The sequence below is a fragment of the Ceratotherium simum genome, chromosome 29, assembly GCF_057802395.1.
Source record: "Ceratotherium simum simum isolate JZ-2026a chromosome 29, ASM5780239v1, whole genome shotgun sequence".
Classification (NCBI taxonomy): Eukaryota; Metazoa; Chordata; class Mammalia; order Perissodactyla; family Rhinocerotidae; genus Ceratotherium; species Ceratotherium simum.
In genome coordinates, this window is record NC_141928.1 from 34975818 (window position 1) to 35036765 (window position 60948).

General features: G+C 44.7%; 2 protein-coding genes across 2 annotated transcripts; one reads left to right on the forward strand and one right to left on the reverse strand.

Moving 5' to 3' along the window:
• Window positions 1–34967: 34967 nt before the first annotated feature.
• SEC61B (SEC61 translocon subunit beta) lies at window positions 34968–43641 on the reverse strand. The gene is made up of 4 exons (XM_004423249.2): window positions 43275–43641; window positions 42989–43086; window positions 38362–38463; window positions 34968–35340 (listed from the first exon to the last, which is right to left on the reverse strand). Exons 1-4 carry the CDS (start codon window positions 43275–43277, stop codon window positions 35253–35255), a joined length of 291 nt encoding a protein of 96 aa, XP_004423306.1. The 5' UTR covers window positions 43278–43641; the 3' UTR covers window positions 34968–35252.
• A 38-nt stretch (window positions 43642–43679) lies between these two features.
• On the forward strand, window positions 43680–48078 carry ALG2 (ALG2 alpha-1,3/1,6-mannosyltransferase). The gene is made up of 2 exons (XM_004423248.3): window positions 43680–44093; window positions 46494–48078. Exons 1-2 carry the CDS (start codon window positions 43746–43748, stop codon window positions 47394–47396), a joined length of 1251 nt encoding a protein of 416 aa, XP_004423305.1. The 5' UTR covers window positions 43680–43745; the 3' UTR covers window positions 47397–48078.
• Window positions 48079–60948: the final 12870 nt, after the last annotated feature.

Here is a 60948-nt window from a genome sequence, read left to right on the forward strand (position 1 = left end):
GGATGGGAATCATAACAGTCCTTACTCATATGGGTTCTGTGAGAGAGGAAAGTGTTCATCCAGTCCACCATGCCCTCATATGCTAATTCCTCAATAATCAGATATTAAAAACTACGATTTTAATATTGTCACTTGTTTATCATAATATTACTGCTATTTTTCTTATTCAAAATTATTTATTATTATTAATTGATTGTTTGCCATTTATTGTTTTTATTATTTCTTAAGTATTAAGAACTTACCGAAGGAACCAGGCTGTGCTGTCTGTAGGAACAAACACAGAAGCCACGGCCCTGTTTGCAAGACTTGAAAGGCTGTGCTGGAACAGAAGGAGTGGAGGTGGTCTGAGGGGTCTGGGGGCCGAGCCAACATGGTTGAGAACTATGGGATGGCAGATTTTACTTCAATGTCAGGAAGAACTTCCCTAGCCTTCAGGCGGCCTTGGGAGGAAGGTATTAGCCCGTTACTGGAAATGGTCAATCTGATACCAGATGACCATCTGTCAGGGCCGCACCCCACCTTGCACAGGGCGGGAAGTCATCTAGTCCGTTTCACTACCTGATGCCTTAAGCATCTAATTGAGCTCTGCTTTCTAGGGGAATAGGATTTGGTAGGTCATCTGGGAAGACAGCTGTCTATGTTTATAAATTTCAAAGTCATGAGCAATGGTCAAAGAAGTCAGGATCCAAAATGCATAACGTTGTTTTTCAGAGTAATTCATTAAATTTTATCTGGAAATGTGAGGAAGAGGCTGGGATGCCCGTGTCAGACTGGGGACGAGGAGAATGGGCCAGGGGAACAGAAGGCAGCTCGGCCTTATTCCTCAAGTGCTGCCTGGAGAATGCGTCTTCATTCTGAGAAGATGAGAAGGGCTTTCACAATCCTGATAGCCATAGAGGGTGCAGAGGTATCATCTTAAAATCATTACATAACAGAACACATCGAATGCTCACTATTCAAACAATTATGTAAGGTCTGCTGTGTGCAAAGCACTTGGAATATTAAAGTAAATCCAAAAACCAGAGTCTAGATGAAGCTGGGAGGGGGATAGTCTAGAAAGGTTGTGAGACCTGGGCACAGAATACCAGCACTCCAAGGCCAAAAGGCCTAGTGTCATGAGACAGACAGGTGGGGCTGCATGATTCTCACAAGGTGTGGTGTTGGAGGAAGGCTTTGAGGAGGAAGTGAAAGCCGAGCTGGGCCTTTAGTAAAACGTAGGATTTGAACCCAAAATGGTGGGAGGGAAGAGCTTCTCAGGGGAAATAGCAGTGTGGGCAAAAGCATAGGGGGCCTGAACATATAGGCTGGGACAAGGGCATAGAGCCCCACTGTGCCTGGAGCACAGGGAATGTGAAGGGGTGGTCTGGGCCGTCAGATCAGAGAAGTAATCATCCAGCAATCCACTCCCAGGTAGATACCCAAGAGAACTGAAAACATGCCCCCACATAAAAACCTGCCCACCAATGCTCATAGCAGCACAACTCTTAATAGCCGAAAAGTGGAAACAACCCAAATGTCCATCAACTGATGAACAGATAAGTAAAATGTAGTATATCTATACAATGGAATATTATTTAGCATTTGGTAATAAAAAAGAATGAAGTATTGATACATGCTACAACATGGATGAACCTTGGAAACACGTGCTAAATGAAAGAAACAAGACACAAAAAAACACATATTATAGGATTCCATTTATATGAAAGGCCCAGAATAGGCAACTCTATAGACACAAAAAGATTGATGGTTGCCCAGGACCAGGAGGGATGGGGAGATTAGGAGCTGATGGCCAAAGGGTATGGGGTTTCTTTGGGGGATGATGAAAATGTTCTAAAATTGATGACAGTGATCGTTGCCCAACTCCAATAATATACTAAAAACCATGAATTGTACACTTTAAATGAGAGAATTGTGTGGTGTGTGAACTATATCTCAATAAAGCTGTATTGAAAAAAAATGGTCCTTCCCCAGAGTCAGTGTGAGAGGCAGTGGAATAGACCACAGAGAATGCCTGGTCTGACCCCCCCATGGTACAGACAGGGAGATTGAGGTCCAGAGAAGGGAAGGATTGCCCAGCGTCTTGCAGTGAGTCAATGACAAAGCTGGGACTAGAACGCAAGACACTGCCCACGGCCTCAGTGTCCCTCCCCTCCCGCGGTGCTCTGCCCATGGTTTTTCTCCCAGAAGCACATCCCTCAAGCAGAATTCATAGCCAGGGCTGCCTGAGAGTTTATCTGGGGAAACAGGGACAGAGAAGTGGAATTTGAAGATTTGTTTCTAATCTCAGGGTTGGAAGAAAGGCCATAAGTGAGGGGTAATATTCCCGCCAGACAGTCATCCAGCAACCTTTGAACATCCTTGATGACAGAGAACTCGGTACCTCCAAAATATCCCCCTTCCATCTTTGAGCAGCTTGTGGTAAAGAGAATTCGATCTCCCTTTAGCTTTCTCTTTCTTTTTTTTTTTTTTTTTTGTGAGGAAGATCAGCCCTGAGCTAACATCCGTGCTAATCCTCCTCTTTTTGCTGAGGAAGAACAGCTCTGAGCTAACATCTATTGCCAATCCTCCTCCTTTATTTTTTCTCCCCCAAGCCCCAGTAGATAGTTGTATGTCACAGCTGCACATCCTTCTAGTTGCTGTATGTGGGACGTGGCCTCAGCATGGCCGGAGAAGCGGTGCGTCGGTGTGCGCCCGGGATCCGAACCCGGGCCACCAACAGTGGAGTGCGCGCACCTAACCGCTAAGCCACGGGGCCGGCGCCTAGCTTTCTCTTTCTGAAGGGAGATCTAAGGCGCATTCTTTAGCCAGACCTCTGCCGGAAGCCTTCAAGTGAACTGCAATTGTGTTTATATCTCTTTCCCTCACTAAACCCAGAGTCTCTAAGGACAGGGGCTGGGTTTGATTTTATGTCCCTATCTCCTGAAATTCGGCCAGGAACAGAGAGAGGAGTTCTCAATGTTTGGGAAAGAATGAGGGAACCAAAGAGAGAAAGCATAGGATTTGATGCTTCTAACCAAGCCCTTCCCCTGGAGAGTTAGTTTCTCTTTCCTTGGTCTCGGTGACATTACCGTATTGACGCCCCATGCATTTCTGGGCCCCCTCCACTGCCTTCACTCCCATCTTCTGCCCCATCAATGATGGCATTTTACAAAGGTTAGACTTCAGATTTTCTGGGAGCATTGTTAGAGAATTCATCTCCTCTCAGCTCACTCCAGGACACTCCAGCCAGACTCGCCCTTCAGGTGAACTTGGGCAGCCATTCTGAATGCCACCGGACCTCCCCAGTGAACGTCCTCCATGACCACAGATGTCCAGAACCGGCTCATCATGCCTTCACCTAGAGCAGCATCCTCCCCAGACTTTCCTGCCTCTTATTAGCACCAAATATGGCAGAAAAACATTTTGGTAAGGTAACAAGTATGTTTTCATTCTCATTTTTTTAACGCACAGCTCTTCTCCCATTGAAACAAAATCAGGAGGCTAAGACATTCAGGACTCACTGCCTCCAAGCAAAGCTGGCATCGCTGAAATGTAAAGGGAAAGCAAGAATCAAATTCTTGGCTTTTGAAGTGGGCTTTTGAAATTCATAGCAAAAACAGTCTTGAAAGCCAAGATTTTGGTTTGGCAGAGCCAAGCTTTTTAAGATAGAATAGGGCTCTGAGTTCTAGAAGCACGGTTTGGGGCATGAAAAGCGGAGTCTAAGGAATTGGGGCTTTAATTCCAGGCTTTTCCTTCTCCCTTTAAACATATCCCCATCGCATCAGCTCAGTCACTTCCGCATCCTCCCTCCTCCCCACCTGTCCTGCCCCAAGCTGAGCCCTCACCACTCCAGGCCTGGGATATTGTGACAACTCCTTACCGAGTACAATAGCTTTACCTCATGCCCCTCCGTCCATCTTACACAGCCTACCACAGTGATCTTTCTGAAATGCTACCTCAGACCCCTCCAATGTCTCCTCTTTGCCCACTGGAAACAATGTGTATCAATTCAATAAATACTTATTAACACCTGCTAGATGCTAGGAATTGTGCTAGATTGGGGTCAGCGAACTATGACCCCTGGGCCAAATCAGGCCCACTGCCTGTTTTTGTAAATAAAGTTTATTGGAACACAGCTCCACTCACTCACTGACGTATTGTCGATGACAGACTTTGTGCTAACAGGGCAGAGTCAAGTAGTTTTGACAGAGGCGGTATGGCTCAAAAAGCCTCAAACATTTACTACCAGGCCCTTACAGAAAAAACTTTACTGACCCATGTGCTAGATGCTGAGGAAAATAGACTTGGTGCCCTGCTGCTTACAGACCAAGGCCTTCCACTCCCTCCCTTGCCTACTACTTCTGCCCTGTCTCCCGTCCCCTTCTATCCATGAGTCCCCTGAGGGTATACTGGTTCCCAGATTGTTGGAATTCTTCCATCAGTAGAAATGCTTTTTTTAATGGCAGAGGATTGACATAGGGTTGTCAGGTAGGTATATTTTTAGAAACCAACTACCATCTAATATTACTATCATTATCATTTTCTAAGGAGAAAAACATTTTAACACTAAAAAGTAGCAAGGATATCTCTAAAAATGAGGAAAAATTCCTCAAACTACTTTAAGTTTATGAAATTCATTCTATTGGCTTTATTTTTCCCATTTTGCTGTGAGTGATGAATATCCTTCATCAATCGTCCCAGGCTTATGGTCAGGTACCTAGGAACCTTTGACTGAGTCTAGCCAAACTGGTGTATTTTGTATTACCCAAATTTGTTATGAATCTCTCCCTGCAATTTTGCATCCAGAAAGCTCTTCCTCCTCCTCTCCTGCTCACTGTCCAAAGCCCAGCTCACAAGCAGCAGAAGCCTAGGGTTTCCTCCAGCCATGACCTAAAGGCCCAGCTGCTCAGAAAAGCATCCAGGCTGTCGGCAGCATGGATGAGTGACACAGCTATGGGTATCTCTGTCAGCCGCCTGGAGTGTGGCCCTTCCCCTGGCACAGGCAGTGCACCCATTTCACACAGCATGCTGACAGCTCCATGGCAGAGGTGCTTGCCCAAGTGCCCAAGAGGGGAGCACCAGCTTCCCGACAAGTCTCTCACATGACCCGGGATGCCATGAGGGCCCCAGGCGGCCGCAGCCAGCTCGCCATCAGCAGATGGTGGGGGCTAATGCCGAGAGAGGTCGCCCTCCTGGCAGGCAGCCCCAGGATACTGGGTACTCGCTGCTCACATGAAGCTCCTGGAATCCCCTTAAACAATCTCGAGGTCTGTGGACAAATAAATTATGGCTCTACCATGAAGAGAACCCTAGCAAGGCCTGGCGCCAAGCGCACTCTTCTGCCTGACTTTGACTCAGGGATGAATATTCTCCACAAGTCACCGCTCAGCCAGCACCTCCTCCCTCCCCTGGTGTGTGTGTGTGTGTGTGAGAGAGAGAGAGACCACTCATGAACATTCTCCACCATGAGCGAGACATGACCATCAAGCATCCTATCCTTTTTTGCAGACGGAGGTGGGGCAGCATTTTTCTAACTGCCATCTGCATCAGAGGTTACGCTGTCCTTCCGAGCTGGGCCACAGCCAAGTGGTTTCGCTTCTTGGTCCTTCCCATTTCATGCATTTGCGACACAAAGTGGGGAGAAAGGGTTCAATTTCCAAGGGGAAATTAAAGACCCCTGGAAAGGGGTTTTGAGACGACCTGGCCCAAACACCTCACACTACAAAGGGGAAAACTGAGGCCCAGATGGGGAAGAGAATTGCTCAAGACCCCACCAGCAGAGCTGGAAGTAGAAATAAGACCTCTCGGTCAGTCCAAACCTCTTCAACCGTGCGCTAAAATGTCCAGACTGTCTTCCGCGATAATCCAGAATGAAGGTAGTTTTCCCTCTAGAAAATGTGAGAACAGGTACCAGCTCTGACATAGGACATGGTGAGGAAAGGGCAGGTTGCGGAGAAGAGGGGGAATGTCCAAGGCAGCAGACTGTTACATGTCATATATTTACTCTCCATAGTGACATTAAAGGCTGAAGGAACAGGGGCCCCAGATTTTAAGTAAAGACACCACAAAATTTGTTCTCTTGATACCTTCATATTCAGCACAGACGGGGAAGCCAAGGCTCAAAGAAGCAGCAGGAACCTGGTGAAGGTCACACACATTCAGGTGGAGGGGGGATTAGGGTCTTGGCCTCAGGGGGTTCAGGCCAGCTCTCTCCTTGGCCGTGGATCAGACCCTCAGTCGTCCCTGTCCTGAGACTCCCGGCCAGCCTTCAACTTCGGACCGCATCTCAGCTTTCCCTGCAGGGAGTCAGCTGTTCTCCAGGCCAGCTGGTGCCAGGCTGATACTGCATTTCTCTCCTTGGCCCCAGAGCCTGATGCCATTCCCCACGGCGTGATTTCTGTGTCGTGGCCCAGGGGACAGCTGGTTCGGGTGCTGGCAGGCTGGTGCTCTGAGTCAGGCCTGGCTAGCTCCACAAGGATCACCTGCCCACCAGGAGGGCTTGGATTTTACTGCTCTTTGGCCATGTGTCACAGCAGGACATGCTGAACTCTCCCTGTGACTTGAGGACACGGGTCAGGCTGTCTGGGGCAGGTGGGGCAGGAACCAGGCAGCACCCCTTCCTCGGGGTGTCTTCAGGGCACACAGCAGGGAGGTTCCAGTCCCAGCTCCTGTCCCCAGGCAAGGGGAACAGACAGTCTTGGCTGCAGAACCCCATTCCAGACCTATCTCCAGCACACCTTCTGCAAAGGGTGGAGTGGACGGAGATGCCCTTCCCCGAAGAAAGAGTCAAGAGCATCAGAAAGTAATACCCTGGCCGTGGCCCAGATCCCCCAGCTTCTATGGGCCCAAGAACCGAAAAGATCTAGCCCAAGTCTTTCACGGTACAGGAAAGAAACAGAGGTCCAGAGAGGGGAAGGAGCTTGCCCTGGGTCACACAGCAACTTAGAGCCAGGACTGAAATCGAATCTTGCTGTCCAGTCCAGTTCTGAGTCCACAAACGCCTTCAGAGCATGGGGGTGACAGACCGCACTCAGGCCCCCAGAGCGTCATGAGGGAAACATCTCTAGGAGCCACCAGGTCCCCTCCCAGGGTAAGTACCAAGCACAGGTGCAGACACTGCACTTCACAGCACCAGGCAGCGCACGAAGCATTGTGTGCGTGGCCTTTTTTAACACGTTCAGCAATCCTTTAAGGTAAGTGCGATTATGATCACCATTTACATGAAAATTAACCTGAAGGCCCTCATTGGACCCTCTCTGGTCATCCCTTGTCCTTGTTTCCCCCTCACTGTCAAGGTCAGTCAGTGGACCGTAAAGCCAGCCATCTCTAGAGGACCCCTGCGATTGGAGGGAAGAGAGCTGTAAACAGAATTCCGGGGCACCCAGGTCGCAAGCACCACAGTATGGGCTCTCTGGCAAACACCACCCGAAACCCCTCTCTAGTCGTTGAAGGGGAACAGCCTGGGAATGTCCAGCGCTCCCCCCGGGTGGCTTACCCTGCAACCAGCACAGGGCCAGGTGGGCTCACCTGGACCAGAGCCACCTGGCGAGAGCGTGCTGGGAAGAAGCTCGGCCCCCAGTAAGCCCGGCCCCTCTATTTTCGTTCTATCACACACACCAGGGCTCTGTTCCCTCCTCCTCCTCCTCCTCCTGCCCTCTGCCCAGCAGCCAACTGCCCATCCATCTGAAGAAGCTGTAATTCGAGCCCTCTGCAGTCTCTCTCCCTGCCAGCCCGGTGACGCCCTGCTCCGGGGTTCCCTCCCTGTCATTCAGACTCAGCCATGGATGAACAGGAGCCCGTCTGGAGGAGGCGACCCAGAGAGGGAGGGCTGGACTTCAGGTCCCTGGAAGGGCACTCGAGGAGCTTGAAGGCCTGGAGCCATTCAGCCTGAAGAAGAAGAAACTCAGGGGAACCAGGTCAGTGTCACCACATCCCTGGAAGGGTGTCAGGAGCAGAGAGTGCAGATACACTCTGCAGGGCTCCAGGGGACAGAGTGGGAGGGTGGTCACAAGGGGCAGATTTTAGTTCAAAATAAGAAAAGCTCCTTGACAATCCCAAGATGGTCCAGGGTACTTCAGATCAAATGGGATGCACCTTGTACTTGGGGTTGGGGAAGCCCAGATTGGAGCCCCAGGTCTCCCTGTGCCACAGTGAGCAAGGTACTGAGTATCCATCATCTCTAAAATGGATCTCGTGAGGAGCATCTCATAGACTCCCTCAGAACTCCTTGTCACACATCCAAAGGCAGACTCGAAATTCCCCAAAAAAAAAGAGGCTCGGCTCCCACATGGGCCAGTCCCAGCCTCACAAACACACGGAGGCTGTGACCCCAGCCAGGGCAGCTACAAAGAGCAGAGCCTACCAGGGCAGTGGGCACCGAGAAAGGAGCCCCGGTCAGGAGCCAGACCAACCGGGGTTCAGGTCCCAGCCCTGCCTCTTACCCTCTTGACCTCTAGCAAGACACTCAGCCTGAGTCTCTGAGTCTCAGTTTTCTGACCTGTAAAATGGAGCTGTAAATCCCTGCCCTACCTCCCTCGTAGAGTCATGGTAAGGATCAGAGGAGAGAGAAGAGCAAGCCCCTTGGAGGCTATAGGTTACTTATACAAAAAGCACTGATGTGTTGAGAATGTCTGACTATAATTATTTTTATCCCAGGAAGCACATGGGTGACACAATTGCATTCAGTAACAAATATCCATTCAACAAACATTCACTGGGCATCTATGGTGCTAGATTCTGGAGAAGTAATCATAAATAAGACAAAATTCTGTGTCCTCCAAGACAAACTAACTGGGAAGACAGGCATGTAGATGACTCACTAAGGCAGAACGTGGTCCACAGAGGCATACATGAGTTACAGGGGAAGCACAGAGGACAGGAACTCTGCCTGGGCTGGGGAGGCAGGGCGCCAGCGGAGGTGGCATCTGAGCAGAGTCTTTAGGAATGGGGAGGAGCATTTACGCACTCAATGACAGACCACCAAAATATATGAAGCAAAAATCGACAGGATTGGAGAGAGAAATAGACAATTCTACAATAATAGTTGGAAACCTCAATACCTCACTCTCAGTAGTTTATAGAACAACCAGACAGAAGATAAGTAAGGACCTAGAGGGCTCAAACAGCAGAATAAACCAGCTAGATCTAACAGACAACACAGAACACTTCCCAACAACAGATATACATTCTTCTCAAGGGCACACGGGACGTTCCATCCCCATGAGGTACATGGAGTACTCAAGTTCGTAGAGACAGAAAGTAGAACGGTGGTTACAGGGGCTGGAGGGAAGGGCAATGCGGAGTTAGTGTTTAAGGGGCACAGAGTTTCAGCTTTGCAAGATGAAGAATTCTGAAGATAGACAGTGGTGATGGTTGCACAGCCATGTGAATGTCCTTATTGCCACTGAACTGGACACTAGAAAATGGTTCAAATGTTAAAGTTTACGTTATGTATATTTTACCACAATTTTTAAAAATAAATAATTTTAAAAAAAGAAAAGAATGAGGAGGGAATGTTCCAAGCAGTCTAGCTGGGGGAGAAAAGTCTAGACAGGAGAAGCAGCTTGCACAAAAGCACAGAGGTAGGAAAGCAACTGGTGTTCTCTGGAAACAGCAAAGGCGTCAGTCCCTGCCGTGTAAAACGCCCAGAGGCGAGGGTGCCCACAATGGGCTGGAGAAGCCCCCGAATGCCCTGCTAGGGGTTTGCATGCCACTCTGCGGCTCTAGGGAAAGACAAGGGAAGTCACGTAGTTCAGAACAATCTAACTGGGAGGGGCCTGGAGAGGGCAGATGGGGCCTGGGAGATGTGTCAAGAGCAACACAGCTCCAGACAGACATTAAAAGGGAAACTGCTTTCCAGACAGCCCAGCTCCCCAGCCCTGTGGTCACCCTCTGTGGTCACCGTCCCAGGGCTGTGGTGAGAGTGACTCAAGTTACTTGCCTCATGGGGCCATCAGCAGACGGCAGAGGGATTCCCCTCAAAATGAACCCAGGAAAGAGCAGACGCGTTGGTGGGGGGCCCCGAGCAAGAAGCTCCCCTCCGCGGAGTCCCTCTCCCTGCTCCGTGCAGTCTAGGTGACGCCCCAGCCATGATGGGGGGCCTTGTCCCCCTGCAGGCCCACTCTGTGGTTTCCACCAACTCACAGGGGGGCAGGTTCGGATGCTCAAATGTGCAAATGGCGTGAGGAGTGGGAGGGGGCCTCTGTGAAGTCTTTGAATCAAGTAAATGTGAGAAATCCCAACTCTGCAACTTGTAAATGGTGACCTGGGGCAGCCTCCTGCCTCTCTACGGTCTCAGTTTCAGCCCACCTCTGAAATGAAGGAGTTAGACCTATAACTCCCTTGTTATGCCCCTAACATTAAGAAGGGCAGGAGTTTACTAGACATGTTTTAGTAATGACACAATGCAGTATGCATGCACACCTGGTCCAGAGGATGGGGTGAAATGTGCTCTGCTTTTCTGTTTGAGTCTTTCTGGTCTATGCTTAGTCTAGCTTTGTCAACCTAAGGAGCGTCTCCTCTGTGGTCGCTGTTCTCTCTCCCTCTCTCTAGTTCCCTTGGTTTCTTCCTCTTAAGAGTAGGGGGAGCTTTGTAGGGGGCTCAGCATCCTATGGATGGAAGGAGAAGAATGAAGACAAGTCCTTCCCCACCTGCCACAAAATCTACGAAATAAATCCATACGTAAAATTGGCTCTCTCTTAGCTAAAACCTGGGTATTATTCTCCTCAAAGCACCATTTGGTCTTTCCAAAGGAAGCAAGCCAAATGAAAAATATATATATCTTCAAGGAAGAATTTGCTGAAAACCCGGATAGTCAAAAGTCAATTTGTCAAATGATCAATTCACTGCATTACTGAGAATGTTCTTAACACAATGTTGTAGTTTCACCACCATGAGAGCAAATGTGGTCACGGCCTTGTTAGGTGGGCTAGGCCCAAGATAACACAGGCTCTGCCATTGTCACCAACTGACTTCAAGGATTGCCCTGGGGGGTCTTGGCCTGTGAGGGAGGTGACATCACCACGACTCATACTCCATGGCCTGGCTCTAAGTCGCATGTCTGCCTACAAAGGGGACTGGAAATGTAGCCCCTGAGCAGGCAGCCTCCCCGCAGTGACAGCTCTGGGAGCCCTGCAAAGGGAAGCACTTATCTTCAGTGGGCAGCCAGCCATCTCTGCCACGGATGTGTTTCAGACACCAAGCTCTTCTCAAATGCTCAACATCCTACATAGACACGTGTGGGCCTTTTCTAATACATGGCTGTCTCCTCTGTTTTGTCAGACTTACATTCTGTCTCTGTCCCTGCCCCCAACAAGAACATGTAAATGAGCGGACTTTGCCCTAAACATGGCTCTCACGCAGCCTTGTGTTCGGGCCCAGCTTTGGCATCTTCATCTGCCTGGCCTCAGCCTCTGCCTCCACCTCGCCCCTGCATCTGCCCGGGCATCTCCCTCGGCCCTGCCATTTCACAAATGGGCTTCCCCTTGAACACAGTCTACTGTTTTCTCTATTTTTAAAGACTTGTATCCCGTCCGTCTTGGAAGAGAAAGCCTGTGGAGCTCCAGGAAACACAGACTGGAGGCAGAAAGCTTGGCTCTGAGAGACGAAGTGGCTACCCAGAGAGGCCCCATTGTGAGTTCTTCGTGGTAACAACAGAAGGGGGAGCCCTTGCACTTTGAACCTGAGAAAGCTGTCCTGGCCCCTCTTTGCCCTCACCACAGAAACCTCCCTAAACAGACCAAGAAAGCACATCTCATTTAAATAGAGGAAATAAAAAAAGAACTTCTGGAGACTTCTGCTTCTAGCCAAGATGGAGGAACAGGGACTGAATGACCCTCCTGCCCGAAACACCAAAAAAAAAGAAAGAAAGAAGAAAAAGAAACAAAGAAACAGAAAATACATAAAACAGTGGTTTTCAAGACACTGGCAGTCACACAGCAGAGGACAACCATGCTTGAGAGACCAGAAGCAAATGAGGTGAGCCCTGTGGCTGCCCCAGCTCACTGCTCCCAAGAATTCCCAGCTGTGTCACATGAGGGGAACGGAGGCAGAACCTGGCAGACTCCCTGAGCTGAGGAGAGGAGCTGAGAGTCCAGAGGAACCAAAGCAGCCAGAGTTCATATTACAGAGCACCAGAGAGGAGAGCTCTGGACAGAGAGAGGACCACAGAATCTGCAGAGGACCCTCCATGCATCCATCAACAACACATCCTCAGGTGGAGAAAAGAACCACCCGAAAGGATTAGAGGGAACAGGGCTTAGTGCTCACACAGGGCTGGGACCAGCACCCACAGCCACCCGTCAGACTGGAAAAACTCCTAATTCACAGGGCATGGAGTCAAGCACGCAGGAAGGTCTTGCCTCAGTAGTGAGGAATAACTAGCCCTAAACTGCACTGCTCTCAACCTGCCTAGCAAATCATAAAAGTGAGATCTGAAGGAATCACACTATTTCCAAGTACTTAACTGCGTCCCAGAACAAAACTCAATATTTATGATACAAAACATCCAACACCAATAAGGTAAAATTCACGTCTGATATCCAATCAAACTTAGCAGGCATGCAAAAAATCAGGAAAACGTGACCCATAATGAGGCCAAGCATTCAAAACCAACACAGAACTAACACAGATGTTAGAATCAGCAGAGAAGGACCTTAAACAGTTATCATAACTGTACTCACAATGTTCAAACAATTAAGTAGACATAGAGAATACACAAAAGACCCAAATCGGACTTCTAGAGATGAAAACTACAATGTCTGAGATGAAAAATACACTGGTTGGATTAATGCGAGATTAGACAGTGCAGAAAAAAAGATTAGTGAACTTGAAGGCATAGCAATAGAATCTCTGCAAAATTAAACACACAAATAAAAAATAACTTATGAAAATAAGAAGGGAGCCCACGCCATAGCCTGGTGGTTAAGTTCAGCATACTCTGCTTCAGCAGCCCAGGTTTGGTTCCTGGGCGTGGACCTACACCACTCATCAGCCATACCGTGGTAACGTCCCACATAAAATAGAGGAAGATTGGCACAGATGTTAGCTCAGGGACGATCTTCCTCAGCAAAAAAAATAATAAAAAATAAAAAGAGCATCCATGAACTGTGGGACTACTTCAAGTGGAGATGGACCAGCTTCCCTTGAGCATTCAGTCTTCCACCCTCCCCCTTCAGACCCACAAAGCCTGGATGATTACAACTAAGGGCTCTTTGTCCTTCCAGGGGTGCTCATACTTAAAGGGCTTGTAGGATATGTGTGTGTTTTACATTTTTAAAAATATTTTATTTAAGTGAAATATACCTATAGGTAAGTACGCACATCATGACTATACAGCTCACTTATTTTCAAAAGTATTTACAAAAATTTTTTATTTTAGAGTAATGTGAGATCTGCAGAAAAGTGGCAGAGTTAGTACAGAGGTTTCTCGTGTACTCTTCACCCAGTCTCCCTTCATGTTAACATCTTGTGTAACTGCAGCACATTTGTCAAAATTAACCTTGGTATGTTACTATTAACAAAACTACCAACTTTATTCATATTTTACCAGTTTTTTCTATTAATGTCCTTATTCTGTTCCAGGATCTTATGCAGGATACCACATTGGATCTAGTCCTTAAAGGTTTAAAGTTGAAAACCTGAACCAAGGAGTTGCCTTATGGGGAGTCAGCGATCAGGAGAGATCAATTGCGGTCCTGTGGTGCCACCACCCACTACCCACAGTCTGTACTCACCAGGACAGACACAGACTAGAGCTCTCTGTTGGAAACCCCCTAGAGTACATTACCAGAGGAGCATGTGCTCACTGGAAAAAAAAACTAGACATCTGAAAAGTAAGACTACCAAAAAAAAATACAACAACAAAAACAGTAAGCTGAACACTATATACCGTATGAAGCAGAAGAACAGATCAAGAATTTAAAATAAATATAACAAATATTTGCCTTATCGGACATGGACAACAAATTATTTTTAAAAACCAAGTGGAAATATTCACATTAGCTCAGATAAATGGTAGGACTGATTCAGCTGAAAAATATATTAGTGAACTGAAAGATCAGGTTGAGGAATTCTCCCAGATGGCAGCAGGAAAATTTAAAAAAAGAAAAAAGAAAATCTAAGAAATAGAGAGATTAGAAGTAGAAGTTCCAACATCCAAATACTAGGAGTTCTAACAAGAGGGGGTAAAACAGAAATAGAAAGGAGAAAATACTTGAACAAATAAATGGACATTAATTTTCTAGAATTAGAGAAAGATGAAAGATCTCCCATTGAAAGTAGACAGAGAATAAAACCCACACCTAGGTATATTATAGTGATATTTTTTTAATTGTCCCAAAGACAAAGGTAAAATTCTAGAAGACTTCAGAGAGTAGAGAACACCCACCCAGAGAAAGAGTAGACCACCCACAAAGATTGATACTAGTCTTCTCAAAAGAAGTGTTGGAGACGAAGAGACAAAAGAGTAATCTTTTAAAATAATCGAAAGAAAATAATTGGGAAGTTAGAATTTTATATCCAGAAATTGGCACTAAAATATGAGGGATAATAAAAATATTCTCAAGTGTACAAGGTATCGAAAGAGTTACCACGCAAAGACACATTGAAAATAATTTTGGAGAAAGTACTCAAACCCTAAGAGGGATAAATTCAGGAAGGTAACAAAAAAAATCTAGAGTGATTGAAAAAAAGAAAATAGAAAGTATTTTCACATAATGATGGCGTAAGGACAGAGGATAGAGAGTGAAGGACATGGAAGCAGACAGAGTACTTATATTTTTAGGAGAAAGATAAATACTGATAAGTTTAATACATTAATAGGAGAAAATAAAAACATTAGTCCTAAGTTTAAAGCAATTATCAGATGTACAAAATTAGAGTATAACTTTTAAACTAGCAGATGAAAATTCAATATATCCAATGGAAAGCAAGAATAAAGGAAAAAAAGAAGGTATATAAATGGAAAATAGGAAATAAGATGGCCAACCAAGTCCAAATATAAAATAAGTATAAATGGGCTAAATGCTCCAATTAGAAGACAGAAATTGTCAGATTGGGCTTTTTAAAAAAGGTCCAACAATATGTTATCTACAAGAGAAAATTTAAACAGTAAGATTAAAAAGTTGAAAATAAAACCCTCTACACTAATAAATTTGTAAACCTATATGAAATTGATAAATTCTAAAATATATAAAATGACAATATTGATACAAAAAGAAATAGAGAACTTACATAGACCAAAGAGTATTACAGAAATGGATATGGTAGCCAAAGACTTCCTCCCTACCCTTCTCCCAAATAAACCAGGCTTGTTGTATATTTAGTATCTTATTTGTCTATTGTCTGAGTCTCCACCCTTGAATATCAGCTTCATGAAGGCATGGACTTGTTTGATCACTGTTATCTCCCCAGTGCCTAGAACAGTGTTGAGAATGTAGACACTCAATAAACGTTCATTGATGGAAGGATGGATGGAGTGAGTTGAAAACTTGACTCAAACTCCTCATCTACACTAAGCGTAGAAAAGAGCTGAGATTGAAGGAGATAGGGAATAGGTGGTGGGGATTGATTAGAGGGACACAGTAGACCGGTATCTGATTCACACCTAGGAAATCTAAAGAGTAAATAACTGGTCAACTACTGGTTCTGATGGGAGAGCAAAGGAAAGGATTCTGAAAGGTCGGTATTAACCCACACTCCCAGTTTGTTGGGGGAAGGATATGAGATTGTTTATCTGAGAACAGACATGAACCATGCATGACATAGGAGTCTACATAGGCTTATTATATCATGTCCAAGAGGGTCACCTAGAGGTGTGAAGGGACCTCAGGAAAAAAAAGAAAGAAAAAAAAATAAAAAATCTTTAAATACCTTTGGATATCTAGGGGCTGAAGAAGGAGTTAATGTAACCAATTGGAAGACAGAGACTTGCCTATTTCAAAAGAAAAACAAATGAAAAATTCTCAGCCATTTGGAGGTCTTAAAGAACCACAAGTGTGCCGAGAGACAGAGTCAACACATCTACCAAATGCAGACACAAACACTAGATTGCCACAGCACTACCAGTCAAATAAAATCTTTCCTGCTCCCCTTACCTCTTCCTTCCTACATAAATATCAACACTAGAGGATTCAGAAACTGAAGTAAGCAAGACAGAGGAGAAGGAGTAAATAAGCCAGGAAGGAAAAGAGAGAAAGATCTATCACTTGCCCTCCCCAACTGCAGATTTCCAATCTGTTGGAGGGAAAGAAGTTTTAACTTTAAATCAGGATTGAAGTTCTGAGCACTGTGTAGGGTAGGATATTGTAACTATTAAACAGAGTGTTTCAGATGTTGTATCACTTACAGTCACCAGAAATCTGCTTATATTACCCAGGGGTGATCAGGACAATGGTGGGGCCTGTTTAATTTTCATCCAAAGACAAAAGATGAACTACCCCCATAGAGTGGATTGAAAAGGACAATGGAAGACAAATAAAGTCTTTCTGACTATACCTTTTGAGTCTTGCCTGCTCAACGTAAGTTACATATAGTCTACTGTATTGGTTAGGATAGTCTAGGTTATGCTGGTAGAACAAAAAAACTGCAAAATCTCTGCAGCTTCCAATAACAAAGACATCTTTCTCACTCACATTACAAGTCCATCAAAGATCAGCTGCAAATTTATCTTCACTCAAACCTAAGCTAATGGAACAGCCTGTATCTGGAACGTTGTCAGTCTTATGGAAGAGAGAAAGAGAAAGATTATGGCAAATCACACGCCTGCTCTTAAAGATTCTGCCTGGAGGTGACATATGTCACTTTTAGTAATTAGCTAAAGCAAGTCACATGGCCAACCCTAAAGTCAGTGGTGTGGGGAAGTATAACCTTCCCCCAGAGAGGGGCAGCTAATATTTGGGAACAATAATAATCCAGCTTAGTAATTGACAAACTTTTTCTATAAAGGGTCAGATAATTAACTATTTTAAGCTTTGCAGACCATACAGTCTCTGTCACAAGCACTCGACTTTACTTTTGTAGCAGGAAAGCAGCCATAGACATGTAAATAAATGTACATGGCTGTGTTTCAATAAAACTTTATTTACAAAACTAGGCAGTGGTTGCACTTGTCTCACAGGCCATAGTTTGTCTACCCCCAGTATAAACCACCACATTTGCCGTTATTAACTTGAGAAAAATGGGAAATGTAATTAGTTTTATGACAAATAAGAACTTGAATTAATAGTTCTTAAATTTTCTCACAAAGAAATTATGGGTTCCAGATGGTTTTCCAGGTGGATTCTCTAAACTTTCATAGAACAGATAATTCCAACTATATATAAATTCTTTCAGACAGTAAATAAAGATGAAACGCCTCAACTTATTTTATGAAGCTAATATAGTCTAGATAATAAAACCGGGCACGGATATTATGAGGGAAAGATGTACAGGCTCCCCCCACCTCAAACATGTACACAAGTACAAGAATTTTAAAAATACATACATAGACAGATAGCAGACAGACAGCTACATAGCAAACTTAACTGAGCAATGTATAAAAAGAAATACATCATGACCGAACAGAGGATGGTCCTCCATCTTATCTTTTCCTGAAAAAAATAGAATTCTTCAGCATTAGGAAATCTATTGATGTAATTAACTAAATTGGGAAATTAAAGGGAGAAAATTACCTAATCATATCAATAGATGCAGAAAAAGAAACTTAATGAAGTCAGTCATGAATGGGTATTGGGAAAAACAACTTTTGGCAAACTAGTAGTAGGAGGTAAGTTCCCTTACCTGATAGAAAGGTAACTACCAAAAGCCTACCATGAGCATCATACCTAAAAATGCAAACCATATAATCTCTTTTAAACCAGAAAAAGAACAAGCAAATAATCCCCACTTGAACTCCTATTCAACATTATACTAAAAATAGAAATAAGAGGTGTAGGGAAAGAAAATAAGAAACAAAACTGTCAAAATCCAAGTGATTTTATTATCTTCAAAGAAAATCCAAGAGAATGTACAAAGCATTAGAAGTAACAAGAGTAATACCACATCATTGTAGAAATGTCATACAATAAAACACTAGCAGATAAAATGAATGAATGAAACCTACATTATTAATATGGATAAATCTCATTGTTGAGTGAAAAACAAAAGCAAATTGGAAAAGGATACAAGCTAGATGGTACTGCTTATGAAGTGTTTTAAATACACAAGACAATACTGTGTATTGATGTTTACTCATATAAAAGCAAAGTAATATCGAAGACTGAAAAGTTGCTTACTAACTCAAGACTTACCCTGGAGAGAGAGGGAGAGGACTGGGAGGGCAATTGGGTTTCACCTTCAGCCGTAGTTTTACTTTCTTTCCAAAAGGATCTAAGGCAAAGGTTACCATTTCTTCCATCTAGTGCTGGGGACATTTGTGTTTATGACATTATTCTCTGCAATTTTCTGAAAGCTTGAAATCTTTCCTAATTAAAATCATTTTTAATAGAAAAGAAAAGGAGCCATGATCAAAACTCTCCTATCTTTGAGTAGCTTCTGGTGCACCTCTAAGAGCAGGGAGGCATAAGGAGGTAAGGACACCGCCCACCCTGGTGTTCCCAGGACAGAGGCTCATCTTTCATCATCTGGGAATTAGGAGTGACACAGTCCTCTGTACCCTGAATTCTTGAGGTCACCATGGCTTCCAGCGCTGCTGCCCTACTCAGACTACCCTGCTCTGTGGGTTCCTTGGGAACACAGGCATCCGATGGGCAAGGGTCACTGTTAGAAACTGCGGCAGTCCACTCCATACTGCTCTCCTCTTACCCCACCCCACAAATTTAGTCTCCCATGTCGCATCTAGCGTCATCTGAAGCTCATTTTGAAATTCTCTTCCATGAAACTGATGTCATAAGAAACTTGAGATGAACAGATTTGTGTATTCTTGGGATGAATTCCAAGCAGATGCCATCATGGGGACAATTGTCCTCTTAATCCCTTCACTTGAAGGCCAAGAAGAGTCATAACCTTTGAGGAAAATCATGTTCTCTGGCTCCTACAATGCCTCAAGATTTCAACTTTAACACTGGATGGTATCCCTCAATTCTCAAAATGTGGTGAGTTTAAGGCTGGGGCAGTGAAAATACAAGATGAGCATGGAACACCTTTTTGTACCAAAAGTAAGGATATGCTCAAAGAATTATGGGAGCATGCCAAAACGACACAGGAGCCAGAATGAAGGGGTTCCCACTGACCGAATCTAATATAGTCTGACCTTTAAAACCCATGGAATAAAATAAGAATCCATGAGACAACAGTGATATAAAATAATAAACAAATATACAAATAAATGGAGGAGAGAGGAAAGTCCTTCTTTGTAGTAGAATGACAACTACTAAATGTACAAAGAATGTAAAAACAAATTCCATGAGTGTGGAATATGAAGGAAAAAGAAAGCCTTGAAAGCACAGAACACAAAGAAAGAGTGGGACCCAGTGTGCACGCTGACTGAAAAACAAAATGCACCCCTGCTCCCAGAAGATAGTACTTCCCCTGCTCTGCCTATCTTCCCACCTCCTGAAAAGGCCATTTTCTTATTGACTGCTCTGTGTCATCATGCTGTTTTCACTTGCTCCCACCTACCCAATGACAAGCACCACTGCACCCCAATTTAAACAAAAAATTGATGGATGAACCTCCGCTTTGGGGAGAGAAGGCAACACGGAATTGTGGGATTCATATTTACCTAGACTGAGAAATGGAAACTGGCTTTGTGACTTTCTTGCTATGTGACCTTGAAAACCCCACATTCTTTATGCTCTATCTCATGTGTACAATAGGGATTAAAATTATTCCTCTACTGGGCTGGCCCTGTGGCCTAGTGGTTAAGTTCAGCATGTTCCATTTCAGCTGCCCAGGTTTGCGGGCCTAGATCCCGGGAACGGAACTACACCACTGGTTGGCAGCCATGCTGTGGCAGTGACCCACATACAAAATAGAGGAAGACTGGCACAGATGTTAGCTCAGGGCAAATTTTCCTCAGCAAAAAAAAAAAAAATTATTCTTCTACTTCACTGGGTGGTGATTAGGTTCTAATTATTCAGCACGTGAGAATGTGCTTGTAAACCACCCCCCAGCAGACACTGGCCATATCACAGAATTAACGAGCTTCTTAAAAAAGGGCGGGGGTGGGGGTGGGTGACGTGGTCCATCTGCTCCAGACAGGCCAAGGTCAGAATCATTATTTTTTTAAACTTGAATAATTCACTGAACCCTTTAAAAAAAAGTCTCAGACTGCAAGCATTGACTCCAATGACTCTTAATATAATATTTCTTATACATGCAGAAACATGAAACTAGGTTTCGATTTCTTATGCTTCCTGTACGATTTACAGAGAGAGCCGCTTTTGCAGAGGATGTGAACGAGAGCTTTAGGAGCCGTGCACCAGCAAGTTCTGCACTGAAGGCTGAGGAGGAGAGGGGAAGCAGAAGAGCAGCCTTTTGAAAGACATTGTCTAACCTCGACCTCCTTTTCCTTTTTCCCCCTGAGAATATAACCAGCTGTGTTAAGATCAACACGACTGTTACGGACTGAACTGCGTCTTCCCAAAATTCATACGCTGACGTCCTAACCCCCAGGACCTCAGAATGTGACTGCATTTGAAAATGGGGCCTTTAAAGAGGTGATTAAGGTAAAGCGTGGTCACCAGGGTGGTCCCTAATCCAGCCCGACTGGGGTATTTATAAGAAGAGATTAGGACACAAAGAAGCACAGAGGGAAGACAGTGAGATGACAGAGGGACAACCGCATGAGGACACGGAGAGAAGGGCCCTCTGCAAGCCAAGGAGAGAGGCCTCAGAAGAAACCAACCTGCCGACACCTTGATCTCCAGCCTCCAGAACTTCGAAAAAGTACATTTCTGTGGTTTAAGCCATCCAGTCTGTGGTTCTTTGTTATTAGGCGGAGCTAACTAATACAATGACACAGACTTCACGATTTTTTTTAAAAAGCTACTTTGTGCTTGCTTCTTCAAAAAGAATACTACGTCAGAGCAGAAGATGTTGTAGTAAATATTTATGATTTGCATATGTGAATATTTATGGAGTTGACTTCCTGTGGACACAGGGTGGGGTCCGGGGACTGGCCGCAGGGGTGGAGCATGTTTCACTTGTTTCTATCCTGTGACGACTGTCTGATGGCTACGAGGCTTGAGTGCCAACCAAAGGCCAAACTGTACTGATCACATTTAAAAGGCTTTTCTCCAGTGTGGCTGTGTGGTATATTCACACAATGGAATACTCTACAGCTATCAAGATGAGCAAACCATATCCACACGGCACAACACAGCTAATCTCACAAACATGATGGTAAAAAATGCAGGTCACAGAAAAAGATGTACAGTATGAGTTCCTTCATATAAAATTCTCCAACAGGTGACTCAACTCTACCATCCTGGGACGGATACATAGGTCATAAAACCAAAAAGAAAAGCAAGAAAATGACTCTCCCAGAAGTGAGGACACAGTTACAAGCAGGATTGGGAAGTGAGGGGGCGTTGGCAGAGAGGGGACAAAGGAGGTTACTGGGTGTTTGCAGGGCTCCGTTTCTTGACCTGGTGGTGGTGACACAGGGGCTTCCTTTATAATTATTCATGAAAATCTATACATTTTTTTGAACTTTTCTTTTTGTGTAAATCACATTACTAAAAAAAAAAAAAAAAAAAACAGGAGGAAAGCTGAAGCAAATATGACTAAATATTAACTGTTCTCAATCCTGGCTGGTCTACATTTTATCATTAATTACACTTCTCTGTAATTTGGGGGTTTTTTTTAGTTATGCTGAGTGAAAGAAGCCAGGCACAAAAGAGTACATACGTTACATATGGAATTTTGCGTTCCATTTGTATAAAATTCAAGAAAATGCAAACTAATCCCGAGTGGCAGAAAGCAGATCGGGGATTCTTGGTGGGGAGGGGACAGGGAGGAGCAGGAGGGAGGCAGCACGGGGTGACGGACGTGTTCATCGTGTTGGCTGTAGCGATGATTTCCCGAGCATATACTTATGTCATAATGTATCACGTTATACTCTTTAAATATGCACAGTTTATTGTAAGTCAATTATACATCAAAAAACCTTCCTTGTGCTTTTCATAAAGTCTTCAGTATACACATTGCTTTGAATGAGGGAGGCGTGTTTCAATAGTCAGAGGAACCTGAGTAGAGAGCTGTGATGCCGTCTCCCAGAGCTGCGTGTGTCTCTGCGTCAGTCACGGGGTTCAGGTGGGTCGAGATATTTCTGTTCTGCCTTTGAGGTGGAAAGGGCCTCCCCTCTTCTCTCTTCCCTCTGTCCTCTCTCCACTCATCCTTCTCCCCTCTTCTCTCTGTCTCTCTGGTCCCCTTCCCCCTCCTCTCTCTTCTCTTTGGCTCCCACTGTTGACGTCTCTCAGAAAACTCTTTCCTTCAACTGAGCAGGCAGCTTTAGGAGACATGACAACACTCATAATAATGACAAACGATCATTGCTGTCACTGAACAGCATTTTGTAGTTTACAACATGCTTTCTCATATCTGTCTTTTGATTCTCACAACAATCCTTGGGTGCAGCAATAGGAAAATAAAAGGGAACTGTAACCATTTCTGCCTTCTAAGGAGGGTGGTAAATTTCCCATCGGGGGAAAATAAATCTCTAGGCTGCCCCGTCCACTCACAGAGGCTTAGTAAAGACAGCAGACGAAAGGTTCAGCCCTTTCTTTTACTCCTGCTCCCGCCCATCAGCAGTGTGACAGCTTAGATTGAATAGAATAATCAGTCATTGGCTATGCAAAGACAGGTCCAGACCTGATTTGGAGGTTGTGGCAGACATTGCTGGTTGCCTAGACAAAATTCATTCTTCTCTTCTTACTTATACACAGTCCTGATTTTGTTGGAGGTGGCAATGTGCCCTGCTGAACAATTAGATTTCCCAGCCTCCCTTCCAGATAAGAGTGGCCATGTGACTAACTTCTGGCCAATGGAATGAAGGAATAAACTGTAGTATAGGACTTCTGGAAATGCTCCCTGAAAAGGGGACTGACTCCGTTGGCAGGCCCCTTTTTGGCCTTCCCTCTTCCTCTGCCTGAAATATAGATGTAATGACTGGTGATGCAGCAGCCATTTTGCAATCCTGAGGTGATCTTGATGGAAGATAGTAGGCTTGTGCTAAGGATAGCAAAACAGAAAGACAAGAGGAGGTCAGGATATTGATGAGATTATAGCACTACCATACCAGCCTTAGAATGCCTACCTCCAGACTTCTTTTACATGGGGAAAAATTTAACCCTATTTAAGGTATTGCTTTATAGGTCTCTGTTGCAGCAAAACATAGATCCTAAATAATAGAGAATTAATGAGCTAAGGTATTCTGTGTTTTGAAGTGAAAGACAGAATTTCTGAGATGAGTCCTGCAGAAGGGTGCTGTAAAAAAAGGGGGAAACAAGCAATACGGTGATGCAAACCTGTTTCCTGAAGTCTTCTATACAGTCTGCTACACATATGTAGATGCCTCATGTGCACATGAGGGGAATCAAGGAAAGGGAGTTGTGGTTCCTCATCTTTGTGGTGTGAGGCAGGGACAGCACGTGTGAGAGAGCAAAATTGATCAGTCCACCAAGTTAATCCAAAATAAACAGAATCTCAGAGCTAGAGGACAAGGAAACAATAACATGTCCCTTTGATGCCAGAGAAGCTCATCTCACTACTCGTGCAGGGAGTTGTGAACCAATGCCACTTGCATCCGTAAGATAGATACTGCGGGTAGCCTGAGGGTTACAGGAGGAAGTAACCCCACTTTACAACCAAGGAAACTGAGGGCCAGGGAGGTGGAGTGACAGCTGCTTGAAAGCCAGCTGTTCCAATTCAAGGTTTGTCTGTCTCCTATTATACCAGAGCTACCCTGGGATGCAGGGAGAGCGGCGAGGGAGACGAGAGAATGGTCGCCTAAGCAACCAGGTGGGCCGTGTGAATCCTAGTGGCCAGTGAGGACAAGCGCTACGGCACACTCCCTTATCATAAACGTGTTGTGTGTCCATGTTGCCTCCCATGGCAGGTGTTTACAAAAGCCAGGTACATAGAGGCATGTTAAGGGATTCTCATTATGGCAGAAAGGGCACCACCTTCGAATTTTTCAATCTAGGCTTGAATCCCAGCCGTGCACTTATCCAGGCATGATCTTGTGCAAACCCTTTAACCTCTCTGGGTCTCAATTTTTTCATCTGTAAAAGGAGGGATTGGCCAGATTAAGTTCTAAGGCCCAATCTTGCTCTAAACTCCTAGGAGCCTACATATCATTAAAGTAAGATTAAATCTATTAAGTGCTATATGAGAACAAATTGTTTTATATAAATATATGCTACATAACAATGGGAATCCACTATTTTGAAAATCACAATTCTTAAGAGAACAGTATGGACTGACAATTAGTTGGTCTGTGAATGTACAGCTGCTCATTCCTAAATCATTCCCTTGCTGTCTTCATACCTATGACAGCACAATTCTAGCTCCTCACACCTACATACATAGGTACATTTACATTACAAAATCTGCTTTAAACTGTGAAAATCATTTCCTTTAAATAAAACTTAAATAGATACAGCGGGAATTTAAAATACATTCTGGTACTGTCCCACTAGCACAAGAATGTGTGACATGAAGCTGGTAACATCAGCAGGGTCGTGGGAGGATTACATTAGACAAATTGGGTAGTTTATTGAACACCCCAGGGCCTTCTCATCATAAATGCAGCCAAGCAGCCCCGGAGTCACGGGGATGGAGCCCCTCGTGAGCTCTAAGCACTTTATTCCAGCATTTAATGAGCATGAATAGCCAGGGATGGACGGCATTATTTATGAGTCCTCGTGAACCCGGGAAAAAGGTGATTTCAAAGGTTCCTTTGGGATCCTTGAGGCCGTATCTATAAAATGTGCCTGGATTCGCTGGGCTCTTCCTCATTCTCAGGACATTGTCTTCAGCTGGACTAGACTCCAGGAACTGGGTAAAGGGAAAGTCTAGAGTCTAGAACCCTCACCTGTATGTAACCTGTGAGTATGTCATTGAGTTATTTGCTGAATTATCCTCCAAACGACCATTTGATCCTGTTCTCTGGCAGCCTACATTACTGTGGTTGAATAGGGAAAGGCTTCCTGTTCCTGCAACGGGAAAGCAGTTTAAATACATCAGACCTGTAAATAGAGCTCCTACTTGACATCTACAGAGGGGCCCAAAGAAGGCCGGGATTCCCCGAGAGCAGTGAGCTCCCATCACAGGAGGTATCCAAGCAGGGCCAGAGAGCGGAGAGGATTTCATATGCAAATTGGAGGATGCGGGAAGGGTGACCTAACGGTCTTCAACTTTCTTTTCAGCCCTAAAAGGTGAGGATTCTATGACATATAGGACCAAATGCTACTCAGTGTGAATAACACTACTTGTTATCTAAGGCTTATTAGGTGCCAGGCATTGTGCTGATTACTTCACTCCAATCCTTTCATTTAATTCTGACATAAAATAAAAGTCAGCCTACACCCCTTTTACCTGGTACTATATCCGAACATCTGCAGACGAGGGAACGGAGGCTCAGGGCGGCTGAGCAACGAGATCACAGGGCTCCTAAGTGCCAGGCTGGGCCCCTGACCCGAGCCTGTGCTTCCCACCTCTCAAGGGAGCTTCTCCCACAGAGGGGAAGGGGGTGCAGCAACGGGATCCTTCAGGAAGCTGGCCAGAGCCCCACCTGCAACTGTCCCTCCTCCTCTGGCGACCATTTTTCAAGGTTTGTATGCAAAGACAGCAGATTCAGGGGTGACGGAGCTGGGGAAAGGAGAGAGTTTGGGGTGGGCGGGTCTCTTAAAGGTCAAAGGGCTGCTGTACTGAGAAGGTGAGAAAGAGGGTGGGAAGGTAGAACACTGAAGCTTTGGTTTCCTTGGAGGGGCATTCCAGGGAAGGGAAATTCTAGCCGAGAGTGTTTCTGTTCCTTTGAGCCAGAGCCTTAGTTCCTCTGACAGACCTTAGCCAGGCAGGATGCTGAGGCCAGAGCCAGCCACTGTTCCCCCTCCTCACCGTCCCAAACCCCTCCTACAGAGAGCTGTCATCTCTAAGCCTGGGCTGCTGCCCCGGAGGCCCCCAACCTGTCCACGGCCTGAGCCCTCCTGAGGAGCCGGGGTGCTCTGGCTACTCTCAGATCGTGAGATCAGAGTCAGTAGAAGGTGGAAGACAAATTTAAGAGCCTTGGCTTGCTCTCTCTCTCAGAAGGCAGCCCCCAGCAGTGTCTGTTCTCAGAAAGGCCCTGGGAAGAAGGATGGTCCCTTTCCTTTCTCCCAGAGATAATTGAAGAGAAGTAAGCAGGTACCTGTGTTTGAAGGCAAAATGACGACAATTAATCTTTAAGCACAGGGCCTCGCCGTTAAATTCTTTGGAGAAACAACTTTAGGAGTTTAACAACAATCAAGGGAATAAAATTGAATTAAGAGAAATAGTAATTAAATCAGGAAAGAAGTTTTTGCAAAGGGGATGGTAAAGGAAATTAAAACCAGTAATGCTGAAAAATGTGGTGGGCAGAGCTGGGGGATGAGACAAAAGGGCAGACAGAGCAAAGCAGGCGAGGTGCTGGCACCAAGGAAAGGAATTTGGAAGTTGTTCTCCTTGAGACACCAGGAGTCTGGCTCTTCCAATTTGGGTCTAAATATGCCCAACTCCTAACACAGACAAGCTCTGTGTTAGGAAAATAGAAGTATCCAGTCCAATAAAGTATAAAAAATGTAGACATGAAGTAGGTGACCAACTGTCCCAGTCTGCCCAGAAACATCCCGGTTTTCGTCCTCAAAGTGCCACGTCCCCAGAAACCCCTTAGTCAGGGCAAACTCAGACTGCTGGTCACTGTAACACGGAGGCAGAGAGCCCTGATCCCAGCTCTGCCATGCGGTCAGTGGCTCCGTGACTTTGGGAGAGTCGCTCCACCTCTGTGGGCCTCAGTTTTCTCCCCTGCAAAATGAGTTGTCATGGGTATCTCACAAGATTACAGAAGTTGCTATATGTCAAAACGTCTAGAACAGATTGAACAAAGTAAAAGCTTGATAAATGGGAGTTAAACTGAAGAATATTGAGAAATAAAACAGATAAAATATTAGCAAACACAATCATCAAGCACGTTTCTCTCTCTAGCAGTGAAGAGTGCCATCAGGTGTGCAATGCTTCTGCCCAGGAAGCCTCTTAGAGACTCAGGGCCCAAGGACTCTATGGGTGGTGATTGCATAGGCATCTTTTCTTTTTTTTTTTTTTGGTGAGATCAGCCCTGAGCTAACATCTGCCAATCCTCCTCTTTTTTTCTGCTGAGGAAGACTGGCCCTGGGCTAACATCCATACTCATCTTCCTCCACTTTATATGGGACGCCGCCACAGCATGGCTTGCCAAGCAGTGCATCAGTGCACACCCGGGATCCGAATCAGCAAACCCCAGGCCGCCGCAGCAGAGCGCGCACACTTAACCACTTGCGCCACCGGGCCGGCCCCTGCATAGGCATCTTCTACTTGGCAACTACCCAAATTCCAGACTCTCAGAAGGCAAGCTGGTGCGGATGAATCACACAGTCAGCCAGCCTTATCCGTCAGGGAACAGTTGAAATGCCAAGTCCCCAGACCACCAGCCAAGGGCCAACCTGGCAAACAGACCTTTCTAAGAATAGCAGTGTCCGGCCTGCTAAGTTAACTGTTTTTGTCACAATGACCAAGTGGAGCTCGTTCTTGGAACGTAAGGATAATAGAAATTAGTGAAAACCTGAATCTGGATCCCCAGGCTGCTGGGTAGCCCACCAAATCCCAGCTGGCTGTGCCAGGCCTTCACTGGTCCAAGCTTTACCAGTGGGGGTATGAATGCCCTCCACTCTGCTGAATGAGCTCTGGTCACCAAACTCCCTGCCAAGAATTTACCACCAACCAAGTCTTCTTGGTTTCTTGAGTCAGAACACGGGGGTTTTCTCAGTTCACCACGAGACGAACAAGTCTCCAGACAAAACAATCTAAGTAGAAATAAGGCCCCCTCCTGTGTGAAATAGGCCAGTTTTTTATTTACGATGGGGGATATCCACTTCTAGTGACCCAAATGCTTGTGTTTCAGATTTGGGGAACCACTTTTCTCAAGATTAAGATACCAGAGCAATGAATCAGAGCTTGCTGATTTCTTGCTCCCCAAGGGGAAGTGTTAGAAAAACAAAAGTCATTCAGGCTAGTAATGGGGAAGAGTTTCTGGAGTTTAGAGGTTCCATAGCTGCTGCAGATGTGCAAGAACTAGGAAGACAGGAAGGGGGATTTTTAGAAGCATTGCTGAGAGTTAGGGATTGGCCTCTCCTTTAATGTATTTATGCATTAGTTTACTAGGGCTGCCATAACCAAGTACCACAAATGGGGTGGCTTCAACAACAGAAATGTATTGTCTCACAATTCTGGAGGCTAGAAGTCGAGGTGCTGGCAGGTTTGGTTCCTTCTGAAGGCTGCGAAGGAAAGATCTGTTCCAGGCCTCTCTCCTTGGCTTGTAGATGGATGTTTTCAAGTCCACATGGCGCTCTCCCTGTATGGCTGTCTATGTCCAGATCTCCCGTTCGTATAAGGACACAAGTCATATTGCATTAGGGACCATGCTAACGGCCTCAATCTAACTTGATTACCTCTGTAAAGACTCTGTCTCCAAAAAGGGCACGTTCTGAGGTTCTAGGGATTAGAACTTCAATATATGAATTTGAGGGGACACAATTCAACCCATGAAAACTTGGAAAAATATAAGTGAAAATCAGAACTACTTTTTAATAACTTTTCTTGGAGGATTGTGTTTCTTTGCACACTTTCATTTGTACACACACTAGCCCAGGAATATCTGAGTTGTATAGAACAGAAGAGAGTAACGGGAGCATAGAAGGGGAGGGGGTCCGGGAGGAAGAGGAGCAAGAAGGAAAGGAGATGAGAAGGAGGGGGAAGAGGAAGGAGGAAAAGAAACAGCAGTGAGCTAGGTCCGAGCACTCAGCCTGCACCAGGTTCAGAGATTGGTGACAATGACAACTCACCACTCGCCTAAGTGTGCTTTACTTTCAGTTTACTACTAAACCTACCAACGAGCAGTGCAAAGGATGCACACAGCATTAACACAAATGTTTCATAGCTCCCTGGTGCCCTCCCTGTGTGGCACAAGAGGCCTGGAGGGTTCAGCAGCTCTCCTGCTGTGAGGCATCTGCCGGGGGGGGGGCGGGGGGGGTACACAGAGCCATGGCTCCCTGCCTTTTATACCATCAGAATGGGGGGGCGGGGATCCACACCGGTATCCAACTGCCCACCCAGGAAGGAAATCCTTGCCCAGCACGATCATTACATACTTGCACCTTTCATTTCTTACTGCCTCCTGGAGCTGACAGAAGGTTTCAGTGCAGTAAGCTACTACAAAAGGAAGTCTGGCAAGAGTGTGTTTTCTTCGTCCAGACAGCACGTCCTCTGTACGAGGAGGCACTGCTCTGAGTCAGAGTGCGAGAACTGAAGGGAGAATCAGGGCTCCGCAGCTAGCTGACCTTGCGTACCGCCAGGATACAAATACACACAATGCAAAACCACAGAAGGCGGGGGGAATTTCCCCGGACACAGTGCAGACTGCGCAACAATTAGCATCAGGGGTAAGGCTTTAAAGAAGAGCAAGGGGGACAGAAGTCACACCCCTGTACAGGTGACAGGCCTGGAGTAAACTACAAGCCCAGCGCCCCTGGCTCCACACTGTGACTCCTGCTTTAGAGCCAGGACTCCCGGTCTGGTGCTGCCAAATCTGCTAGGGAGCAGAAGCAGATTCCCTCTAGGCGATTCTGGTGCATGCTGAAGTCAGAGAACCACTGATTTAAATTCTACAACCCAAACCAATTTAGATAGACAGAAGAACGAGCTTCTGTTTTCTTACCAGCAACCATATCCTTGAGTAGAACAGGTGAGACCACAGGGACGTGCAACTCCAGGATATATTGTCTACACCGCCTAGGACAGAGTCAATGGGAAGAAAGACGAGTGTGTTTGCAGGACCAGTTTAACTCTTTGATGTGTAATTCAAGTTCTTTCCCTCATGTCTCCATTTCTTTCTGAGGCACAAACTTCGAGACCTTTCCCCAAAATGGCGTGATCTAGACTACGTATGACTACACCTTTGATTCCTGTTTAGTTAATGTTTGATTTTATTATAACGTCTTTAGCATGGGGAAGAGACCTAGTTGCCAGAGCAACCAGGAACAGTATTTAAACAGTTTAGCCTTGACCTTAACCCTACTGGGTCAGTTCACTGTGTTCTTGGCTCACCTAACATTTGTGGTCACAAGAATGCCCAACAGTGCCGCTCTGCCGGCTGCTTCTCCCTACTCTGCCCCTCCACGCAGTCTCATGAACCTGCTGGCTTTCTCCTAGATTTACTAGCATGATTCACTTTATTTTTCCTAGCTAACCTTGCAGCCTTTACTCCTCCCCCTTTGATAAACACCGCCCACTAATCGAAGCCCACCCCCCGGTTTATCTGGTTCCAGAGGCTGGCCTCTAGAGAGAGGTCGGCTGGCTTATGCAGAGGCTCAAAACAGGGCGCACGGCACAGTTCCGGGAAGGAGCCCCAGCAGGGAAGCAGGAACCTTCGTTCTGGCATCTGCTCCGCTACAGCCTTGCTGCACGATCTTGGGCAAGCCCCTTCTCTCTGAGCCCCAGTCCTCTGTGGTACAATGGGGAGGACGCAGTGAACTCTCAGCCCTTCCAGCTAGGGATCCCAGGGCTCCCTAGTTTTCCTCCGTCGGAGAAGTGACCACACAGTGTGGATTTCCCGGAGGCAGTGCCAGTTTCGCAATCCCTAGCACCACTGCCCACACACCATGAGCATACTAGTTCTTAAACTGTCGTCCCAACTACTGATTTCACCAATAGCTGAGGGGACCTTGAGAAGGCTCCCTGTCCGGTTTCTCCGTAATCACATAGCTATTTAGAACTTGTAGTCCCAGATGAGACTGGGATCCTAGCATCCAAATGCACAGCCCTGTCAAGCTATGAGAGACCTCACCAGGTCATTTCTAAAACCCCAATAGAAGGGCATGGCACACAGTGATCAGGAAATGTTTGTTGAATGAATAAACACTATGCTTTCTCTATAAACACAAGAGTTCCAGAGAACGAACAAAGTTCAGGACTGAAACGGAGAAACCAATCCTGCAGAACTGAAAACCTCAAACTAAAGCTATGTAATGCCTGAAGTACACCCAATAACAGCGTGGCAGTTTCTGGGAATCCTGTTATTTTTTAAAGCTCTACTGTTGTGACACCCTTCCCCCGCCCTCACTGGAATAGTTGATAAGCTCATCTATGTGACTGTGGTGGGTGAGTCAGAGATCTGGAGTTAAATCCCAACTCTTCCACATAACAAGCCGAGTGGCTTAAGCTTCGGTTTCCTCTTATGTAAAATGGGGCAAACAGTAAATTCCTCATTAGAGTGTTAACAAGAAACCTACATCCAGAGCCGGCGCGTGGCTTAGCGGTTAGGTGCGCGCGCTCCGCTGCTGGCGGCCCGGGGTTCGGATCCCGGGCGCGCACCGACGCACCGCTTCTCCAGCCATGCTGAGGCCGCGTCCCACATACAGCAAGTAGAAGGATGTGCAACTGTGACATACAACTCTCTACTGGGGCTTTGGGGGAAAAAAGGAGGAGGATTGGCAACAGATGTTAGCTCAGAGCCAGTCTTCCTCAGCAAAAAGAGGAGGATTAGCATGGATGTTAGCTCAGGGCTGATCTTCCTCACAAAAAAAAAAAAAAAGAAAGAAACCTACATCTTAAATTATTGAGAATAAGCACTTATTAACTGTTAGCTAATTAACAAAGCATTCATGGATCTTTCTTCTCATTTAATTCTATTTGGTGGGAATTATATCCACAGTCATTTACACATAAGAAAAACGAGACCAACAGAAAGGAAATGAGTCACCCATGATCATACAACTAGCAAATTGCAGGGCCAGCAGGTGAACCCAGGTCAGAAACACTTCCAAGCCTGGAAGGTGGGTAGTGAGCGCAGTAAGTTTGGAAATCCTAGTCGTGCACCCAAAGACTCAAACTTGGTGCTGGCCTGAACCTTCCCCTGCAGCATTGGAGGGGAGGGGAGATACAGCCCTGGAGCTCCCCAAGAGGCAGCTCTGAGGGAATCGGGAGGATGGCGCCATGCATGTAGCAACTCCACATACTGTATTTTCTGTTGAATGAAGCCAGCCTTGTAGACATTTTCAGCCATTTTAACTTGATGCCAATATTTGCATGATTTCAGAATGTCTCCTTCAATTCTCCCTATGAGGACATTAGCAGCTGGAAAAAAACTGGAGTCTAGACTAGGACAGGTGTGAAAACAGAAGCTACGGTATGTTTGACCTCTCCCAGGAACAGCTCTCTCCTCATTTACTTCTCTACTGGACATGTTCAGGACACTGCTTGGGCCCAGAAATCCCAGTCTTTCCATCCCACTAGTCACAGGGACTCTTGGGACCTTTCCCTAATACGGTTTTTCTCCAATGACTTAAAAGGCTCAGCCCAAATTGTGATTATAACGTAATTCACTTCACCAGTTTAACCACTTAGAGCTTCTGCTCAGCACGTGCTGGCTTGTGTCCACTCAGACGTGGCTAGAATTATAGCCCATTGTCAAGGGAGCTTGAGGATTCCTTGGGCTAAGGTGTCCATGACTCAGATAAAGGTCTAGTTTGTTAGGCTTTCGGAATTACTAGAAATGGCTCACGGTCCCCTAAGGCTCAGGAACCAAAGTGTGGGAATCCCTATTTAAAAGGAACACAAAACATGGCATATACAGTCAATGGAATATTATTCAGTCTTAAAAAGGAAGGAAATTCTGACATATGCCATAACATGGATAAATCTTGAGGACATTATGCTAAGTGGAATAAGTCAGGCACAAAAAGGAGAAAATACTGTACAATTCCACTCATATGAGGGACTTAGTCAAATTCATGGAAAGAGAAAGTAGAAGGGCGGTTGCCAAGGCTTGAGGGGAGTGGAGGAAGGGAGTTATTGTTTAGTGGGTTTAGAGTTTTAGTTTTGCAAGATCAAAGAGTTCTGGAGGGGCCGGCCCAGTGGCACAAGCGGTTGAGTGTGCGTGCTCCACTGCAGCGGCCCAGGGTTCGCTGGGCGCGCACCGATGCACTGCTTGGCAGGCCATGCTGTGGCAGCGTCCCATATAAAGTGGAGGAAGATGGGCATGGATGTTAGCCCAGGGCCAGTCTTCCTCAGCAAAAAGAAAAAAGAGGATTGGCAGATGTTAGCACAGGGCTGATCTCCTCACAAAAAAAAAAAAAAAAAAAAAAAAGTTCTGGAGATGGATAGTGGTGACAGTTGCAAAAAAATATGAAAGTACTTCATACCACTGACCTGCACATTTAAAAATGGTTAAGATGGTACATTTTATGTTATGTGTATTTCATAACTTTTAAAAATTGGAAAAAAAAAAAGAGAGAAAGGAACAGCTTGAACACTAACATTCTCAGCTATGGTATTAGCATTGTATCATCACAGCCAAAAGCAGCTACATAATAGATGTTGTACATCTTTATGCACAACCTCCAATTTTCCTTCTGCTGAATGAAGCATCTCCTTGCTCTGCCACTGAAAACCAGCATTTTCTTATAAATCTCTAGCTCAAAAACTTGAGTGATTTTCAGCTATCAGTCCACTAGAGACCACTGCTAGGCAGAAGGGACTAACAGGCAGCTCTGTGCAGTGGAGAGAATGTACCCTCACAACCAAAGAGCACCCCCAAGTGGCTTCAGCATCTCCCCCAGAGAAAACGAGACTCTGGACAAAGGAGCAGATTTAGCTGTTACTGGTACCATCAACCTGAATATCAGAAAAAAAAATGCCATTATAGATACTATCATCTTTAATTTCTTCCAAATGAAATGGAGACTTTTCCCCCTGAATTTCAATTGAAGATAACCTATTTCATGCAATAAGCAATTCCCAGGATCCAAGGGAATCAGTTTTTCATCATGTTTCCCCAATAATCTGGCATTCGTTAGGATATAAATGAGCACAGTCACCCATATACTGCCCCAGGAAGTCTTTTTTTAAAGATAACATACTTTCATCATTTAAATTGGGTACTTTGGACCTAAAATTACCTTACAGCCAGGATTTAAGAAAAACATTTGTGAAACTGCTTAACTGTTCTAGGAATTTTTTCTTTAAATAGGCTTACTTTATGAGAAAGATATTTTTTAAGTTATCTGTCTTTTAACTAATACACCTCTTTGTCATTTCGTGATTCTGCTGGACTCACATGGATCTCTTACTCTTTAGAAATTCTGGCTCAGTGTCTTCGACTCCTGGAGTATGCACCTTTGAGCTACTCTTATTTCCTAGGGTCTACCCTAGGAAGGTATACCCAGAAAGGCAGCATAAGCTAAGTGAAACTTCAAAAATTTTTATTTTTGGTTGGAATTATATCAACTCAGTTTAGAAATGCTGGTATCTCACTCTGATTAGAAAGGTCTTTAATTTTCAAAATGAAAACAAAATTTTAGTTGATAAATCCAATTTATCAAATGAATTCTTTCAAAAAAGGTTTAGCAACAAGTGATAAACAGATGGAAACTCCTGGTCTACACTCACATAATTAAGAACAGGGAGAGAAAAGAGACAAAAATATTATCTATGGTTTTAGAGACAAAGAACAGGATGAGCAAACATTTCATCCAAGATTTCTGGTTTATGATTTCTATGACTACTCCCCTGGGTACCAGATGCCTCTGAACACAGATCTGCCTGATGGAGTCATAGGCACACTCCTTAAAAACCGCAGAACACCCTACACGATAATCACCAGGAGTGAAATACCTAGAAGAAAACAAGCCAAGACCAATTACAGTATCTTGGATTTGAATGTCTTACATGGTCACGTAAGGAACTGGCGATCCAACAAAGAAAACAATCTCCACAAGACATGTTTTCTACATATTTACTTGAAAACCTAAAGGCAGACAGACTAAGGTAAGGGCCCTAGCAGTCAGGCATCAGCAATTAGCCTTGGTATAAATGAATTAAAAAGTTTATATAGCCATAGAAAAAAGTTGATTCCTTACAATCAATTCTTGTTAAGTTCCCTGTAAAACAGTAAGCTTACAGAAAATTTCTTTCTTATGAACAGAAAATCACTATGCTTTTGGTCCAAGATATGTTGGGTTTTTTTCCTTCTTCTTCAGATGACAGACAGATGGATGTAGCTGAATCTATGAACGAGTGTACTTGCCCCAAATGTGCAACATAAATACAGAAGCGATGAACAGAAGACTCATAACCAATACTGGAACAGGGCCACTGCAAAGAAGAAGAGAAGGGATGCTTACTTTTAGTAACAATACAGCATTATATCTGTAATACCAAAGACTGCCTAGGAGGAAAAGGGGGGGCACCTAAGATTCATCCAAGAATATCCTTTACATCATTTAAAATATTCCCAAATTATTATTGTATTTTGAGGGTTTGGTGATAGCACTGTGGTTATTTAGAAAGGAGGAATCCTTGTCTTTTAGTACAACATACTAATGTATAAATAAAATGATCTGATGTCTTGGAGACACAAGTCTCTCTAATTTCACATATTTGATATTTTCCATAATAAAAAGTAGTAAGAAAAATTTCCCAAATTCTTTAAGTACAAATGATCCAATTACCAAACTATTAATTAAGATCTACTTAAAGATAATCTTCATTGTCTAACCACAATATACAAGTCATACAAAGATGAACGTCACATTATAAGTTACAGAGTGTTTTCAAATATATGATCCCATTTGATCAACAAACTCATGACACAGGTGAAACAAACGTTAACCTCATTTTATAAATAAGGAGAACTGAGGCTCGGGGAGATTAATTATTACTTGCCTAAGAACACATAGCCAGAATGGAAAAGAGACATTTGAACTCAGGTTTTCTGATTCCACACATAGTGCTTATTTTACTGCTTTAAGGTTCCCGTCTTTAAGGAGCAAACATTTTAGGCAACATGTGCTAAGTCTGATTTATGAGTTTATTATAGGAAGGAAATAGATTTTACTCATCAGTGCTTCCCTAAAGCAAATGTTTTTCAAGTTGGGAATTAGTATATGGACTTCTTAAAGGGAGAACTTGATTTTACACAACCTGTGAATGTCGACTTGAGTGAAACGTTACAGGCCCGCCTTTTTGATTCTCCTTGCCGACACCAGTTTTGGAGAATTCAAGATGTCTCACTTCACCTCCCAGATACAAATGGGGAGGGGACAATGGAAAAGACCCCAGAAAGCTTTATAATCATCAAGGCCGTGGAGTAACCCTGTGGTCTACGGCCATACCACCCTGAACGCGCCCGATCTCGTCTGATCTCGGAAGCTAAGCAGGGTCGGGCCTGGTTAGTACTTGGATGGGAGTAACCCTGTGGAGTAGCAGGATAACAGAGTCCACTGGTGGACAATAAACAACACACAACGTACATGCCACGCTATTTTGTTCTTCCAAAATGTGTACATTTATAGGAGTCGGCAATTTAAAAGGACACGGGAAGAGATCTTCACCATGTTGCACTTGATCATACGCCCCGACTTAAAGCAACGTTGCAGTAACATCAGCCACAGAGCACAGAGCTGGGACAGCCGCTCTCAGAGTCAAAGTGCTGCAGAGTCTGGAAACCACCTCTGTCACTTATTAGCTGTGACTGTGGCCCCGTGACTTACCTGCTCCAAGCCTCAGCTTCCTCATCTGTAAAGTGGGGATAACCACAGTACCTCTCCCATAGGGTTGCTGAGGTATTAAATAGATTAATACCCACACAATGCAGGCTTATAGTAGGCTTTCAGGAAATGCTATTATTATCAACCTGAAAAAAAAATTCTAAACTCCTAGGAAGAGCCAACAACAAGCTCTAAGATGCTGCCTGACTGCTCCAGGATGTGGCTGTGTGGATAAGAATTCCCCACTGTGTCCCTTCACCAAACCTCTCTCTCTGGTGTGATGAGACTGTGGTTCAGGACGCTTCAAGGAACAGCTTCTATCGATTTCTGGGAGGACTCACGCACTAGCAGCAAGCAAGCCCGGCTGCACAACAGCAGAAAGCCCAGGGCAAGCCCAAGTCAGACGTGCCCACAGGAGAACAGAGTTTACCACCTTCTTGAGAAGGGTTTAGAACTGTCCCCTGGACACCCTGAAGAGCAAGGGGCTTCAAACTTGCTCTCTGAGATAATCAAAAAAACTACCTCTAGCAAAAACCAAAAGGCTGTCAGAAGCTGCCAACTCACACATCCCCAACCCCAAGAATTACTTCCTAAATACATTCTCACCTTACAAGTTTTCAACTTAACAGAAAAAAAGGAAATCAATCAATAAATAAAACCATGTCTCAAGAATTCTAGGGAAGTCTTCATAAACTAAATTTGCAATCCAAGTTGCTGGTCAAGTTAATTAAACTAATCCAAATAAGTCTGATCTTGTCTCTTTTCTACCAGACAGGCAGTATGGAAAGAGCACGGAATTTAACAGTCAGAACATCTGGTTCCAGCTCTCGCTGTTTGTCTGACTCGTAACTCTGCCTCTCTGAACCTGAGCTTCTGAACCTGTGGTGCCATGCAAATGAGAGCTGCTGTCATTATGCTAACACTTCAGCCACTGCGTTTAGTCAGGAAACAGTTCTAAGCAGTGGTGTCCTGGAGCCTATGTGATCAGAAACCTGTGGGATTAGGTCTGCCACACAGTAACGGAAACCACAGAAAATGAAATGAGCAAGGCATGGGGACAGAGGCCCCCTGGATGCCCATTTCCCATCAACTCATGAGCCCTCCCAGGCCTGAGACTTGGAAAGTGATACACCCACCCTCCGGGGTGTACTCACCACTCACCAAAGGCAAGGAGGCCAAAGAACTTTTGGTAACACAGCTGAATGGAGAAACTTCCATTAGGCTGTAACGATATCAGCTTACGTCTCCAGGAGAGCTTTGAAAAATCACCCAATTCCTATTCAAGTGGCTTCTCCTATTTCTCAGTGTGGGACGGGAACACCAAATCAAGCGCAATTTCACCTAACTGAGCAGTTTTCCCTCCAGTTCTCTCTGTCCCCATCATTTATTTTGACATAGCTACATGACGCTCTTCCCTTGCCTTCACTCAATCCATGAAGAGATGTCATTCCAGGCCCTAAACTAATTAGTTGATATATGGGCAAACCAAACCCAGCCCGCCTGGCACAAATGAAGCTCTAGTGTATCGTAAATCTCATCAAAGCAAGCAGCGCTGGTGGCAGAGCGAGTGCTGCCAGACGGCTCTGAGATACGGGACAGAAACACAAGGTCTGCTCCCAACACTTACACTTTGAGCCCAGGTGAATCTTCCGTGTAGAATCGCCACATCCCCCCAGTGCCTGCTGAGGTCGTGCGGCCTGCACTCCTTGTTCCACAGCTGGCATTTTTCCTGCAACAGGAAAATGTTATAAACAGCCTTTTCTTGGAAACCCTTATAACAGCATTATAACATGCTACCATTACATTGCTAAAGAACTGACAAAAAGAAAAATCTTTTTCTTTGTTAGTATCCCCCCTCCAAATTCTTGCTTTTCCCCCACTGATCATGATAACTAACCACCATGAACTGAGTACCTGCCATATGCTAATGCAGTCAATAACCCTGAAAAGTGGTTGCCACCTCCATTTTATAAATAAGGAAAATGAGGCTCAGAAAAGGTGAAGTGCCTGAGACCAGATAGCCAGCAGGGGCCGAGCTGGGATGTGGACCCAGTTCTGACACCAGAGTCCATCCACTTGCCCACACATACGGGCACCTCATTTGGACAGTGCATTTCAGTTTCTCTTCACACATATTTTTGTGAAGTCAAGTAATAAACCCCTGCTTAAAAATGCCCTGAATATATAATCTCTTATAAGATGACAACCTTAAAATATGTCTTAAAATTACTGTATCTGCTATAAAAGAGACAAAACACATTAAGCTTTACTTGTATACAGGTCCCAAAACAGAGTATACATTTTATAAAAAATTATTTTGTAATCTCTTTTCACTATTTTGATATACTGATCACATATCTGGCAGAGAGGTAGGATGTGAAAAAGTACAAGGGGATCAAGGCTTGTGTGATGCAGGCAGCCCTGGCATGCAGAAGTAGCCAAAGAACACTTACGCCATTGAGCAGGAACAGGCCCAGGGAATCCTGTCCCTCCTCTCTGGGAGAATCCCTCAGTCACTGGGAACCCTACCCAGCAACTATCCTCCCACGAGGCACTACTCCACTCCCAGCCCCGCCCCAGTGCTAGAGTGGCACAACACGAGAGTAAGAAGTAAGTGGTGAGAGAAGTCATAAGGAATCTTCTTTAGCCCAACTCAGGAATGCTAGGTGAGAGGAAAGTAGAAGAGAGAAGGAAAGCCCTGAGCCATCACTGCCCCTCACCATTAACCAGATCCCAGTATACCCTCCCTTAAAATCCCACTCCAAATCTGTGGGCTGCTGATTCTGGATTTTTTAAAAGAGAAGGACATATAGGAAGAAACCAGAAGTGAAAACCCTATCACCATCATCTCTTCTCACTGCCCTTCCAACTCTGGACCTAATTCTCCCCTCGCCCTGCCATGGCCTTTATCCCACACTCCGAAGGCAAGAAACACTGGCCCAGAGCTCAGGGAGCTTGCTCTGCCGCGTGCAGTGGAGGGGTGGAGTCCTGGTTCCGTTCTGGTCCCAGCAAAGACAGCTGTGTTCAGGCTAGAACTCTGCCAGCAATCTGTGTCAAACAACAATTTGGGTCTACTGTACTGCAAAGATTCTATTTCAAACATGTTAATTATGGGCTATGTGGTGGCCTGGGAACTCATAACCCCATTTGTATGACTGTTTCTATAGGAAAACTGATTGTAAACAGCAAACATACTTGTACAGGGATTTACAGAGTAATTCATACACTTAGAAGAACTTTCACACACAGAGATACACATCATTTAATCTGTGGGACAGGTACCTGAAATCTTCCTCCTTGTTCATAAAAAGGAACTTGAGCTAGACAGTAAGCCCAGTGTAGACACGGTACGTCACTGCTGAGCCAGGACTAGGACCCACGCACTTTCCACTATTCCCACAACTCCTCTACTCCAGTTCCTGTCTTCAAAGTCTCCTGAAATTACAGGTGCTGTGAAGGGATCAGTCGGGCCTCTTTTAAGATTTCTTACAGCTGCTGGCATATGAGACACAGAAGAGGATTTGAAAATCAGCGCCCCTAGAAATATCAAAATGTACTCAAAATACCTCCCATTCCTCCACTGGGAAGTAGGTAGAGGTTAACAGAGCCCAATTTAATTTCTTAAATTTCTATTTGGGGTCCATTTTACTCTTTTTTCTGGCCACCGTGTAACTGCCCCCCTCTTCCTATACCTTAACATGACGGTTTTCATAACTGACCTTTCTCGTACTTTGCTCTAACACGACGGCCTTCTGGCTACTCCCTGAAGAAGCCATTCCCACCTTAGAGTCTTTACACATGACCATTCCTTTTGTCCAGTAAGTCTGTGCCTCCCCAGACCACTGCATGATTTGCTCCCTTGCTTCTTTCAGGTCTCTACTCATGTCACCTACTCTGAACACCCTATCCCTACCACTCTCCATCCCCCACCCAGCTTTATTTTTCTTCACAGCCCTTACTGAATGTATTGAAATTACATTATTTATTTATCTGCCTCGCTTACAGTCTCCCACACTGGAATATAAGGTTCATGAGGTCCTGCCTATCTTGTTCACAGATATACCCTCAGAGCTGGAATGGTGTCTGGCATGTTCCCTCAATGACTATTTGATGATTATCTTAATATCCCTGGCTATTCCACCGTCTTATCCTGTTTGAACACTGTGTAACACTTCACAGCTTTACAGTTTACAAGGCATTATTGCTCCCTTTCATCCTCATAGCAATTCCGTTTTATACTTATCAAGCAGAGCAAGGACTTCAACCCCAGCCTGAGGGTAAATCCCATACCATTTCTTCTCCAAGGTACTAACTCTATTAAGCATGGAGAGAGAATGCAAATCTACAAACTACATAATCCAAAGCATTATCTTCAACTTCTTAGACGCTTAGCTTCAACTTTTTCATACAGACTTACAAAGCAGGGATATATTCTTAGACAGACAATACCTATTACATTACACTCATGAAGAGTGCCAAAATTCTAGAAGGGAACACTCAATACATACAACCATGATCTGTCTAGTGACACTAGCCCCAGCCACAGTGGATCGTAAAAGATGACATCAACACCCACAACTTGAAAAGATGCATCTGTCCTCAAATGTTTAAGTTTCTCCATTTCACTTATTTTTTATTTATTAAGTTATTCATTATCATAGTTACATTTGATAAGTATATGACTTCTCTTTTTTTCTTTAAAAGTTCTCAGATGGCCAAGCTTCCCTACCACAGTATTACCAATTCTCATCAACCAGACCCACTCCCACAGGAACTGTACATATTTTCCACTCCAGCACAAAGAATCTCTGCAATTCAGGGTGGGAATGAGACAGCACTCGAAGCACATGGAACCTAAACCACAGCTTGACACACTGTCCAGCTGGTCCATCCCAGCCTTGAACATCTCGGTCACGGGGAACTCACAATCGTTCAGGATAATCTTACCATTTCTGACAGTTCTATTAGAATTTCTTTAAGCTGAAATCAGTCTCATGTAAGTTCAAATCATCAGTTTTAGATTTGCCTATTCTAGTCAACAATAAAAGTCTCATCTCTCTTCACATCATTAAAGATAGTTTTCAGGTTTCCCCCTTCAAGGCTTTTTCCTCTCTAGATAAAACCCCACTAGTTCCTTCAAAAACCCCACAACAACAATGTTGCTTGATTCTTTGATTTATTCATCATTTACGTGTTAGGCCTTACAGTAGGACAGAGATGACTTGAGCAGTTTCTGTCCAAGTCTAATGAAGGAGATAAATATGGAAACATAAATGCTATTACAACATTATGAACAAAATGCTTTAGGAACAAAAGGGAAGACTAGTAGCTACTGCTGCTTTCAGAGTCAGGGACCGCCTCAAGAGAAAATAACCACTGAGCTTAATCTGGAGAATAAATAGAAATGGGGGAGGCTGTCTAGTGAGTTCAGAAAACAGAAATAGTTCACTGTTGCTGGATCACAGCACAGATGCAGTTAGGCTGAAAAGACCACCAAGTGCCCTGGTATTCCTTTTTTGTTTTTTTTAAAGTTCAACAACCACAAACTAACAGAGAAACCAAGCAGAAGTGTGACAGAATCAGAGCCGAGGAAGGACTGGAGTGCAAATGACCTGAAGAGCAGAAAAGTTAGTAGAAAATGCAAAAGTCTAGATGCGAGAAGTTGAGGGCTAAAGTGAGGCAGAAGAAATGGAAAAGGAAAGAACTGATGAGAAGGTTTTCATGTGTAATTTAAAGTCTGGCAAATGACTGGAGATAGAGCATAAGAAAAATCCAAGATGATATTGAAGTTCTGGCTTTGGGTGAACAAGTTTATAGCAGCGCCATATGGAAGTAAGCAGATATAACTGGAGGCGGGGAGGGAGCTGGGGTGGAAGGAGAGACTAAGTTTTGTGCCGGACAAGTCATGTTAAATTGGAGTGTGTATGGGACCTCCAGATAGAAATACAAGTGCAGAGTTCAGGTCCAGAAACATCAGTTTAATGACAGTTTTCTCAAAACTGTCTCTGAACCTACTCCACTTTAACTTTCCTTTTTAAAGAGTGGTGCCCAGAACTGAGCAAAACCAAAAAAGTGTTGCCTCTCCCTTGAAACACAAAAGACCAAAAACTCTTTAACTCTCCCTCCGGCCACGTCACCTGCGGCTCATCTTGCCTTTGTGAACCCCATAGCCCGAGGGCTCCTTCTCAGGACCAGCGAATTCTTAGGCCCCACCTCTCCGAGCCCACAACCGAGGAGTTCGAAAGGATCCTTACCTCTGCCGGACCGTGGAGCCCGCCGCCCGGGCGGCCACTGCTTTGCTGGGAGAGCGGCCAGAGGATCCCACGCTAGTCCCACTGGGGGTCGGACCAGGCTACAGAGGGAGACAGAGGGGTGAGCGCCGCCGGCCGGCCCCAGACCCCAGGCCCTGATGGCCGAGACCGCACCTGCACGGGAGGCTGGGGAAAGCGAGGGAGCCACGGAAGGAGGGCACGCCGTCAGGCGGAGTCAGGGCGGCTGGGAGAGGCGGGGACCAAGGAGGGAAGGCTGGGGCCGCCTTACCATGCTGGAGACAGGACAGTGGCAAGGACCTGAAACTGACGGCAGGAAGCGAGGACCCCTCCACGGACCGGCGGCTGGAGAGACGGGCTCAGGCCCCGCCCCCAGGCCTGCTGGCAGGGTCCTCGCCGACTCCAGGGACGCCTGGGTTGTCCCACTATATGCCTGTAGAAATTTTGTTACAGGCGACTTGGTCAGCGGCTGTGTGGGAAGCACAGACCTTCTGTCTCCTTCCTTTGGATCACAGCGTTCTCCCTAGAGTCCAGTCCCTACCAAAGGGAGGCTATAACCATGGTCAGACGAGAAATTTTCTCCGGCAATTACTAGGCGCCCACAGATTTGCGCTGATGTGGCCTAACAGACGCACGCGTAGCGGGGCGTGGTCGGCCCCCGCGGCCGCCCGCGGAGAGCCGGGGGAAAGAGCATGCGCAGAAGCCCCTCAGGGTGCGGGGCGCCGGTGCGGCTTCCGGGGCTATGGCGGAGAAGCAGGGCCAAGACGAGGACCCGGGTCCCAACCCGTCGGTGCTGTTCTTGCACCCGGACTTGGGCGTAGGCGGCGCCGAGCGGCTGGTGCTGGACGCGGCGCTGGCGCTGCAGGCGCGCGGATGCAGCGTGAAGATCTGGACGGCGCACTACGACCCGGGCCACTGCTTCGCCGAGAGCCGCGAGCTGCCGGTGCGCTGCGCCGGGGACTGGCTGCCGCGCAGCCTGGGCTGGGGCGGCCGCGGCGCCGCCGTGTGCGCCTACCTGCGCATGATCTTCCTGGCGCTCTACGTGCTGTTCCTCGCCGACGAGGAGTTCGACGTGGTCGTGTGCGACCAGGTGAGGCGGCCCCGAGTGCGGCCACGCCCGGCCCCTGCCGCGCCTCCTTTTCTCCCAATGGAGGGTGCACTGCATGACCTCTCCCGGTCTGCGATTCGGAAGGATCGGAGCTGATATGGAGAGATCAGAGCTGGGAGTGAGACTATGGTTCTCCAACTTTAGTGCGGACACATTCAAGTTGCGGATTGCTCGGCCCCACCTTCGGGAGTTTTCATCCTGGAGCCCTGAGGTGGGGCCCCGAAATCTGCATTTTCCCTGGATCATCGGGTGATTCTGAAACAGATGGGCCTTTGGGCTCGCTCTGAGAAACACAAGAGTTAGAAGTCAGCCTTCGGTCGCCTTTTATTTCCGAGTGACTTGTATGTCTTCTCTCTTTGCATTATTTCTGTTGACGCTCCTTCCAGGCCACGGCATCCCACTGTCTGTAGCCTTTGCTGCCAGGCCACCCTGCTCGGCAGTGTCATATATTAAAAACACCAAGCTAAACATATCATATCCCTATTAAAACTGTAATATGGCTCCCCATTATTCTTTGAGGAAAAGTCCAAGTTTTTTAGCTTGGTAAATAATGTCCATCTGATCAAGGCTTTAGCTGTTCTAGACTCTTCTTACATCTTTTTTTCCCCCAATTTATTTTAAAAAGTAATGTTTTCTCAAGACTAAAACATCAAATAGTATAAAAGAATGTAATGTAAAAGTCCGGTCCCACTGCCACTCCCTAAAGAGAGCCCCTCTTAACGGTTTCTCCTGTAGCCTTCCAGAAATTGTGGCGATCCCAGCATATGAGTCTCTGTTCATACATATATCTTCTTACTTGAACTAATTAGGATTATATGACACACCTACTATTGGACAATTTGCTTTTTTTCCACCAAAAATTCCCATTTGGGACATCTTTATATATCAGTGTTAGAGATTCTCTTCATAGTAGGGCTGGAAATTCCGCTCTTGCTTGAATGTACCATAATTTATAGGTTCTTCTGTTAAAGGTCACTAACATTGTGACCAGTTTTTTGTAAATAGATCAGTGTTGTAATGAACATCCTTGTACCTTTTTTTTTTGTACTTCTGCAAGCATGTCCTTTGAGTAAATTCCTAGAAATAAAATTGGTAGGTCAAAGAGTTCATTTTAAATATCAATAGCTGTTGCCAAATTTGCCTTCCAAAGAGGTTGTGTCACTTTACTCTCCCACAGTGTCTGATAGAGCATGTTCATGCTACACATCCTGTGCACGTTGGATGTTATCAACCATTTTAATCTTTGCCAAACTGATAGGTGGAAATGACATCATGTTTGTATTTGTGTTTCTTTGGTTATCATTCCTTAGTTGCTTTTGATCATCCTTGCTTGTGTGAAAGCTATTTCTTTTTAAGAAATATGGACATTTACCAAACATCCTGTATGTGTAACTGATCAATAGGCATGAGGTAGCTGAGACTAGTGGATAGAGAAAAACTGACTTGGAAGTATGAGACCTGGGTTCAAGTTCCATATTTGCTACTTTCTAACTAAGTGGCTTTGGATAAATCCCTCAATATCCCTAAAGCTCATCTTCTTCAGGTGTTAAGTGAGCTGGAGATTAAGTGACTTGGAAAGATAACACAACAGGAAAGTCTCTAGTAACGCCAGCATATAGTTCATGCTCAGTAATGATAATGGTTAACATTTATTGAGTACATACCATGTGCTAAATTCTTAAGCATTTTACATATACCAGTGCATTTAATAATCACAAGAATCATATGGGTTTTTTTGTAGTGGTATTTGCCACCATGTTACAGAAGAGGAAACTGAGGCCCAGAGAGAGGTAGATTACCTGATCATGTGCCAGAGCTAGCTAGTCGACCTAGCCTATACTCTAAACTACTATAGTTCATTCATTCAGTTCCTCAGGAGAAGAAAGATCCTAGAGCTGCTCTGTCCAGTGTGGGAGCCACTAGCTACGTGTGGCTATTGTGCACTTGAAATGTGGCTAGTCTGAGATGTGCTGTAAGTGTAAAATACACACCTGATTTTAAACACTTAATATGGGAAAAAGGAATGTAAAGTATCTCATTAATTTTTTTAGTGTTGATTACATTTTGATATAATATTTTAGGTAAAATATATTAAAAACGCTAATGCGATTACTAGATTTTTATTTCCATTGGACAGTGCTATTCTGGAGGAAACCACTGGATTTGCAGCTTTAAATGTTTAGCACACACGGAGAAAACGTCTACCAGCCTTCTATACACCAGGCATTGTACTGGGTGAGAGTGTGGCGGACAGAGAGCAGAATCAGACACTGCCCATGAGGAGCCCACTGACTCACAGGCAGGGTGGGTGTCTGTGATTTGATTTGGTTGAAGTGTAGTTGACGAGTCACTTTATCTGCTGTTGATGTTTGCTTTGGCCAGGTGTCTGCCTGTATCCCAGTGTTCAAACTGGCCAGACGGCGCAAGAAGATCCTCTTCTACTGTCACTTCCCGGATCTGCTTCTCACCAGGAGAGATTCTTTTCTTAAACGCCTGTACAGGGCCCCGATTGACTGGGTAGAGGAATACACCACGGGCATGGCAGACTGCATCGTGGTCAATAGCCAATTCACAGCTGCTGTTTTCAAGGAGACGTTCAAGTCCCTGTCTCACATAAACCCCGATGTCCTCTACCCATCTCTGAATGTCACCAGCTTTGACTCAGCTGTTCCTGAAAAGCTTGATGACCTAGTCCCTGAGGGAAAACAATTCCTGTTTCTCTCCATCAACAGATACGAAAGGAAGAAGAATCTGACTCTGGCCCTGGAAGCCCTGGTACAGCTGCGTGGAAGATTGACATCCCAAGCTTGGGACAAGGTTCATCTGATCATGGCAGGCGGTTATGACGAGAGAGTCCTGGAGAACGTGGAACACTATCAGGAATTGAAGAAAGTGGTCCAGCTGTCTGACCTTGGCCAGTCCGTGACCTTCTTGCGGTCTTGCTCAGACAAACGGAAAATCTCCCTGCTCCGAGGCTGCACGTGTGTGCTCTACACACCGAGCAACGAGCACTTTGGCCTCGTCCCTTTGGAGGCCATGTACATGCAGTGCCCGGTCATCGCTGTTAATTCAGGCGGGCCCTTGGAGTCTGTCGTCCACGGCGTCACAGGGTTTCTGTGTGAGCCAGACCCAGTGCACTTCTCAGAAGCAATGGAAAAGTTCATCCATGAACCTTCCTTGAAAGCCACCATGGGACTGGCTGGAAGAGCCAGGGTGAAGGAAAAATTTTCCCCTGAGGCGTTTACAGAACAGCTCTACCAATATGTCACCAAACTGCTGGTATAATCAGATTTTTTTTAAGGCCTTTGTGCTACATTCATTAGTATTTTTGTGGATTGTAGACCGAGTTTTGAAACCAAAAAAAAACCTAGAATCTAGTGCAGAAGAGATTTAAAAGAAAAATACACTTGAATCTTGAACCTGAGCCACCTTCCTATAACCACACTCCCTGTCTACTTTTTCAGAAAAATAGTGTCTTTTGTGCTGTAATAATTCTGAGTCTTACCAGTGTTGATTAAAATATAAATATGGTACAATTCCACATTCAGCAGAATAATTATATTTTCTCTAGATTATTGTTGCTCTGCCTATACCTTTTGAGTGATAGCGTGCCTTAATTGTTTTAATAATTTAAGTGTGTCATCAGCAAGGTTGATTATTTGGCTTCACAATGAGTACAGGGTCCCTGCAGTTCCCAGAATCAATCCACCTGCGTGTTCACTGTCCTCTGTTAGGAGATTTTTGTTAGTTGTAACTTTGTCTGAATCCATAGCAAGAATGATCTGTATGTTTTTACAAACATGATTTATTGTGTTTTTGCACACTGAGACACGACAATAAAAGATGTTTATCATAGGAAGAGACAAAATTTTAGATTTTGGCCTCCATGACCTATTTTGGTATTGTTAGGAACGTACACAGCCAAACCTGAAGTCAGAAACTAGAATAAAGTGGATTTTGAAATGTAGCGGGAGTATTGTCGCGCATGTGGTGTGCATCATTTAGGGTTTGTTTTTAAATGTCATCTGCGTCATCAGCTCCGTTAATTTTGTGTTGTATTGAGTAAGCTCCTGCAGGGTGTAAGACACACATGCTCGGTATCCTTCAAGGCCTGCCTCAGTGCCCCTGCTGGGAAGCGTTCCTTGACCCTCCACCCACCTCCCAAACCGGAAGGGACCCTCCCCTGTCACATACTCCAGCCCTTTCCTGGCACTGGCCAGTCTTAGGTTCTTTATTTACCTGTTGGTCTAAGTACAAATAAACATAAAGCACTTTTCAACATACCTTTAAAGCTAAATTCATCTTTTAAAAATAGCAAAGATCACTAGCCAAAGACTCCACGTTAATCAGCTCTAAGAGCACAGACCAGAGAGTCTAACAGCCTGTGTGACCTTGGGCAGATTACTTCATCTCTGTGCTTCAGATTCCTCATCTGTGAAGTGGGATAACTGTCCCACTCTCCTTTCCTCATAGGGTGGTTATGATGGATGACCCTCATATATGTAAACAGTACTTGTCACATAGTATGGGCTATATAAATGCAGCTATTTAGCAATTTGGGGATATTGAAAATTACTGTAGAAGTTCTGCGTGGGTCCATACTGCAGTACGATATTGTTCTTTTGGGGTTCTTTAAAGGATGAAATTTCAGGTTGTAATTTATCACATTAGTCTGTATCACAGGAGTACTTTAATGAAATGAAAATACCAAAAAGGAGTTCATTAAAATGAGATTGTCAAATATATTGAGTCTTTTTATGGAATGAAAAGTTGAGTTGAGTTCTCTCTTCTTTGGCATTGTGAAAGCTTACCATCTAGTAAAGTAGGTCATCCCCGTTAGTGGCTTGGTGCATGTGTTTCTCAGGGAACTGCAGCGTTTCCAGAAAGGCCTGGTGGCTCTGACCACTGGGTTTAGGACAAACAGACTCAGTCATGCTCTGATCCATGATTGGTGCTTACCGTTTCCAAGCACAAAAGCTTCTGCCCATTTGACTATTTTTATGCAGATCCTTCCAAAATGGACTACATGGGTTCACGGGCCTTAAGTTTAACTTCCCTTCATTGTCTTAAGCCCCAGCAGGGGACATTAAGACCACAAACCTGGGAGGGATGCAGAGCCCTGCCTGCCATGAGCTTCTAGCCTCTGATGCATTAACTCTTGGCTCCAGGACCTAGAATGGAGCTTTGTGCGTAGGAGGTGTTTGCAGCTTCCAAAACTAAGCTGAAGTTAGGGAAAATAGAAGCATGGAACACCAAAGTGAATTGTCCAAGGCCTTATCAATAGTAATGCTTCTGGCACTTACTGTGTGCCTGCATGATACGAGGTGCATAGTAGACAACTCATTGCATGAGGTGTAGGTATTCTCCCCTCTGTAGATGAGTGTGGTTAAGCGACTTGCCTATGTCACACAGCCTGGAGAGATGGGCAGACTCAAGGCTCTCTGGTTCCCAAGTCCGGCCACTCTACCGCTCTTCAGTCTGCCTCCGCCCTAACCAGGCTCCTTGTGTGGCATTTCTTCAGTGAGACCCTCTGCACCTGCGGTTGCACCTGCTCAGGGCCTCAGGTTTAGGAAGGCTTTGCAATCTTGTGAGGTGGGTGTATTATCCCCCATTTTATACATAAAGAAAGAAGCTCAGAGAGATGAAAGACTTTCCCAAGGGCACACAGTTGAAAAGTGACTGACCAGGATTCAACCCCAGGTTACCTGATCCATCCAGGTCTCTGCACAGACCAGAATTTCTCAGCCTGTGCCCTCTGATGACCCTCGATATCGCCCGTCCTTCAATACTTTATGAAATTCAAAATAAGTACAGTATTCTGAGTCATATCAGAGCTAGGTGACAGGATGCTCTTCTATCTTCAAATCAGTCCTCTGCCCCTAAAGGAGCTGATGATATCCCACACCCACCCCATTGCTCTATCCCTACCCCGTGAGAATCACCGCGCTGAGCCCGTGCTGACTGCCCTCCCTGTGGTGGACGGTGGGTCACTCAGAGTCCTAGTGGAGTTATCAGGGTCGTTTACCCGCACAAAGCAGAAATTCAAGCTAGTTTAACTTAAAAGGTTTTAAGAATTGGTTGTTTGAAAGAACCAAGCTAGAAAAGACAGTCACGGCCCACCAGGGACGGGTGAACTGGAGACGAAAGCTCCTCATGCAGTCTCCCTCAAGGAGGTCACTGTTTTCCTGTGTCTGCTGGCTCACCTCTGCACGTGGGTGCAACCCCTGACCCTTCATACCTTCCATCGATGCAGATGGAATTCTGTTAGGTGCAATTCTACGCGCGCACACACACACACACTAGATGGGCATGGGGGTAGTGAGGGGGGAGTCATGTTGTACATAGAAAAGAGATCCACCCACTCAGCTAAGGGGGAGTGCTATTGCCATTCATCCTGTTTGAAAATGACGCAATGACTAGACTATGGAACCCCTATCGGGACAGCCTTTAGAGTTTGCGAAGCTCTATCCAGGTTGTCTCATTTGCTCTTCACAGCATCGTTCCAGGTAATGATTGTAGCCATGTTTACAGTGGGAAAGCTGAGGGTTACAGCCAGGAAACCCTGGAGCTGTAATTCAAACCCAGGTCTGTCCGACTCCAGGTCAACAGTTCTTTCAGTTGTACTGCAGATGGCTCTTCAGTAAATGCCTCACCACCTTCTAACCTGCCCAATAGGCCAATTCCACTTCCACTATCTTGTTCTGCCTCGTCTCCTTCCATAAAGAAAATGAGGCATCTGACCACTTCACTGCCCTGCTTTCTGCTCATCCCCCATCTCTGTTCACGACAGTCAGCCCTTCTCTGTCGCCTCTGCCAGTATTGCTAACGTCCTGTGACCTCCTTTCTCTGCATTTCCAACTCCCAGAATCAAATCCACTCAGAGCTGACTAGGACCCCAGAGGGGGTCCTATTTTGCTCTTACACAGATGGGAAAACTGGGGCCCGAAAATAGAAAGGGACCTGCCTGAGGTCACACAGAGGGACAGTTGCAGCCTGCCTCTAACTTCTTTCTGGACCCCCTCACACCACCTCCACTTGTATCAAAAACTCCTTATCTCCTGCCACTGCCTTTGAACTCCTTACTCCTTCATTCCTAACCTCAGCTCCCTGCAGCTCTGTCCCCAACAGCCTGTGAGGTTGCCACCATCCAGACACCAGTGTCCTCATGCCTGCTGGCTGAGGGGTGTGGAGGTTTCCCAATGACAGCAATCCCAACCTGTCCTCTTGATTAAACAGCAACCCTTGGGAGGGACTTTACCATGCTGACTCCTGAGCCCAGGGGCTGCTGGAGCCAGTGCTCTGTCCTTGTCAAGAGGACTGGGGGTTGCGTGGGGCTCGCAGTAAGGGTGAACTGGCCTTGTGACCCAGAATTATGCCCACGAACAAATGCTGAAATATCTTGTAGGAAACACTATCACTAGGCCAGCCACTGACGTCATCTGAGACAAATATAGTCTAGAAAAGTCTCTCGAGGTTGTGTGTATGTGCGTGTGTCTGTGTGTGTTGGGATTTTGTAAGGGGCACAGGTGTAGCACAGGTGTGTTTTACCTTTGTAACCTGCCACTCACCCAAGACGTTGACAGGCAGAATTAGAACAGATGGCTAAGATGATGAAGTCAGACTGGACTTTGTTTTTTTGTGTTCCTTAACCTAGAATTCCAGGGTTCCACAACTATTGAGCAGGTGTCCTGATGATGATAATCCTAAAGTCTACATTTCCTTTTCTGTAAAATGGGTGTAATCAGATCTAAGTATTCACCCCACAGGGTGGTTGTGAAGAACGGACAAATAAAAGAGTGAGTGAGAGGGACTGAATTGGTATATGAATGAGCGAGATGAAGGACGTGAAGCTGATTTGTCAACTGCAGAGTGTCATGAACTTGTTAGGGATGAAGGCCGTCTTTCACAGGTCTGCATGAATTGCCCCAATCTGCTGCCACCCCAGTAAGAGGAGCATTGGAAGTCAGCCTACGCCAGGGAAAGTCGTGGGGAAATGGATAGATGTTTTCAACAACCCCCACAAAGAGTATTTCCCTCTCAGTTTGTGGAATGCTCAACTCAATATCAAGAGGTTTCCCAACAGTCAAGACAGCGTGGTACTGAAGTAAGGACAGACAAATAAATCAATCCAACAGAAGAGAGTTCTAAAATAGGTCTGCACACATGCAGTCAATTGATTTTTGCCAAAGGTGCCAAGGTAATTCAGTAGGGAAAAGATCGTCTTCTCAAGAAATGGTGCTGAAAATTGGATATCTGTATGGAAAAAAAGTGAACCTCAACCTCTACCTCACACCATATACAAAAATGAACTTGAAGTTGATCATGGGCCTAAACATAGAAGCTAGGCCGCAGAAATTAGAGAGGAAACAGAGGAAAAGCTCCACAACCATGGGGGAGGCAAAGATCTCTCAGACAGAATGCAAAAAGCACAAAGCATGAAGGGAAAAAATTGATGAGCTGAATTTCATCAAAATTAGAAACTGTTCTTCAGAGGACATTGACTTTAAAAATATTTAAAAATGAGCCACAGACTGGGAGAAAATATTCATAATTAATATATCTGATAAAGACCTGCATCCAGGGTATATGAAGAAGACTTACAACTCAGTAGCAAGAGGACAAAAAAACCACATTTTTTGAATAGGCAAAAGATCTGAATGGCCACTTCACAGAAGATATACGAATGGCCAGTAAGCACATGATAAGATGCTCAACATCATTGGTCATCAAGGAAATACAAACTAAAACCACAGTGAACATAGGCGTGCAGATATCTTTCCAAATTAGTGTTTTCTTGTTACACCTGAAATGTATATAATGTTATAAACAAATACCACCTCAATAAAAAAAAAAAAAACAATGAGATACGAGTACAGACCGATAAAATTAAAGACTCACAGTATAAATGTTGGTGAGAATGTGGGGCACCTGGAGTTCTCACGCATTGCTGCCGGGAACGTAAAATGGTACATACTCTTTGGAAAACAGTTTGACAGTTTTTTATAAAGTTAAACATGACACCTACCATATGACTCAGCAATTCCACTTCTAGGTATTTTGCTTAAAATAAGTGAAAACATATATCTAAACAAAGACTTACTCAAATATTCAGAGCGGTTTTATTCATTAATAGTCAAAAACTGAAAACAATCCAAGTGTCCATCAGCAGGTGAATGGATAAACAAGTTCTGGTACGTTCCTGCAATTGAGAACTTCTCAGTGATAAGAAGGAATGAACTCCTGATAAGCACAAGGACATGGATGAATCTCAAAAACAAGTGAAAGGAGTCAGGCACGAAAGAGTTCGTACTGCATGATTCCATGGATATGAAACTTCACAGAGAAGAAGAAACAAAGCTAATCTGTCGTGACGGAAAGCAGCTCACTGTGTGCCTGAGGCCCAGGGTGTGAGAGAGACTGACAAGGAAAGGGCAAAAAGGAACTTTCTGGGATGATGGAAATGTCCTATATCTCATTATGGTCATAAGGGTGTGTAAATTTGTCAGAACTAATGAAATATATGCTTAAAATCAGTGCTTGTTATTATATGTAAATTACACCTCATAAAGTTGTTTTTTTTAAAAAAAGCACATGTGATATAGTCCCATTTTTATAGGAAAGAAAAGATTTTCTAAATGAATAAATATGAGGGTATATATGTATATGTAATTATAAAAGTTTCTAATAGAATATACCCCAAGGTGGTGACATTGGTTGTCCCCAGGGGGCTGTGATTATCAGTATGCATTAAATTTTTCTTTTGTTTGCTTATATTTTCTGATATTCCATAAACTGATTTTTTCATTAAAAAAAGAAATTTGAACATAAAGTATAAAATAATCCTATTGGTCATTTATGTTTTTACAACATATTTTTAAACACTTGTGTTTCCAACTATTGCCCTATTTGGGATGTATAGTTTGTTCTAATTAATCCCTTATTATTATATATTATGATTTCTCCAACTTTTTGCTACTACAAGCAGCCTAGAGGAAAAATAATTGACTTTAAATTCTGAAAGCAAATATTTAAAATTTTGAAAAAGCAAATTTAAAAAGCAAAAACAGAAAAAATCACAAAAAGGTAAACATATGAAAAGGTTGCAAAGCTGCCTAGCAGTACACCAAAAAAATAGCAATTAAAAAAAAATCTCTGATGATGTTTATTTTCAGACCAAATCACCATGTTGACCAGCTTGCTTTCAGCCAAATTGTATGCTCCCTTTGCATTGTGGAGCCTGCAAACCTAAGACTTCAGTTCCATAGAGTGATACAGTATCATATGTCTGGACATATGTACCACTATTGAAAAATTTTAACAAGGCAATTGTATTAGTCAAGACTCTTTTGGTTGCAAGTGACAGAAACCCAACTCTAGCTTAGGCAGAAAAGGGACATTTTTAGGAAGCTACAGGGATAGATCACTTGAGGAAAAGTCACACAACTGAACCAGGGGAAATGCAGGGATGTTGCTAGGCTTGAGGTTCAAATGGAACCAGGAATCAAAATGCCATCAGAATATTATTTTTATAGAAGACTTCACTGTCTTTCATTATAGATGAGTTTCTTCCTCAGGACAGGAAAAATATGACCGCCAATGCAGCTGAGAACCTCCGTCTTGCTGTTGGCATCACCAAAGAGGAACCAGCCCTCTCTTCCAGAGTTTGAAAAGACATCAATGAAGGACCATGATGGACCCTTCTTGGTTCAGGTGACTTCCCTTAAGTTAATGAAGCAAGTCAGCCGGGCAGGTCCTGTGGTTTGCCAGCCTCAGGTCAGCTCCCATCAGCTGTGGCTGGGATCCAGGCTCACACAGCAGCAGGACTCAGAGAGCTGGGAGAAAGGAGCCCAGGGTGCGCAGAGGACGGAGGAGGAAGCAGTTCCCAGAAGAAGGTGAGTTGGGAAGATAAAGTAGGTGTCCTTTCTAGTATTAAAAAATGGAGATGCCTTAAAAACTTACCCCCAAGGGGCCCCAGCAGGCAAGGGCCTTCCCACACAGCTTTTTGCCCACTGTTTCCACTTCCACAATAAATATTGCTACTGTCTGTTTACCACCTACCTTGTGCAAGGAACTAGGGATAAAGAAATGAAGTTATTAACAGTTTAATACTCTTTGACTTGTATGATTCTGCATTGCTTGATATTAGTATTCCCAGACATGACTTTCTTTTTGTTCAGATTTGAATAATCATATTTTAATTTTGAATATTTCTCTCTCTCTCTTTTTTTTTTTTTTTGGTTTATCTAATAACCAGAGAAGCCTTGGATTTGGGGGGTTTTTCCCCTCATCTGAGCGTATTGGCCTTTACTGCTTTATTAGACTGTAATAAAGTCTTTACTAAAGACTACGGGGTTTCCTCTCATTACCCCTTTATATATACAGATATATACCCTCTCTACCTTCCTTTTTTTCTTAAAAAAGTCACTTGCTTTCCCGTTCCCTTTCTTCCATCCTTTGATCTGCATTGATGTAAGTCATTATCCCATTATTTCAATATAAATAATTCCTTTCAGATATTTTAATCTTTCGCTGTCAGTTTTAACAAGATATTTGCCACAATTATTCAGACTTGTTTCAATACAGTCGACTGGGCTCACTGCTTCCTGCAAGTTCTTGTCTGCTAGTCTCTAGCTCCTACTTCAGAGTCGTTGTTCCCTTCACATGGAACACACTTTGGAGTAACATTTTTTCAGAGAGAATACATGCATTTGCATCATTAATTCCCATTGCCTTCACATATAAGTAGCTTGATTGTATATAAAATTCTTGAATCACACGTCTTTCTTTCAAAGCTTTGCAGATGTTGTTATCATCTTCTAGGGCGGCTTTTCCTATAGTATGTTCTGGGGAAGAGAAGCTGTAAAAGATGCTTCATGAGAAACGCTTCCACGGTTGTATAAATACGGGAGATGCTCCACACAACTGGAAATGTACCAGGCAAAGTAGCACCGTAAAGGCCATGAGACCTCCTGAGGAAGGGAAGAGGTTTATTTCCAGTGTATCCAAGCAATTGGACCACAGCAATATTGAGAGAAAGCAAATGACCAATAGTATGTTAATGCTGGTGGAGCACTTAGTGTTCTGAAACTTATTCCATGTATATTAACTCATTGGATCCTCACAGCAGCTCCATACGGTTGATAGAATTTTTCAACCCATTTTAACAGATGAGAAAACTGAAGCACAAAGAGCTTAAGAAAATACACTAGAAAATGGCAAATTCAAACCCAGGTAGTCAGCTCCCCGTTACTCACAGCATTAGGAGTTGGCAGGTAAGGGCTCAAGAAAGGCAACTTCTATACCTGTCTCAAGTCTGAAAAAGATAACCAAACATCTCATTGCACCAGAAAGAAAAGGGAACTTTCTACCCAAAAGTCTTTGTAACAGAATTTGTCACTAAATTACGGCAAAGGCACTTTGGGGCATAATCTGATTATGGTCGGCAGAGTGCTCAAACTCCACTGTTGGCCAACGTCCAGGACCCATCACTGAATGCTCATCACCTCATCAATTCAGCCTCCTCGACTGACGGGCAAAACAACATCCAAATATTCATTGCACATCTGTGCCGGGCAGATTATACATTAGCAATTCAAATCCGGCCGGTGTGCCGGCCGTTCCTGCAAATGTGTCTGTTTGGGTGAGATGCCTTGTTGTCTGGGATGGATAATAAGGCAACTGGGTCTAATCTTGAAGAACAATCAACCCATCTTGCGAAGGTGACTGGCTGTGTGTGTTCTTGCCCTGGCAGCGTTGGAACAATGGCCCCATAATGCACTCGACTCAGCTGGCAATGAAGTCCCATCCTGATTAGTAGCCGTGGCTGGTGTCAATCACCACAGAATGCACCATTGTCCTCTGGTCCCCAACACAGTTTATTTACAGGAAAACAAAGGCTTTGGGGGGCTATGGCTGCTTCCCAGAGATTGCAAAATAGATTGAGCTGTCAAGCACACAAAGTAGATGAAGATTAATGAGTTGTGCCGACAATAAATATGAAGAGATGACCATGAATATGCTAATGGGCATTATCCATATACACCGTAATTGCTACCAAAATTAAAAGGTGGCATGAAGAAGAAGGGTCACGAGGTGACAGGGAGATAATCTTGGATGCTTCAGACGCTCACCCCAGATAAGACGCTCTACAGGTTTCCTTTCCCCGATTAAACCATCCCAAAGCATCATTGTTCACAAGCTGTCTGAATAGGTTCCTTTTAAACAGGAATGTAGGGGTGGGCTGAGGGGGGAAGCTGGAAAAGTTACTTTAGGGAAAGGTGTAATTAGAATAAGAAAGGTGCTTATCAAAGGCAAGAAGTGATCAGCTGTCAGGCTCCCACCTCATCCCCAGAGAGAGAACTGATGAGGATGTCACTTCAAACTTCAGACTCCCCACCCCAGAGCCACAGGGATTATTATAACTACAAGAATGTTATTTAGATCACCTTTTGGGGAGGACTGGGTGATTTTTCAAAGCATTCCAATATTTTGATGATTTTTAAAAAATAAACATAATAGAGAAATTTGAAGAACATAATGTTTAAAGGTGAATGAAATTTTGTTTCTGTGAGTGATTTGATTCTGGAAAACCTATATCCTATAGATCTGCGACGTGACTGATTCCCACCCAGCCTTGCAGTCAGTCTTCACAGCCTTGCATGTGGTGGGATGGTATTCTCTGACCCTGTTCACCCCCTTTCTTCCTTTCCATCCTAGTGTCTGTGGATGGCGGTGAGTTAGCACAATAACATACTGAAGTAATGCTATGAGAGGCTGTGAACATTAGAAAAAGAAAGATTTCTTGTTTCATAGTTTCTCTCCTCTGGAAGACCTGGGACCCTGGACCTCATCCCCCAGAGGTCTGTGGAACATCACCCCCTGATTGTAAGAACTCACTTTGCTCCTTCGGGATAGAGACCAAACATGTATTCCTTGGCCTACACCAGGTGAAGGGGAGCGGGATGAAACCAGGGTTTCAGGAGGAGGGCAGAAAGGTAGAACAGAGAAAGAGAGGTCAGGAGAAAGAAGGGGTCCAGAGCCTGCCTGAGGCTGACTCTATATGGACTGAAATCTGCCTAACGGGGAAAAGGAACTTTGCACAAATGCATGAAACAACCTCACTGAACGGGGTGAAATAGAAAGTGCTGCCTTAAGGAACTTTGGAAATTAGTGTGTCCGGAAACTAAAGGAAATGGAGAGCACATAGCACTGTACTCTAGTTGACAACGCTGTTTCTCATGGAGGTGAGGATTAATGATTCTAAAACCACTACACATGTACACCGGAGCTGAGCAATCAACTACACGCATGGCAGATGGTGGGAGTCAGGATTCTCGTCCTCGGAGTGGGAGCTTACAGGTAAGCGAGGAGAGAGGCTGGAATGATCACTGTGGCAATGGACTGGAGTTGGAGACATCGCCAGGAATTCGTGTTTAACTTAATATAGATACAGATGGTTACACATAGAAATATTTAGAGATATGTGTATATACACAATTAGTGTACACACATATATTTCCTTCCCTTCTCAGCTGAGAGGGCCTAGAAAATGACACTCCAATAGCAACAATACCTCAGTAGCAACAAGCACACCTAGTACCCAAATCTTGGTTTCTAATACCATTCTCCAGTAAAAGGAACCAGGACGCCTTAGAGAAATGGCTGGTCCTAGGATAGCACAGGCAATACACAAGATGAGCCTAGAGCATCTTGTAATGCCAGAAAGTAAGGAAATGCAAAAAAAAAATTTTTTTTTAAACCCACATGGATGGGTGGGTATGTCAATGGGACACAGAAGCTCAAAATATAAACTAAATATCCATGAGTCCATACTGATGTAAATACAGGATTGAATAAATAAATAAATGGGGAAGAATGGAATAGACAGAGTGCCCATGCAGAAGAGTTCCAAATAATTTATGTAGATACCCCACCCTCAGGGAGGTGCAGCGAAACCTCCTACTTGTTAATTTTTAAGCTTCACATGGTTACTTCCTTCCAAAGAGAACAGTATGGAAAGGGGGAGAAAGAGTAACTTGACAGTAGAGAAATCTGACAAACACGACCTCAGCCAGTGATCGAGGTCAACATCAACAGTGAGGAGTTATCTTGACAGGATGCACCCTTGATATGATGTGATGAGGACACACTTCCTCTGTGGTCTTCCTCTCCAAAACCCATAACCCGAGCCTAATAGTGAGAAAAAATATATTAGACAAATCCCAATAGAAAGACATTCTACACAACACCTGAGCAGTACTCCTCACAACTGATCACCAAAAACAGGGAAAGTCTGAGAAACTGTCACAGCCAAGAGGAGCCTAAGGAGACATGATGACTAAATGTAACATATCGTGGATGGGATCCTGGAACAGAAAAAGGACATTGGGAGAAATGGGTAAAAACTAAGGAAATCTGAATAATGTTTGGACTTTAGTTAATAATAATGTATCAATAATGGCTTATTAAGTGTGAAAACTCAGATTTTGAGTTTCTGCTCTGCCACTTGCTAGGTGGTGACATTGGGCAAGGTGCATTTCTAAGCCTTAGCTGTTCACGCTCCTCTTCATCTGCTCTCACACACCAGCTCTGTGGAGCAGTTACCACTCTGTACTGGAATCATCTATTGATGTGTTCGTGAGCCCACTGGGCTGTGTCCTCCTCATTCATCTCCAGACCCCTGGTGTTGAGCCCAGGGTTGGCACACAGTAAGCACTCCGAGATGTTTGGGTAGATGTATACATGAGGACGGTGCAGAGCTATGAGCCTTATCAAGTGCCCTCAGTCAATGAGAATTGCTTATTGAAACACTTTTGTGAACTTAAAGTCAAAGAGATATGGAGTCTGATCCTTCTCAGCCACTTATTAGCCATGTGACCCTTGGGCAAATACTAACTATGCTGAGTCTCAGTTTTTCTCTTGTAAGAGTGGGACCAATAATGAGGCAGATACTGTGAAACGGCCGCCCAATGGACATTCCCAACGCCCTTCTCTCTTCTCATCACTGCAGAGGCTAAAAAACTAAATACTCAGTTTCCCAGCCTGCCTTGCAGTAGTAGTGGCCATGTAATTGGTTTTAGGTCAGTGAGTTCAGAGGAGTAAGTCTGCAGGTGGGAAAGATCCTTTCCCTAAAGATAAGCACAAGAAAAGAAAGACTCTCACAACCATGGCCTCTGCCTGCTTCTTGCCTTTGAACATAGATGGAGGACCCAATAGCCATCCTACAATCATGAAAGGATAAGCCCAAGGAAGGATGGCAGAGCAGGAGGCTGGAGTCCTTGACGCCACCACTGGACAGCTAAACTAAGAACAGCAACATCCTCCTACAGACATCCTGTTAAGGAAAGGATAAATGTCCTCATGGTTCACATTACTATTGGTTGATTTTCTTGTTACTTGCAGCCTAGGGCATCAATAACCAATAAACTTGCCTCTCAGGGTTGTTATGAGGACTAATTAGAATCATCCACATGCCTGGCACACGGTGAGCACTCAACAAATGGGAATTTACTGTTATGACTATGGACCATAGCCCCATCCCCAGGGAACTCAGTGTGGTCGAGAAGACAGATGGGAGGGGTGAGGAGGAAGGGGTGAGGGAGGGCAAAGGGGATGCAGTGGGGAGGCGGACAAGGGCAGAACCGAGGGGGAATAACAGGGGGAGGAGAGGAGAAAGGGGAGGGGTTGGAGAGAGGAGAGAGGGAAGGAGGAAGAGGACAGGGAAGGGGGACCTAATAACTGAAGCAGAAACACAAAATAATCACGGTAACAGAAAGAACTTAAAGAGTCCAAAGTTGATTGAAAGGAAATGAAGAACAGTGCTATTTCCTGTGCACCT

Coding starts and splice junctions, on each gene's coding strand:
- SEC61B (XM_004423249.2), bottom strand. Junction 38,464..42,988: donor GGCTCCACGGTCCGGCAGAG/GTAAGGATCCTT, acceptor TTCCTGTTGCAG/GAAAAATGCCAGCTGTGGAA. Junction 35,341..38,361: donor GATTCACCTGGGCTCAAAGT/GTAAGTGTTGGG, acceptor TCTTCTTTGCAG/TGGCCCTGTTCCAGTATTGG.
- ALG2 (XM_004423248.3), top strand. CDS start 43,746: ATGGCGGAGAAGCAGGGCCAAGACGAGGACCCGGGTCCCAACCCGTCG. Junction 44,094..46,493: donor ACGTGGTCGTGTGCGACCAG/GTGAGGCGGCCC, acceptor TGCTTTGGCCAG/GTGTCTGCCTGTATCCCAGT.